This window comes from Neofelis nebulosa, chromosome 8 (assembly GCF_028018385.1).
Source record: "Neofelis nebulosa isolate mNeoNeb1 chromosome 8, mNeoNeb1.pri, whole genome shotgun sequence".
Lineage (NCBI taxonomy): Eukaryota > Metazoa > Chordata > Mammalia > Carnivora > Felidae > Neofelis > Neofelis nebulosa.
Window position 1 is genome coordinate 20,088,786 of NC_080789.1, and position 60,948 is coordinate 20,149,733.

General features: G+C 36.6%; 2 protein-coding genes across 9 annotated transcripts; one reads left to right on the forward strand and one right to left on the reverse strand.

Moving 5' to 3' along the window:
* The first annotated feature begins 13,677 nt into the window (after positions 1-13,677).
* SYCP3 (synaptonemal complex protein 3) lies at positions 13,678-30,279 on the forward strand. 4 transcript variants are annotated; one of them, XM_058741626.1, is made up of 9 exons: positions 13,678-13,887; positions 14,740-14,885; positions 15,394-15,460; positions 15,606-15,640; positions 15,917-16,034; positions 17,128-17,227; positions 19,672-19,770; positions 22,490-22,594; positions 30,101-30,279. In XM_058741626.1, exons 1-9 carry the CDS (start codon positions 13,790-13,792, stop codon positions 30,119-30,121), a joined length of 789 nt encoding a protein of 262 aa, XP_058597609.1. In that variant the 5' UTR covers positions 13,678-13,789; the 3' UTR covers positions 30,122-30,279. The 4 variants fall into 4 exon arrangements, with proteins under 4 accessions (XP_058597609.1, XP_058597608.1, XP_058597610.1 ...); XM_058741625.1 differs by lacking the exon at positions 30,101-30,279 and adding an exon at positions 22,726-23,080; XM_058741628.1 differs by lacking the exon at positions 30,101-30,279 and adding an exon at positions 22,726-23,080 and having other exon boundaries at positions 13,802-13,887; positions 14,736-14,885.
* CHPT1 (choline phosphotransferase 1) lies at positions 22,632-58,636 on the reverse strand. 5 transcript variants are annotated; one of them, XR_009265410.1, is made up of 9 exons: positions 58,247-58,634; positions 42,727-42,874; positions 41,981-42,122; positions 34,871-34,955; positions 32,105-32,236; positions 28,619-28,777; positions 28,040-28,165; positions 25,477-25,676; positions 22,632-22,805 (listed from the first exon to the last, which is right to left on the reverse strand). XR_009265410.1 is itself a non-coding variant. In XM_058741622.1 (9 exons), exons 1-9 carry the CDS (start codon positions 58,517-58,519, stop codon positions 22,761-22,763), a joined length of 1,221 nt encoding a protein of 406 aa, XP_058597605.1. In that variant the 5' UTR covers positions 58,520-58,634; the 3' UTR covers positions 22,632-22,760. The 5 variants fall into 5 exon arrangements, 3 of the variants coding, with proteins under 3 accessions (XP_058597605.1, XP_058597606.1, XP_058597607.1); XM_058741622.1 differs by having other exon boundaries at positions 25,566-25,676; XM_058741624.1 differs by lacking the exon at positions 22,632-22,805 and adding an exon at positions 23,732-24,299 and having other exon boundaries at positions 25,566-25,676; positions 58,247-58,636.
* Between the last annotated feature and the right edge of the window lie 2,312 nt (positions 58,637-60,948).

Sequence of the window (60,948 nt, forward strand, 5' to 3'; positions counted from 1 at the left end):
CTTACATGGGGCTTAAGAATCTTCATTTTAACACTCCTCTACCCATCCCACCCCCCTACCACACAACACGTCCCCACTTCATCCTCTGCAAGTGATCCTACATAGCCTGGCCCATAAACCACTCTTTGAGAAACTCTTATATTTGAAGCCACAGGTATATATGAAAACATTTAGACAAAGAATACAAATTGAGAACTGAGAAAAACCAAGTTCTGGGGAACTACAACATCTGAGGGTCCACTGAAGAAGGAAGAGTTATCAAAGACACTGAGAAGTTGCCAGAATGAGAAGAGAATAAGAGAAGCCAAAGGAAGACAAGGAAGGAAAAAAAGTAGCTAACAGTTTTGCCTGTTGTTGAGAGGCAAATGAGATGAGGACCAGAGAACATCCCTTTGACATGGAGGTCACTGGTCACTTTAGAGTGAGCACCAATTTAAAGAGGAAAGGGCCAAAGGTGGTTGGGGTATTTTAAAGGGTATATGGAAGCAGAGGAATTTGAGGCAATAAGCTTAGATAATTCTTTCTTGAATCTGGAATGCTAAAAGGAAGGCATAGGGGACTAACAGTTTGTTTGGAAATAAGGCCCAGGAATTTAAATTGTGGAGAGATTTTGGGTTTTGTAAATGTTAATGGGAAGGGATAGAGCAGAGAAAGGGAAAGAAATAATGGCTAATGTAAGATTCTTGGAGCACAAGAGGCCATGGAATTCAGAACACAGGAGGAACATCTCTAGTCTAAGAGGAGGAAAGAATGGACACAGATGTAGGTAGGTTGTAGCTTTGATGGAAAAATTTTGGAGGTTTCAGTGTGAACTACTCCCTCAGAAAAAAGAGGAGGAGGGTTAAGTACTAAGTGAAAGAGGGGTGACAGTGTTGAAGGCTGAGTAGAGTAGAAAAGGCTTTAAAATGGTAATTGGGGACAATGAGTTGCCACAGGGAAATGGGAGAATCTAGGGCAATGTTGAGGGCCCAACTGAGGCTAGAACTCATAAATATAAGTGCTACAAGTTTGCTCCTTTGGTTAATTTGGTTAATTTTCCCCAGAGGCACTGGAGCAAGGGTAGGTAGTACAAAGAAAGGCAATTGGCTGTTTGCAGAAATAACATTTTGCCATACAAATGTAGTGAAAGCACAGGTTGTTATTTGCAAAAGACTGACTAAAATGATGGAATCTGAATCAAAGACAAGAGGGCCAATGGAAAAAGGAGAAGTAAAACAGTAACAGACTGAAAGTCTGGATGAGACTGGCAGGTTATAGTTATATGTATCTGTTATAGTGGAAACAGATGAGACTAAGCTGGAGAGGTAGGAGGTATTGATTGGTTTGAGGGTAAGATGTCTGACAGGAATTTTGAGGGTAGAACAGCTTCATGTGTGCCCATAAGAGTTGGGGGACTTTGAATGGAGTCTTTGAATGGAGTGCAGGGCCAGGTCATTTTAGATGAGGACCTTAAGGAACCGAGAGGTCAAAGGATGAGGGCAGGAGTCAAGGTGAGAAGACTGTGCCAAGCATCACTGTGTTCAGTAAATGAACAGGGAGACCAAGAAGGATATCAAGGATGCTTGGGATATCTGCCTAAAAGATTAACTTTCCAAACTGTGCTCTTTATTCTAGCTGTGACTGCAAAATTATTAACTAGTTATGTATAATTTTATTCTTTTCAAACCTTCTAAGGAGGGTCCTTTGTTTTGGTAACTGGAGTTACAGGGTGAATACAACAGAAGCATGAGAAACTTATCTTGTTTACTAAAGAAAGTAATAGAGTGACCCAAAAGGGAAGATCCAAGGCAACGGGAAAAAGGAAAACTTGGCCAGAGGTGTAGTGGGGAAGCAAGCGAGAGAGATAGTGGGAGAGAATGGATAGCTGCTATGAGGCCCTCTTATGCGGACTTGGAGGGAAAGAGCTCCCTGGTTAAAGAGATGTCTAGGAAGTTGTTCTGTTTGATATGCAAAGTGTCACCTGACTAAACTTAATAAAATCATATCATCTGCCTATTACAGGTGCAATGAGATGGGACATGTGAGAGAATGGCCTCAAGACTGTGAGGGGCGCCTGGGTGGCTCAGTCGGTTAAGCGACCAACTTTGGCTCAGGTCATGATCTCCCGCTCTGTGAGTTCCAGCCCTGCGTAGGGCTCTGTGCTGACAGCTCAGAGCCTGGAGGCTGCTTCAGATCCTGTGTCTCCCTCTCTCTCTGGCCCTCCCCCGTTCATGCTCTGTCTCTCTCTGTCTCAAAAATAAATAAACGTTAAAAAAATTAAAAAAAAAAAACAGACTGTGAGAGCAGTAACTACCACAGGGTCCTTTCAAACCAGCCTATGCAAGCAGTCTTGCTTTTGTTTACCTGTGGGCTTCTTAGGTCTTTTTTTGAAAACTACTTCCTTAAAGACTCAGAATGACCTGTAACATTTTATGTTCTAAGAAACTCTTATTTTTGAAAAAAGAAAACTCATTTTCTATCCCTAAATCTGCATTTGTTAATAAAACATTAATTTTTATGATTAAAATTTTCTATGTTATTTAATATGTCTGGCACTGGTAGGCCCTCACATGTTTGATATTCAGGAAATAGTATACCAGTGACTCAACAAGTACCCATTATAATATTAGTAATGTTGATAACTTGTATTTACTGAGTACTTGATATATACTACTGAGTGCTTACTAAGAATTTTTATGCCTTATTTCACTTTTTAAAATCCAAGCTTCTATGAGATAAATACTATTATTTTTATTCCCCCTATGTTAGTGAAGACTAACAGGTTTAGAGAGGTCAAGTAATTTGCCCAAGGTCTCATGGTTAACAAGTGGAAGAGCCTAATTTAATTTTGTTCTGTACTTTCATGTCATGTTTTAAACCATTTTTATTAATTTCTCCTTGAGTAACACTATACTTGCTGTTAGGTGTGAACATGTGACTGATTTTCTAGGTGATAAAATGTAAGCAGAAATAATGTGTGTCACTTTCAGGTCTAGCCCATAAAAACTTCCTATCTGGTGCTCCTCCCTAGTCTTTTCCTATTTAGCTGGCTGGGATAGAGACCACTTCTGTGGCAACTCTGAATGCCACAAGTTGAAGATGGCAGAGTTTCCATCAGTTTGGGTCCCTAAATGCCTGCATACATGAAAGCTGCCCTGAGGACCTATTTACTTTCCCAGTATAGTTATAGGAGAAATAACTTTTTTTTAAGTCATTATACATACTTGGTTTTATTTGTTGCAGTAATAGTCTACCCTAGCTAATGCAAACTGGGTTAAAAAAATTCAGTTATGCACTTTTGTATCATTCAGAATTGTATTTGGTTGCATTTCACATGGTGATTTAACCAAATATATAATTGTCCACACTGTAGCAGAGATACAGGGAGGTGCAAAATAGAAAACAGAGGTTTGTAATAACTTATTTGCAGACATGAATACAATAACGCCTGTGTCCCTGTAAGTACAGATTTATGCTGCTTCTCCCACCAAGAGGGAGAATTTATTTCTTCACTCTTTGAAGCTGGGCTTGGTCATTTGAATAATTTTGGGACATGGGACAAATGCAGAAGTTTGAAAATGATTGTGCGTTGGGGCTTGCTCTCTTTTGGCTTCAGTTAGAACCTAGGAACTGATGTGGATGGGCTTGAACTAGCTTCCTGGAGAGCCCACTTTGAGAAAAACTGAAATACCCCAGCCAACAGCCTACATGTTCCCAAACATTATAGCATCAAACAAAAATGGGTATGTACAATGGGATACACATGAAATATAAAAGGATGTAGAAAGTTTAAAAGTAAACACATGAGAAAAGATATTCTGGATAAATACTGAAGAAACATGAGGACATTTTATTAATATTAAACAAAATAGAATTTAAGACAAAGAGCATTATTAAGGTCACTACATAATGATTAAAGTTTCAACTGACAGAAAGATGAATTCTAAACATATATGTACCTAATTGTCTTCAAAATACAAAAATCAAAAACTGACAGCACTATAAGGGAAATTTACAAATCCACTATTGATGTAGAATATTTTAACACATATCCAATAACTCTTCCATTATTCCTAGACCAAGGAGACAAAGATATCGGCAAGGTCATAAAAGATTTGAATGACACAATTAGTGAACTTGATTGAATGGACATATCTAGAACTCAACATCTCTAAATTAGACCTTACTCATTCTTATTAAGCACACGTAGAATAATTTTTATGAAGTTTATTATATATTTTGAGAGACAGAGGGAGAGAGAGAGAGAGCAAATGAGGGAGGGTCAGAGAGAGAGGGAGAAAGAGAGAATCCCAAGAAGGCTCCACACTGTCAGCTCAGAGCCGATATAGGCCTCGAACTCACAAACCATAATATCACAACCTGAGCCGAAAACAAGACTTGGATGCTTAACTGACTGAACCACCCAGGCGCCCCTAGAATAATTTTTTAAATGGACCTTGTGCTAAGTCATAAAGCAAGTGGTAACACATTTCAAATCACAGGTATGATCCAGATTATAGGTATCAAGTTAGAATATTTCAATAAAAAAGATAAAACTGAAGAACTACATTTGTTTAAAAGTCTAAAAACATACTAGGTAACTCATGAGTCAAAGAAGAACTCATAACGGAAATTTTAAAATACTTAGCACCGGATAGTAATGAAAATACTGCCTATCACAACTTGTGGGATTCAGCTAACGGGCACATAGAGAGAAATTTATCCTCTCAAATGAATATGTTGGAAAAGAAGTCTTGAAAATAAACAAGTTAATGATCCAACAGAAAAAGTTAGAAAAAGACCAACAAAAGAAAATAGAAATAAGGAAATAATAAACAGCAAAAATTAATGAAAGAAAACTAAGATTTAATAGAAAAGATCAATAAAATATAAAAGTTATTTTTTTAAGCCTGGTGATGTTTAAAAACCAAGGAAAGATTTAGGAGAGAATTTGGCATATGGAGATTAATGGTGACCCCCTGAACCTGAATCTCTCCACACATCCTCTCTGAGAACCATAAGATAACAAAAGAGTGAAAATAAGATCATACACAACCCATGCCTTCAGCATTACCAGGAGACAGAGAATACAATGAACTTCTCTAAGTAGAGAAATGACAAATTCCAACAGAGCTTGTGCCATTGCTGCGAGCCCAGGTATAAGTACAGGTACAGGTATAAGTCTGCGCAGGGGAGGCTTAAAAGACTATGCAAAAGTGGGCTGGGGAGCGTAACACGTAGATGAAACAAGATAGAATAACGTCTAGCAAGACAAAGTCTAATACTAAGAGCCAAAATACAGAACACAGGCCTAGGATTTGGTAGTTCATGGTACCAGCTAGGTTTTGAAGGTAAGCAGGACCCAGTAGTGGTGGCAGCCTCAGGGCCCCATTGCTTCCAGAGAGAATCAGATAATAAAGAAGGGGTGGTGCCCCTTGGAGATACCAGAAAGTTAGAAGGGTATAATTAAACATCCTGCAGAAGCAAAAGCTAAACAAGTCACCTAACCAAACCTCCTCATTCCCACGTTATTATCACTTAAAGAAACTGCACTTCATTATACTGACAGAAGAAGGTGCTCTTGAGCTAGAAACACCATCCACAAAAAACAAACAAACAAACAAACCCCAGGAATAGGGGAAAACAAAAAACAAAAACAATCCAACTCCACACAAAACTCAAACCAAAAAATCCCAAAACGGACAGGAACAGGGAGGAAATAATACCGCAGAAATTTAAAAAATCTAAGTAGACTACACTATACATCTCTATGTATATGTTTACAAAACTAAATGAAATCAAGAATTACTTAGAAAAAGACAGTTTACTATAACTGACCTTAATAAAGACAAGTGTTTAAAATGACCAATTTCTATAAGAGAAATCAAGAAAACTATCAAGGAGCTACTTCGCATGACATCACGAGGCTCAGATTTTACAAATAAATTTACAAAAAAAGCATTTAGAACCAAAGAATCCCAACACAGCTGTTTCAGAGCATAGAAAATGAAGGAAAACTTCTAAATTCTTTTTATGAAGCAAGTATAACATGATCTAAACCTGATAATTGCAGCAACATAAAAGATAATTATAAAATAATATTCCTTATGAATGTTAATGCAGAAAACCTGATCAGACTTCAATATTACAAGAAGAAAATACTACACCATGGCCAAGTAAGATTTATTCTAAGAATGGGGCACCTGGGTGGCACAGTCGGTTAAGCGTCCGACTTCAGCCAGGTCACGATCTCGCGGTCCGTGAGTTCGAGCCCCGCGTCAGGCTCTGGGCCGATGGCTCGGAGCCTGGAGCCTGTTTCCGATTCTGCGTCTCCCTCTCTCTCTGCCCCTCCCCCGTTCATGCTCTGTCTCTCTCTGTCCCAAAAATAAATAAAAAACGTTGAAAAAAAAAATTTTTAAAAAAGATTTATTCTAAGAATATAGAGATGAAGCAATATTAGCAAACATTTTAATATAATTTATATTAATAGGTATAAGGAAAAAATTGTATGATTATCTTGATGGATGCTTGAAAGAGCCTGTAACAAAATCTAACACTCATTTTAAATAAAAATACAGTTGTAAAGTCATCATCTTAATAATTGGGAAATACCTGAGGCATTCTTAATAAGGTAAAGAACAACACAAAATGCCCACCACCTCCACTACTATTTAACTATTTGACACTGTTTTAACTACTATTTAACCATTTGACACTGTTTTTGCTAATGAAAGAATCAAGAGAAAATAAAGACAGGAATCAGAAGAAATAAAATGATCTCTATTTACAGATGTCATGAAAAATACCTGGAGATCTCTAGAGACTCAGTGAATAAACTCACTCAAACGTGAAAAGAATTCTGCAAGGTGGCAGGATATAAAAGTAACATGCAAAACCCAAAAGCCTTCATATACACAAAAGATAATCAGTTAGGTTATACAATGAAAGAGGAAATAAATTTCACTTATACTAGCAACAAAAAAGACAACATATTTAGGAACAAACAACAAGAAACATTCAAAACCTACATTAAAATACTTTAAAATACTTCTTAAAGACACAAAAGTATATTTAAACTAGTGGAAAGACATTCCTTGTTCTTTGTTGGAACATTTTAACATCATTAAGATTTCATTTTTTTCCTAAGTAAATTTGTAAGTGTAATGCGATCCCAATAAAAAACCAAGGTTTTTCTGAAACAGGAAGAAACAGAAAAAACTTGGAACAGACCAATAACCAGCAATGTAATTGAATCAGTAATCAAAAAATTCCAAAGAAACAGAAGTCCAGGGCCGGATGCCTTCACAGGCAAATTGAACCAAATATTGAAAGAAGAGTTAATACCAAATTCTTCTCAAACTATTCAAAAAAATAAGGAAGGAAAACTTCCAAATTCATTCTACGAGGCCAGCATGACCCTGATACCTAAACCAGAGACTCCACTAAAAAAGAGAACTAAAGGCCAAATTCCTAATGAACATGGCTGCAAAAATTCTCAGTACTAGCAAACCAAATCCAACAATACATTAAAAAAATTACCACGATCAAGTGGGATTTATTCCTGGGTTGCAAACATGGTTCAATATTTACAAATCAATCAATACACCACATTAATAAAAGAAAGGACAAGAACCATATGGGCAGAGTGGCTCAGTTGGTTAAGCATCCAACTTTTTTTTTTTAATTATTTTTTTTACATTAATTTATTTTTGAGAGACGGAGTGAAACAAAGTGAGAGTGGGAGAAGGGCAGAGAGAGAGGGAGACCCAGAATCAAAAGCAGGCTCCAGGCTCCGAGCTGTCAGCATAGAGCCCAACACAGGACTCGAACCCACAAACCATGAGATCATGACTTGGGCTGAAGCTGGACACTTAACTGACTGAGCCACCCAAGTGCCCCATAAGCATCCAACTCTTGATTTTAGCTTGGGTCATGATCTCATGGTTCATGGCATCGGGTCCCGAGTCAGGCTTTGTACTGACAGCATGGAGCCTGCTTCATATTCTCTTTCTTTCCCTCTCTGACCGTCCCTCACTTGCACGTTCTCTCTCAAACAAACTTAAAAGAAAAAAGAAGAATCATATGATCATTACAATAGATGCAGAAAAAACATTTGACAAAGTACAGTATCCATTCATGGTAAAAACCCTCAACAAAGTAGGTTTAGAGGGAACATACCTCAACATAATAAAGGCCAGATATGAAAAACCCACAGCTAATATCATCCTCAATGGGGAAAAACTGAGAGTTTTTTCTCTATGGCCAGGAACAAGGCAGGGATGTTTACTCTCACCACTGTTAATTGAATATTATACTGGAAGTCCTAAGCACAGCAATCAGAAAACAAAAATATATAAAAGACATCCAAATTGGAAAGTAAGAAGTCAAACTTTCACTATTTGTAGATGACATGATATTCTATATAGAAAACTGAAAGACTCCACCAAAAAAATTGCTAGGACTGATACACAAATTTAGTAAAGTCGCCACATACAAAACATATAGAGAAATCTGTTGTGTTTCTATACAACAATAATGAAGCAGCAGAAAGAGAAATTAAGGAATCAATCCCATTTACAATTGCACCAAAACCAGTAAGATACCTAGGAATAAACCTAACCAAAGAAGTGAAAGACTTGTACTCTGAAAACTATAAAACACTGATGAAAGAAATTGAAGATGACACACAAAAAAATGGAAAAACATTCCATGCTCATGGATTTGAAGAATATTATTAAAATGTCTATACTACCCAAAGCAATCTACACATTTAATTCAATCCCTATCAAAATACCAACAGCATTTTTCCCAGAGTTAGAACAAACAATCCTAAAAAATTGTATGGAACCACAAAAGACCCCAAATATCCAAATAAACCTTGAAAAAGAGAAGCAAAGCTGGAGGCATCACAATTCTGAACTTCAAGTTATATTACAAAGCTGTAGTAATCAAAAAAGTATGGTACTGGCACAAAAATAGACACATAGATCAATGGAACAAACTAGATAACCCAGAAATGAACCCACAACTCTTGGGCCAATCTTCAAGAAAGCAGGAAAGAATATGTATATAATGGAAAAAAGAGGCTCTTCAACAAATGGTATTGGGAAAACTGGACAGCAATATGCAAAAGAATGAAACTAGACCACTTTCTTACACCAACACAAAAATAAATTCAAAATGGATGAAAGACCTAAAGGTGAGACTTGAAACCATAAAAATCCTATAGAAGAACATAGGCAGTAACCTCTTTGACACTGGCCATAGCAAATTCTTTCTATATATGTCTCCTGAGACCAGGGAAACAAAAGCAAAAAGAAACTATTGGGACTTCATCAAAATAAAAAGTTTCGGCAAAGTGAAGGAAACAATCCACAAAACCAGAAGACAAACTACAGAATGGGAGAAGATATTTGCAAACAACATATCTGATAAAGAGTATCCAAAATACATAAAGAACTTATAAAACTCAAAGCCCACAAAATTAATAATCCAATTTAAAAATGGACCAAAGGGGTGCCTGGGTGGCTCAGTTGGTTAACGGGCCAACTTCAGCCCAGGTCATGATCTCCCAGTTCGTGAGTTTGAGCCCCGCATTGGGCTGTGTGCTGACAGCTCAGAGCCTGGAGCTGGCTTCAGATTCTGTGTCTCCCTCTCTCTCTGTTCCTCCCCTGCTTGCACTCTCTCTCTCTCTCTCTCAAAAATAAAGATTTAAAAAATAAATAAAAAATAAATAAATGGGCCAAAGACATGAATAAACATTTTTCCAAAAAAGACATACAGATGGCCAACAGACATATGAAAAGATACTCAATATCACTGATCATCAGGGAAATGTAAAGCAAAATCACATGGAGATATCACCTCACACCTGTCAGAATGGCTAACATCAACAATACAGGAAGCAACAGGTGTTGGCAATCATGTAGAGAAAGCAGAACCCTCTTGCACTGTTGGTGGGAATGCAAACTGGTGCAGCCACTCTGGAAAACAGGATGGAGGTTCCTCAAAACGTTAATATAGAGCTATCTACGATCCAGTAATTGCACTACTATGTACCCAAAGAATACAAAAATACTAATTCTAAGGGATACATGCACCCTGATGTTTATAGCAGCATTATATACAATAGCTAAATTATGGAAGCAGCTGGACTGTTCATCAACTGATGAATGGATAAAGTAAATGTGGTATAGGGGCATCTGGGTGGCTCAGTCGGTCAAGTATCCCACTCCTGATTTTGGCTCAGGTCATGATCTCACAGTTGTGAGATCAAGACCCAAGACCCACATCAGGCTCCATGCTGGGTGTGGAGCCTGCTTAAGATATTCTCTCTCTCTCCCTTAAAAAAATGTGCCAATATAATATATACATATATATTACTCAGCCATAAAAAAGAATGAAATCTTGCCATCTGCAATGTCATACAATTAAGTGAAATATTCAGAAAAAGACAAAGCCATATGATTTCACTCATGCAGGATTTAAGAAACAAAACAAATGAGCAAAGGGGAAAGAAAAGACACAGGGAGGTAAACCAAGAAACAGACTCTTAATTATAGAGAATAAACTGCTGGTTACCAGAGGGGAGGTTGGTGGGGGGATGGGTAAAATAGATGATGGGGATTAAGGGGTGCACTTGCTATGGTGAGCACCTGGTGTTGTATGAAATTGTTGAATCACTGTATTGTACACCTGAAACTAATATCACACTGTATGTTAACTAATTGGAATTTAAACAAAAACTTTAAAAAGTCAAGGTTTTTTCTTTCTTAGACATAAGATGATGCTAAAATTCATATTTAAATAATGTAAGAATAACTAGAAAAACTCTAAAAAAATAGCTATGGGGGAACTGGTCTATCAAATATTAAAATATACTCATAAGTGTCTGTAATTCAGTGTGGTACTGGTATATAAACCAATGGCATGTAACAGAAAATCCAGATGTTGACCCACTCCTTATGGAAATAAGTAAAGGCAGTGATAATAAAGGCAGTATTTCAAATCAGTGGGGGAAAAATATTGACATTTTAGTAAATGATGTTGGGATAACCGGATAGATATTTGGAAACAGATGGAATTAGATCTGTTCCTCACACTATATACAATTCTTTCTGCCCTTCAGAGTTTACATTCTAATGGGGGTTGGGGGAGACAATAAAGTAAATAAGTTACCTTTACAATAAAAAATGGTAAGTGTTGGGAGAAGGGTACATGGGGAAGGGGAATAGGGAAAGAGGCGAAATAAGGTGCAGAGTTTGCATTTATAATATCTAAAAGTAGGGGCAGAGAAGGCCTCATTGATATGAATAGTAGCATTTGAACAAAACCTTGGTAACATGAAGTAAGCCATGTACCTAGACTTGATTCCAAACTAGATAAGGGCAGAAAATTACAAGCCAATCTCAGTCATGAAAATGGACACAAAATACTGTACAAACCAAACAACAATGTGCTTAAAAAGTTAATCCATCATAATCAACTTGGGTTTATCACAGGAATGTAGATTTGATTTAACATTAAAAAAACATAAAGCTTATTCACCGCATTAACAAAATAAAGAGAAAAGATCATTTCAATAGATATAATAATAATTTAATAAAATGTAGCACTCATTCATGATTTAAAACAGAATTACAAAACAAGCAAACAAAATCTCTCTTAATGGAAACCTTAGAATCATAACCTTTAAAACAGGAAAGAATGTCCAGTATTGCTGCTTCTATTCATCTGTGTACTGAGCATTCTAGCAAGTGCAGTCAGAAGAGGAAGGGGGGAAAAAAAGCCTAAGAATTAGAAACAAAAAAGTCATTATTCAGATGATATGATTATAAAATCTCAGCCTCTACAAATTATTAGAAGCAGTAAATGTTTAGCAAGTTGCTGGATATAAGATCATATCAGAAATCAACTGGATTTTTAAGCAACAGCAGTTAGAACAAAGTAACAATAAAGTATAATTTATAAATAAATCTATTTAAAGTGCAAACCCTGCACAGACAAAAAAAGACTTAACTTTATTGAGGGATATTAAAGAAGGTCTCAGTAAATGGAAAATATACTATATTCAAGCACAGAAGACTCCCATTTACTCAAACTGAGCTACAGATTCATTGCAATTCCAATAAAAATCCAACATTTGCCACCCCGCCCCCCCACCATGGAACTTGGAAAACAGATTCTAAGGTTTACATGAAAAGCAAAAGTTCAAGAATACACAGAATACTCCTAAAGAGTATTGCCCTATTAGACAACAAAGATTTAATTAGGCTGGAATGATGAAAAACTCTTGTTTTTGGCACAGGTATAGAGGGACTGACCAGTGGACAGGATAAAGAAACAGACCCCAAAACATATAGAAACCTGTCATACAAACATGGCTGTTGCAGGGAAAGCATAAATTGGGTTCCACATAGGGCAAAAAAAAGCATAAATTGGGTTCCACATAGGGCAAAAAAAGTAACTGGATTCTACCTTGACACTAGGTACAAAAATCGATTCTAGATAAACACTTAAAAAATAAAACGCTAAAACCTTTATATTTTTGTGACTTCAAGATAAAGATGTGTTTCTTTGAAAAGATACAGAAAACAGTCATAAAGATTAATGGCTGGTATATATAAAGACTTATAAATCAATTTAAAAACCCCAAATAAGAGATTTTCATGGAAAAGGAAATGCAAATGGCCAATAAGCATAACAAGAGCTTAATCTTACAAGTAACTACAGAAACATAAAGACCCCAAAGTAATATCATTTTATACTAGAATGGCAAAATTAAGAAATGTGACTATTCTAGGGGTACCTGTGTGGCTCATTTGGCTAAGACAGACTTCCACTCAGGTCATGATCTCATGGTTCCTGAGTTCAAGCCGCAAATCAGGCTTGCTGCTGTCAACCCCAAGTGTGCTTGGGATCCTCAGTCCCCCTATCTCTCTGACCCTCCCCTGCTGGCACTCCTTCTCTCAAACATAAATAAACTTAAAAAGAAAAAAGAAAAAAAAAATCTGACTATTCCAAGGGGTGAGTATATTGAACAATGAGAACTCTGCCGGTGGAATTGGAAACCAGTTCCCCATTACTGAATGTCATCCAGCCTATGACCCAGCAACTTCACATCCAGATTCTCTGCGAAAACTTTAGCATATATGTAGATCAAAATTTCATAGTGACATTGTTTATACAGGCTGTATTCTGAAAGCAATCCACATGTCCATGGAATGAACTATGGAGCACTGAGTCACAATAAAATACTATACAGCAGTGAAAATGAAAGAACTATGGCTACACCTAATAATATAGATTCTCTTAGTGACGTAATGTAAAGAGATGCAGAATATTACAAAGAATACGGTACAATTTTTTATTTTTTTTGTATGGCCCAAACGCAAACAAAACCAAGCAAGTTTAACGGCACGTATGTAAGGCAACAAAATAAGAAAACAGGAGGATGAAGATTTACACAAAATTCGGGATAATTAAAAAAAAAATCTCTGAAAGGGGAATGGTGGGGGATAGGATGGTAAGGCAATCCTGAAGAAATTCCAAGGGTTCTGGTAAAATTCTACTTCACAAATGACATGGTGTTTAACCATGTTTCATTACTTACATATTCTTCTGCAATTTTCAAATACTACAAAAATTTGAAACTTAAATTAAAAATCAAAACTAGAAAAGAACATACCTCAACCATAGTAGACGCGCAGGCTACCACCCGCAAGGCACTCTGGGTCAGCAGTCTCGTGGTCAGTTGCCCGTGGGGGCGGAACCTGTGGCCTTCTATAGGCATGCGCGCTACCACCAGCCAATGAGCGACGCCCCCAGACGAGGGTCGCTTGGCTTTTCTCCCGCGGGAATTCTGAGTTGCCTCAGAAGAACGTCGCGACAGCCAAGCGGATACCTCAGGTGAGGTGCTGGGTTGTAGGATGCTGGAGTGGCGGGGACACCCGTAGAAAGACCTATATCTGTGGTCATCGGCCATTGGGGTTTTTTTCAGGGGTGAGGAGGGGAAGATTTTGTCCAGCGCAGGAGAAGGAGCCAGGGGCTACTCTTAATTTGTGAGGCAAATCTTTCCGACTGGCACTACCTGGGTGGGGCCTCTGACGGGAAAATCAAGTCCGTGAACTTCACCGAGGGCAGGGCCTTGAGCAGGCGAGGGCCAGGTGGAAAGCCGCGGGCTGAGTGGGTTCTGACAGGTCTGGAGACCCTGAGCACATTTATCTCTGGAGAGGAGGTGGGCCTTTGTCTGTGGGCGCATCTCTCCCTCGTCCCCGCCCCAAACCCGTCAGAAACAATTAAAATGAACCGAGGGCGTCTCTTCGTTTGTCCTCGATGTCTATGTTGTGAAAAATCATAGGTGGAATTGTTCTTTTCCGAGGCACAGATTGCAGAACGTTTTTATTTTATATTTATTTCGCTGTAAACTCATTTTGGGGCATGCTCACGACCGATCCTGTCAACAACTACAATTTCGCTCTGTGACTGAAATGCACAAACTAGATTTGCCCGAATTTAGCCAGAATCCGGCAGAAGCGGGACTAAAATTCAGATCTCAATCCTCAGGTGCAAACTCACCGTCGACGCTGTCTTTATCTTCTTTGTTAACTTTCGGGCCAACAGATTAAGTGAGGAGACTCCCCAAATGTTATTCACCTAAGATGATCTTTATTTGATAGCGCTAATTTTGAAATTTACCGGTTTACTTAAATGGTGTCTTTGGATTCAGAAGGTTTGAGAGACTTATTTTTTAAAAGTCAGAAAACAACTAAATATGGTGCCGTCTGGAAGAAAGCATACAGGGAAATCTGGGAAGACATCAGTGGAGGATCAGGTCGTAAGAGCCTATGACTTTGAGAAAGAAGATAAAAAGGATCTGAGTGGTTCAGAGGAGGATGTCACTGAAGGTACAGTATATCTAATATTGTTGGGCAGTGACCATGTCCTGTACTTCACTTGTTTTGAATGCACTACATTTTAAACGATAATAAAACTTTATTTGTAAAGCATTTTGATGTGCTTCATGTTTCTCATTTGGAGTTAGAAAAGCTTACACAGCATCTCTTGCCTTTACAGTCATTATTCTCCAGATTTCTGATTGATTGGTAAATAAAATATATAACATTTATGGCATAAATACATATAATATGTAAAAATAAATAAGTACAAACCTGGCCTATTATGACATTAAGACGGGAAGACTTGCAAAATTGTTCCTATAAAATGGTCATGGATCCTGATTTAATTGCATCCAAACTGCAGAGAAAGTACTGTGTTTATACGTCTGCTTTAAACAGTAATGTTGGCAAAAAATCCTAAAAGGCCTCAAAATTAAGATACTACACCATGAAAAATTACCATGAAAAATGGCATACTTAGTTTTGAAAATATTTTTCTTTCTTATTGTCAATGCAGGGAAGACTCCAGTAATTGATAAGCACGGGAAGAAAAGGACTTCTGCAGGAATATTTGAAGATATGGGGTGATGTGCTCAAAATAATTTTTGCCTGTTATATAAAGTACTTTAAGAAAAGTCTACTTTGGTTGTCCAGCAACTATTGTATGTAAAATACTGGGTGTGTGATATTTTGATCCTTAATTAAAAGCTTTTTAATGTAATTTCACAGGGGCGAAGTACAAAATATGCTGGAAAGATTTGGAGGTATGTTTTAGGAGATATCTATTTTTCATGTTTAGCTTTTTAAAATCATCTCTAAATTAAAAAATTTAGTTAGGAAAGTCAGAATCGGGATAGTAATAGCTGAAAGTTTTCTTAGAAAAAAAGCAGTCTTGCTTTTTAATATTATACTTTAAGATTTAATTTTAAATGTCTTTCCAAAACTGTTGAACCAGCTGTACCCCTATTTAATTTGAACATGTGGCAACAAAATAATTTTCATCAACATTAAGTTTTAATAAGTATTTATTTTCAATAAAGCTGACATTAACAAGGCTCTCCTTGCCAAGAGGAAAAGACTAGAAATGTATACCAAGGCTTCTCTCAAGACTAGTAACCAGAAAATTGAACATGTTTGGAAAACCCAACAAGAACAAAGGTAAGGTTGTTGGTTTTTCACAGACACAACGTTTGTATCATTTCTTAGTATCCATTGGTGCAAATTATGAAAAATACTATCATTTTCTATTTATTGGTGTTTCTAGTAAAAAATATATTTGGCTTTACTTTTCTCTAAGTCCTTTCTTTAGTCTTATAACCGTACTCCTTCATAGACTTGAGATGATTTCCTAGAAATCAATGATTATCTTTTTCTCCATTTAAATAACCATTGAGTGGGGCGCCTGGGTGGCTCGGTCGGTTAAGCGTCCGACTTTGGCTCAGGTCATGATCTCGTGGTCCTTGGGTTCGAGCCCCGCATCGGGCTCTGTGCTGACAGCTCAGAGCCTGGAGCCTGTTTCCGATTCTGTGTCTCCCTCTCTCTGTGACCCTCCCCCGTTCATGCTCTGTCTCCCTCTGTCTCAAAAATAAATAAACGTTAAAAAAAATAAAAAATAAAAAAAAAATAAATAAACGTTAAAAAAATATAAAAATAAAAATAAATAAATAAATAACCATTGAGTTTTTTTTACTATAAAGGAATAAAAAGTAAATGTCATCTAAATTATGAGTCTTGTGATAGTTACTTATTTAACAATGTAGAAAAAGATCAATCTTATTGTAAATAATCTGTATATTTTAGCTGATGGCTTAATGTTACTGTTTACAAAATCATTGTCATACCAAAATGGGGAAAAATTAAGTGAAATATTTCTATTTGGAAATCTTATAAACATAGTAACTTCATTGAATCTGTTTATCATATCAGAAACTATATTCAGTTGGAGAAGATGAGAAATAAACTGCATGGAGATAAAATGAAGTTTTCTGGAAAATTTGTATATATAATAAAACTTCCATAGATCTTAAGAACTAAAGCATACAAGAGGGATTTTCTGTCAGCTGGTTAGGAAAATAAATACTTCTAGAATCAGCATAAATCATTATTTTACTTTTTGTTTTCACATCTGAAAATTTAAGGAGCCATTATTTCCTTCCTTTATTGTAGTATTAATTATGTCAAATCAATTTTGTTTTGAATGTTTTTTCTATTGGTATGACATATGATAATAGTCATTCTTATGTTTTAACAGGCAGAAGCTTAATCAAGAGTATTCTCAGCAATTTCTGGCTTTGTTTCATCAGTGGGATATAGATGTGCAGAAAGCTGAGGAACAAGAAGAAAAACTAGCTGTTAGTATCACACTTAGTTTTATAATTAATCTATTATAACCAAGTGTCAAGTAGGAATGGAGAGCCTAGCTATGTAGTAGATCCGTAACACTCAGCTGGGTTTCACTTCCCATGCTGGCTATGTGTTTTGGCCCTGCTGAACGGTAAACCAGAGAATTATGGGTACACACCGTATTTATAAAAGCTGTTGTTCCTGTATTGGTTGTGATTCTTGCAGTTCCAAGTGACAGAAATTGTCAAGGTACAAAAAACATTATTGGTTTATATAAAAGAAGTCCAGGAATAGTTTGGTTTCAGGCATAGCAGGATGGGTATAAGGAAGGATTGTTTACATAGTGTCATTTGGGCTCTGTCTCCAGCTCTTAATAGGCTCTTTCAGTGTGGTAAGCAAGATAGCTTCTTGCATTTGTAAACTTGCTACAAGTTTAGTAACCTCAGTGGATTAAAATAGACTTTCTCAATAACTTGCAGAAAGAAAAGTCCATTGGAGGAATATCATTGATCTAGTTTGGATTATTTGCCCATTCCTGAATGAGTCATTATGGTTAAAACATGGTTTACTTTTAATGACTAGACTGTTGTTACATGCCTATCTTTATAGGAGATGGAAGTGAGCCCCTCCCATATATAACTATGTTAACTATCCTTGTATTTAATTCTTTCATTTATAAAATTATCACACATTTCTTATTTAAGAGCTAAGGTACTATTCATATTAAATAATCTTAGGGGTTGGTTGATCAGCTCAGTTTTAGAAATGTTAATACGAAACAACCAAGGGGATGTGTTGAGTAGGCCATTGGTATATGAGTCTGGAGTTCTGGAAAGAGACATGAGTTGAACTTACAAAGTTGGGAATTCTCAACATAAATACATCATTTAACCATGAGATTGGATAAAATCACCAAGGGAGCAATTGTAAATGTGAAAGAGAAGTAAGTCTAAGAACTGAGCTCTGGAATAGGTACTTCAGTGTTTAGAGTTCAAGAAGATGAGGGAGAACCAGTAAAGGAGACTGAGAATGAGTGGCCTAATAGGTAGAAAAAAAGACTCCAAGTGAAGTCAAGAAAGCCTTTGAAGAGAGAGGATAAACTTTGTCATATGCTACTTATAGGCCACATAGGGTGGATTTGGCAATGTGGAGGTTGTTGGTGTTCTTTATCAGAATGATTTGGTAGAAAAGAGAGTACAAAGAGTTGACTGGAATGAGAATAAGAGAGGATAGGAAAGATAGAAATGGGGTGGTAGCCTGAGTAGAAAAGGAATAGTGTGTGGTTTTTTGTTTAAGAATGGAGAAAGAGCAACATGTTTGTGTGCTGATAAGAATAATCTTGAGAAAAAATAAGGAATTGAAAGAGGGGGACAATTGCTAAATTCTTTAGAATGGTTGGGACATGTGAAAAAGTTGGCTGTAGCAGAGAACAAGTATAGTTCATCCTTAAAAATAGGAAATAAGGTAGAGTATGTGAACACAGATAGATGTAGTTGTGTAGGTAGATATGGTGATGGGGACCAAAGTTCTCTTTGGATTACTTCTATTTATTTAGTGAAATAATTAAGGTCATTGGATGGTAGAAAAGAAGTTGCTTTTTGAAGTCAAATGAGACAGTATAAAATACTTTCCTGAAGAGTGGGCCAGTGAATAGACTAGGAAAATGTAATTTCCAAGTAGCATTAAGGACCAATTTAGGCTAGTGATCACAGTGATCATGATTTAAAGTGAGACCTACCAGCATATAAATGTGGGGTTTTCTGAAGTCATGACCAGCTACAGACAGAGTAGCTGGAAAGTTGAATTTAAAGAGTTCAGAGTAGTATCTAACACATGGTTACTATGAAGTTTGCTATTGTTAATACTATGTAGAGGTTGCAGATACTGGCAATTACAAAATCTAGGGTATGAGTATGTGCATGAATGGCTAAAGTAGAATGGGAGACAAAAAAACCATTGGTGAAAAGTAGGCCAAGAAACTGAAAAATCAAAATTATTGGAAGGATTAGCCAGGGTGATACTGAAAGCACCAAGAATTAAAACATATTTTGTGTATTGTTAAGTGTTCCTACTCAATAGCTGTTAGGTTTATTACATTATTGTTGTATATGGTGGTGAACTTGGTAATAATAGTTAAAACAGTGTTGATTAATTTTTTTAATGTTTATTTTTGAGAGAGGGGCGCAGAGAGAAAGGGAGACAGAGAATCCGAGGCAGGTTCCATCCAGGTTCTGAGCTGTCAGCATAAAGTGAGATGCAGGGCTCAAACTCACGGGCCATGAAATCATGACCTGAACCGAAGTCGGATGCTTAACCGACTGAGTCACCCAGGTGCCCCTTAAAACAGTGTTGATTCAAAAACTATACCTTTTAAATTTAATGCAGAATTATTTTTTGTTAAATTTTAAATTTTATCCAAATTGTTATAATTTTTTTTCTTTTACATTTGTAGAACCTGTTTCGACAGCAACAAAAGGCTTTTCAACAATCTAGAATTGTTCAGAACCAGAGACTGAAAACAATTAGACAGTTATATGAGCAGTTCATAAAGGTCTGTTGTATTTGGTTATGTAATACATTCTTATATAACATTATATTTGGAAATAGAAGATAATTTTTTCCTTCTAAGTTTAAGGGAAAAATTTTGCTTACATATTTTAAATTCTTACTTTCCATTTTGTTACAAGTGTTAAATATATTTTCATTTCAAGACTCTAATGTTATCGTGGGGATTATTAAAAACAGGAAATGGTGAATTGGGAATTTTACCTAAATGTACATATTATGCATAAAATTCATACTTTATTAACTTTAGTAATAGTTCTATCTTAACTAAAAATAGAATGTCCATTAATTATTTCTAGGTAGTCTTTTACTTGTCTTTGTATCTCTAATATTTGCTAAATAGAAAGTACCCAATTGAAAATGAGGAATATCTTATTTTCTACTGTATTATATATGTGCTTTATGGTATATTTGCTTTTAGGATTATTACAGTGACTAAAAATAGCTTTATATGCCATCTTATAATCATAAGAGATGGCTCAGACATAGAATAGAATGAAAAAGCCAGTTGATTAAAAATTTGTGGATTGAGAATTAGCTGACACATATGCATATTAGCAAATTGTGGTTTGTGGCATTGCCCTCTTATTCATGCAGATACATATTTTTTTAGTATCAGTTCATAGGAGTTCATTGGAATCCTGCACGTACTTTTTTTTTTTTTTTTTGATGTGAGGGATCCTTTTAGATAATCTTGTTCAAATATTAAAATGTCACCCCTTTTAAAGGAATTGGGATGCTCTGAATAAACTAGTAAAATAGTTTAAAACAATTATTTTTAAAGAAGTTTAATATGTATGTACACCAAAGTTATTTTTAAAAGTGTTTCCAATCAGGCGCACCTTGGTGGCTCAGTTGGTTGAGTGTCTGACTTTGGCTTAGGTCATGATCTCATGGTTCAGTTCGTGAGTTCAAGGCCCACATCGGGCTCTCTGCTGTCATCGTGGAGTATGCTTTGAATCCTCTGTCCCCCTCTCTCGGCCCCCCTCCCAATTGCGCTCTCTCAAAAATAAATACACGTTTTTTTAAAAAAAGATCCCAATCAGCTTGCTTTAATGCACTTTAAAAACCATTTGTTAATTGGTGAAGGTAGATGAAGTACTAGATTTTTTAAAAATCTTATCACTAAATGTTACACTTAGATTAGGAATTTTAGTATTATATTTGATTCCTACATCTCCCTTATTCTTCACATCCATTTATTAGTAGGTCCTGTAATTTTTGCTTCTGCAGTGGTTCTTTCTCTCAATTCCCAGTGCTACTATCCTAGTTTACAACCTCATCATTCTTTGCTTGTACTATTAAACCTCAACTGATCTTTCTGTTCTTCAAACTACCCTTCATAGGTCTGTCATACTATCTTCCTAAAACATCTTTTCCCTCCTGAAAGTCAGTAACTTCTCATTTTCAATTCTTAGGTATTCAAGATCTCCCTCCCACCCCAGCCCATAATGTTATCTTCTTTTTATGCTTCAATTACTACATTTGTCTGGTAATTCCCACTCCTCCAGATAATTGCTTTCTCTGAACTCACTCACTATGTACTTCCATTATGCTTATGCTCTTGCCCTAAAATACTTTTACTTTTTCTATTGAAATTGTATTCTTTTGACAACTAAATTGGAATTAATCGTATATTTTCTACTACATAGCCATAGCAAGTTGCATTTCCATTCCTGTTACAAAATTTTGCATTGTTTATATGTTTCTTCTTACTGTGATAAAAGCGTGATCATGTATTATTGTTTCTAAATTTTTCCATACGCTTAATATAGTACTTTTTAGATAGTAGGAGTTAAGATCACTGTTTGTTAGATGAATAGTAAAGATTTGTAACATAATTTGTTTCTCATAAATTGAAAAAAGTATATTATAGATCATTTTATTCCCTCTAATAAATTCACACCCCACTATTAGTCATAATAATATAATAACATAACTACCTGATATTTTGAAAGCTTATTAGAAATTTTAAAAATTATGGTATTCTTTTTTTTGGTTCTATTTTGACCTTAACAGCTCATTAACTTGTTATTTTGAGTAAAATACACTACTGTCGTACCTCCTATAATAACATTTGATCCATGTCTGATGCTTTTTGTTCCTTTAGTGCATGTCTTGGTTTCTTCTATTACTTAGAAAATTTTTATTTAGATAAATAATGCACATTATTTAAAGATCCTACCTTTAAAAAATTTTTTTTAAAGTTTATTTATGTTGAGAGAGAGTATGAGCATGAGCAGAGGAGGGGCAGAGAGAGAGGGAGAGAGAATCTCAAGCAGGCTCTGTGCTGCCAGTGCAAAGCCCAACATGGTACTCAAACTCATGAACTGTGAGATCATGACCTGAGCCAAAATCAAGAGTGGGATGTTTAACCAACTCAGCAACCCAGGCACCACTTTAATTTTTTTTTTAATGTTTATTTTTGAGAGAGAGAGAGAGAGAGAGAGCACGAGTAGGGGAGGGGCAGAGAGTGAGGGAGACATAGAATCTGAAGCAGTCTCCAGGCTCTGAGTTGTCAGCACAAGAGGCCGATGCAGGGCTCAAACCCACTGACTGCAAGATTCTGACCTGAGCCAAGTCGGACACTTAACTGACTGAGCCACCCATGCACCCCTGAAGATCCTACTTTTGAATACTAATTATACAAGTTTAGAATCTGAGATGAAAAGTGGTGGTAACTGAACTAGCCTTTTGCGTTTTAGAGTATGGAGGACTTGGAAAAGAATCATGATAATCTACTTACGGGCGCACAAAATGAACTTAGAAAAGAAATGGCTATGTTGCAAAAAAAAATTATGATGGAAACTGTAAGTCATTATATTTTAAATTGAGAAAAAATAAGGATTAATGCAAGCACTGAAATATTTTATTTGCTGAAATATGTATAACACTTATCTAAAAATTAAACAAATGTTTAATATTTCCTTTCACATAACAGCAGCAGCAAGAGATGGCAAGTGTTCGAAAGTCTCTTCAATCCATGTTATTCTGATGACTCTTTGAAGGAAGAACTTGAACCTAAATGATATGATACAATTATAACATTAGCTAAGAAGAATGTAATTGTTTAGAGTGGTTTAAAAATTCTAGTTTAAAATAATACATCGTGTTAATCTTTAGCTTCAGTGCAAGAACCCCTTTCTGTTAACCTTCACATAAAGCTGAACAGTTATGTGAGTAGTAGCAATTCCTAAATTATATATACTAAGCCTTCAGTTCTTTAATAGTAATTGTGAATTTTTCTCTTTAACACTTGTCAATTAATTTTTAGCAATAAAAATGATTTAATTTCAGGTTTTGGCTTCAGTGTATCTGCATTAGTCCCAAAAGGTAGAAAGCACAAGCATAAAAGGTTAAATTGTTCTTCCTTAAGAAAAAATGTACAAAATCTATGTTATATATACATCCTATCATGTATACTCAGTAAGTTGCACAACCAATTCTAATGAAATTAGGATTTCAAAAGAAAATCTATTCTATTGACTTATAAAATTTATTAAAAGAAACCTAAGTTTGTGTTCAGAAATAAATTAAACTGCTAAAAACTATTAAGAAAACCAAACAAGATCTATAATCAGTTTTAAGACGTGGATTTGTGAATATGTCATTTCCACAAAAACATCAAAATGCCATTTAATTGGATTTGGTCCACAATTAAATGACACATGCCCTTAGTAACGATTAAACGTATATCTAACATACTTAATTACTTATGGTTTAAATGCTTCACATCTGTCTTTAAGTTACCTAGAAAATATTTTGTTTTTCAGTTTTAATATTCAGTAAATATACAGAAGTTTGATTACATTCATTTCCAAACGAACAGTTGATTTTATACCTTGTCTCTAAAAATACGCATTTTTTTAAACATAGCATAACATATGAAACACTTGATTTAATAATATTAAATATTAAACAATATTAAACAATATTAAATTGTTTCACATTTGTTTGAAATAAGTTAAACTTACTATTTTTTGCTGAAATTGCTTTCATTGAATCAGTCAAAACAAAAATATGCCCTTGGAGGAAAAGGAGTGATTTTCTCCTGTTTTTCCATGTTTTAAATTCTAATTTTTACCCCTATTACCCACTTTTACCTTAGTTAAGATTTTCCAAGCCTAAAAAATAAGCCCATACTGATTCTCTTTTTCTAGCTGTGATAAGTTATACAAGAAAAAATTAATGATTATCTAAGGAGACAGTTCCAATTTTTTTTCTGCATTTTGTAAAGGACTTCCCTTTTAAGCCAAAGTTGGAATGTAAATCTTAAGTACTATTCAAACACTTTAAAAAGTCCTATCCAAACACTTTAAAAAGTTTACCAATAGTTAGAGGCAAAATAAGTACTCCAGAGTGATTTCTATGTACTTAATTTACATATTTTTTCCTTTTAAAGAATAATCCCCTTTCACTATTTTTTCAATATACCTTTTTATTGTCTAAGACACAGTATGTGTTCATTACTCCTTTAATTTTGATTATTTCATCGTATGGCTTAAGGTCTACAGACTGTTGGATAAAATTAATAAGGTAAGATGGGAGTGTGAATCACAACAATCCTTGTAATAGTTCTAATTTTCATAATGAGCAACATAAATGCTTTTAAGTGAGAGTGGAAAGATAATCAGTACATAATGTATTTAGTGATGGGACAACTGATATTTATCATCTCCCTATCATGAGTCCATGTGTATTTGAGGTTAATTTTGCTGAAATTTTAAAAGGAAGATATTGCCATGTTTTCATAAATTACTAATTTTCTTATGTCAACTGTGCTTTAGCTGCTGTTTTATGATTCATAAAAGGGAATGTTTAAAGTCCACTTTTTTTGTGAAAATTAATTTTAACTCAGAATATCAAGGAATGTATAAAGATTCATTTGTTTTCTGAACTGGTAAGACAAATTCCTTTTAGTAAATACAAATTATAGAAAATTCCAGTAGCCCATTTAAATTCTAGTTGCAAGCAAGTATTTCTTTTTATACAACAGTAATTAACATACCTCTTTTGAAAAATGGCTAATTAAAAAAAATCATAACATCATTTGACTCAATAATTACAGTATTACAATCCATGAACTTATATGGTATTATGAACTCATTTGTCAATTTTTAGCAATTAAAGTAAGCATTGCCCTTAATATGGCTAAAATCCTTTAAGTCCTAAATTTTTTTTTTAATTTTTTTTTTTTTAGCGTTTATCCATTATTGAGAGACAGACACAGAGCGTGAGCAGGGAAGGGGTAGAGAGAGGGTGAGACACAGAATCCGAAGTAGGCTCCAGGCTCTGAGCTGTCAGCACAGAGCCGGATGCGGGGCTCGAACTCACAAACTGCGAGATCATGACCCGAGCCGAAGTCAGTTGCCTGACCAACTGAACCATCCAGGCGCCCCAGTCCTAAATTTTTATGTAATCCCTTAGCAATGAAAACCCAAAGTATCTGATAAAGATTTCTGAGATAAAGAGACTCATCTTTAGAACCACAGTGGTTTACTTTCTTATCCTCAGAAAATTGAAATTTCTTTCTTTGGCTTTCTTTTTAACTAATATATTGTAATACTCTGGTAATACCTGTGATCAAAAATGTCGATATACAGTGAGGGCTTTACAACTGAAATAAACATAATGGAATCTACAGGACTTAATGTTTTACATTCAAATATAACCTTATTTATTGTATACTAGCCTCCTGCAAAGGGGAATTTCCTTCACTCATAGGTTCCCCTAACTGCTTCTCCTCTTTTCCTTGGGCTATTAGTCAATATGCTTGTGAACCTGTTCAGGTGCTTCATGACATGAAGTCTTGAAGATATTTAGATGAAGGTGTCTTGAAATTTGCAGGCACAAAGCACTAAAGTACATCATCATATCAAATGAAGAAATGACCTTTGGAAGCAAAAAAAAAAAAAAAAAAAAATGGATTAGGGCCTATCTTTTCTGAAGCAGCAGTTATTTTTCTGTCCCCTTCCCTACCCCACCCCCCAGAATCTCAAACCTTAACCTAAATTCTTCAACGAGAATATTACATTTTGGAGTACTTTCATATATTTCATATTTGGACCTCACTATAATCCTCTGGAACATGCAGGATATTTCACAGTTATAAAAACTGAGGCTCAGAATGGTAAAAGGCCTAGACAAAAATACAAAAGCTGGAAAGTAACAGAACTTGTCTTCTGACTCCACATTCTTTCAATTTTCTGCTATGCAACAAAGTCATAAATTTTCTATTAGAAGGGACTATTAGTCACTTAATAAAATCATCCCATCATATACATTTCTTTTTCCTTTGAGATGGTTTTAAGAAATAAAGGCCTGGAAAAGACACAATAGTTGAGGAGAGGTATATACAAAATTGTGTTGAATACAAAATTAAGGAGAAAGGCACACTCTAAAAAGTTTATCAGAGACCAGGGGCAAATGCTTCCTTTCAGAGAAAGGAGGCTCACAGCTCTGCCAGTGGAGAGAGAATTCTCACCCATGAGGGGAAAATCTCCCATATCATTTACTTGAAAAGTTCTGTCTGACCGTTTTCTCTCTGAAGCAAGGACCTTATGTTTTTGTTTGGTCCACAACCAAACTATATGTCATCATATAGTGTTTTTTGTTGCTTTTTAATTGTGATCGACATAGTGTTTTAGAGAAAAGTTCAATTTGCCTTCATCACCATAATCTCTACCAGTGGCATAAACCAGGCCAACTCATGACAAAATAAGTACCTGAATTTTTTTTTTTTTTTTTTTTTTTTTTAAGTAGGCTCCATGCCCAATGTGGGGCTTGAACTCACAACCCTTAGATCAATAGTTTCATGCTCTACTGACTGCGCCAGCCAGGCACCTGGTTCTTGAATTTTTAACACCTGATGTCTTAATTACATTAACAATTCCATTTGGCAATGTATATTTAACTTTAGTAAAAGAAACCCTATATTGAATTTTTGGATATTTTGAATAATTACCCCCTATTTTTAAAATTTAGATTGTTTTGGAGCCCTAAAAATATGTATAGTGGATGGCAAATTAAAGAACATTATTCTGATTTTCGAACACTTTTTAGACTATTGCCTGAAAAACTTCCAAGGATTAAGATTTACATCTCCCTACCATTTAAAAAATGAAAGATTTTTGAATGGACCATGAATGGGTATTAAGCTATTTACTCCAGGAAAAAAATAATACTGTAGAACATAGTATAAGGATCATCAGATGTACTATGGTCCATGCACAGAACAGATAATATTTTAATGCTTAAATCTAACAAATACGGTAAATTATTCAAATTACCAAGAGATTCACTGAAGGATTTCCTTTAGCACACTTTAATATGTGTTTATGTATCGCTAACAATTAGGTGAAAGTCACTGAGGTCCAGAGGTAGGGGAAAATACAGGAAAGTTGTTCAGAACCACTATTAACTGAAGACCATAAAGACAATATCTCAATAAAATAAAAAATTGAATAATGCTCCCTTTATCCATGTTTGTGATTAAGGTGTTAACAATAGTGATTTTCTTTTCTTCAGATGGCTAGAGCTTCTCTCTTAAGCACCATAATTCTATGTTTTATAATCATTTTGAATAGAAACTAATATATGTATGACATATATACCACTTTCTTAAGTAGAATGTAGACAATGAGAATTTAACCTTTGCTTGATGAATCATTATTATTGATATAAATTATGCACTGTCCTCATGAGGCATACAGGTACATCAGGTTGCTTAATTCTAGCACAAAATGGTCCCAGAATCCCATACTTGGTAATACTGTCTTTTCTATTTTGTTTCTTCACTATTAGCTGACAGTTCTTGATGCAATAAGTGCCCACATTTGCTAACACTAACTCCATCTAATTTACCAGTTACCTGCTATAAGCTCGGTATAATTCTAACAAGCTTGATTAAGTAAAAGTCAGACACTTAATAAGTATTTGCAGTTCTCTGGGCAGAGTGAAATCATTTTTGACATCTTTGTATTGTTTTTGGTAGGGGAGAAAAATATATTTTTAAGGTACACAGTTGTGTTTTTAAAGATTTAAGTTGTTGGAAGCCTGATCTCCAGATAATGTGGGCCATTTCTATACACACACAAAAATGATTCACGGCTTAAAAGGAGTATATTTTTAATATTCAGAAACATTTACAGTATACATAGTGAGGCTATCTGCTATCTCACTGAAATGACTCTTAAGCATAGGGTTATCTGACATATATTAAGAATAAATAAAAATCTTAGCAGAAAAGAACTTACCATTGCTATCCAAAGAACAACATATTCGTCTATAAAATTATTAAAGTATTGGTCTAAAAATAAAAGACCTGGGCCAAAAAAGACAGTGTCTTGAAGATACAGTTCACTTTTGGTCATGTGAGCTATCTATAAAAAAGTAAACAAAATAATTTCACTATTAAGTTTTAAATATTTTAGCTTTTACTTTTCAGGACAGAATCGTAACTTTAATTCACTATTAAGACAAAGATAAAGAGACCATTTAATCTCACATTTGATCCGGAAATACTGATTCTAAAACTTCTCAAATTCATGACTAGGTAGCTTGTTAAAGTTCCCAATATTTAAATTCCTTGATATCAAAAAGTTATAGTTGATAATTACAGCTAAACAGATAATTAAAAGACTTACCATACAGAAAGGAAATTATCTCCCTGAATATAACATTAACTCATTCACAGTTTTACTTAGAACATGAATAGCTATTTATTGTAATGATAACATCATTAAAAACCTAACCATTGTATGGAATACTTTCCAGCTTTGTATTTGAGGACCAAGTACATTATTTATACCATGAAATATAAATTAATTTCTTACCACCAATTTTTGTGAGACTTTAGCAAAGACACATCCAAACATCAGGGTATAAAGACAAGGATGCTTTTCAAACACATTAGTTGCTGACTTTTTATAGATCATTATTGCCAATATAATAATTATTCCTATGTGGAGTCCAGGTGACAAAACACTAGTGCCCTAAGGGATAAATCAGAAAATCAGCATTATATTTTAGCACTACATTTATCACAGTGCAAACATTTTCTGAATATCTATTTTGTGTTAAGAATTAGAGACCTAAAGAAGGGAGAATGGGATGTCCATGGCCTAAAGGACTATGTAGATCTTAACTGTGCCTTCAAACTTCCACAAAACTATAGGGTTACAAAGAGGTAATACAGTGCCACAGATGTTTGATTTCAGTTTTATATACACCACGCATTTTAAACTAACAACCACTAAAAAGTAACAATATGATATATTCTATACAAAATTTTACTATGCTGAAGGCATAGTAAAAATCCAACATTTGGATTGCTAAATTAACATATTTTTGTCCAGATACTGGAATAAAGCTTAGCCTGCCAATTTTATTTTTTATTTATTTTTTTAACATTTTGTTTTTTAAATTTTTTTATTTATTTTTGAGAGAGAGACAGAGCATGAGTGGGGGAGGGGCAAAGAGAGAGGGAGACACATAATCTGAAGCAGACTCCAGGTTCTGATGTCAGCACAGAGCCCGACACAGGGCTCGAACCCATGAACCATGAGATCATGACCTGAGCCGAAGGCAGACCCTTAACTGACTGAGTCACCCAGGCGCCCCAAGATTTTATTTATTTTTTTTTTATTTTTTTTTTTATTTTAAAACAAAAATTTTTTATTTATTTATTTTTTTTTATTTTTATTTATTTATTTATTTATTTTTTTATTTTTTAATATATGAAATTTACTGTCAAATTGGTTTCCATACAACACCCAAGATTTTATTTTTAAATAATCTCTACATCTAACATGGATCTCAAATTTATAACCCTGAGATCAAGAGTCACATGCTTGATTGACTGAGATAGCCAGGCATCCCAACCTACCAATTTTAAAAAATATTTTAACCACTGATTAGGAAGAGTTTAATTCTGCCCTGGTCTCTCTATATACCAACACCTCCCACCCTCACCTTTTTTTGCATTTAGACTGCAAATGCCTTCTTGTGTAACACTGTAAATCCAGCCCATTACATTTTTACCTATGTGAATCAGGATTCTCTCAGTACTGCTTATCCTAAACAAAATTTAGACTAAAAAAAATAGTGCATTTATCTGTATTATGGTTCTGTAGATTTTATTCAAGAAAATCTGCTGCTAAAACCATCGGAAAAGCACCAGTTTAAGAGTTAGAAATCAACCACTTCTTAGCCATAGTGTTTGATTTTTTATCTTCTTTCAAAATATAATCAATTATTTCTTAATAAAATATTATCTAAAGTAGACATTGATCCTGACTAAATCTTATTTTCTTTAGTGGAATTCATGTTCCAGGTAGTACTCTATCATCCATGGTCAAGCAACAAGTATTCGTAAGTACCTCATGCACAGTGCTGTCCTGAAATCAACTGAAGAAAACACTTCATAAAACGACAAATTAATTTTTCCAAACATATCAGGACTTATGTATCTATATGATTTATATTTTGGTTTCGGATTATGTACATAATATGTATTCATAAATATTGATAATTTATGAATTATGTGGATTCCTTTGAAATTGTCTTGAGAGCTAGTTTATAAGTCATTTAAGAGAATGAGACTTTTTTTTACTAAAAATGTCATATTTCACGTTTACTACTCTTATTTATTAAATCTGGCTCCATATCACTTTCTTTTTCTCAAAATCAAATCTATCCTGAAAGGACAGAAATTTTGAACTACAATACCAAGGAAATCAAGGAGAGTAAGTTACAGCTCAAATGATTCTAAAAAGGCATTCCAACAATGTTTTGACAGAAGATGACGTCACTGGACTAAGTACTTCTTAGGTTGTTTGTTTTTTTAATGTTTATTAATTTCTTTTGAGAGATAGAAAGAGAGAGATAGGGAGAATCTCAAGAAGGCTCTGCACTGCCAGTGCAGACTTGGCCTTGATTCCATGAACCACTGTGAGATCATGACCTGAGCGGAAATCAAGAGCCAAAGGCTTAACCAACTGAGTCACCCAGGTGCCCCTTTATCGTCTTATGTTTATCTTAAAGATGACAATATGGCTTTTTAAAAACATAAATATTGTATTTGCTTAAAAAGCTGGCAGGAATTCTGACCCTTTCCCACATAAAAGCACTGAAGTTTAAAAAATATATATATAAATAAATACATGGGGCGCCTAGGTGGCTCAGTTGGTTAAGCGTCCAACTTCGGCTCAGGTCATGATCTCATGGTTTGTGAGTTCAAGCCCCATGTCAGGCTCTGCACTGACAGCTCAGAGCCTGGAACCTGCTTCAGATTCTGTGTCTCCCTCTCTCTCTGCCCCTCCCTGCTCACGTTGTCTCTCTCTCTCAAAAAATGAATAAACATTAAAAAAAATTAAAAAAATAAATAAATACAAAAGTATTATAGTATGAGCAAAGGGGATGGGGAAAAATGGAGGGAGGGAGGCAAACCACAAGAGACTCTTAAATACAGAGAACAAACTGAGGGTGGACAGAGGGGTGGGGGAGAGGGAAAATGGGTGATGGGCATTGAGGAGGGCACTTGTTGGGATGAGCACTAGGTGTTATACATAAGCCAATATGATAATAAATTATATTTTAAAAAATGTAAAAAAACAGAAACACACGGTGTACCTATTCAACTTAAGAATTAAGGTTTAAAATTTTACCTTTTAAAATATTAGAATTTTTAAAAATTTTTAATGTTTATTTTTGAGAGAGAGAGAGAGAGAGAGAGAGAGAGCGCACACAAGTGGGGGAGGGGCAGAGAGAGAGAGAAAGACACAGAATCTGAAGCAGGCTCCAGGCTCTGAGCTGTCAGCACAGAGCCTGATGAGGGGCTCAAACCAACAAACCATGAGATCGTGACCTGAGCCGAAGTCAGACGTTCAACTGACTGAGCCACCCAGGCGCTCCAATAGTAGAATAATTTTTAAAAATATATTTTAGTGAAATTTCACTAAAATTTACTTGATGAGTAATAAATTGCCCTGTATGTGAAGCCATGACCTTTGGCAACTTTCCCGCTATTAAATCAGGAACTCATTCCCTGAGAATGGAAATTCTTAATTATGTACACTAATAAGACAGTAGATGATTAAATAGAATGTCAGAAAAGTCTACAAGAAAAAGGCTTCAGAAAAGAGGAAAAATGCTTTATTGGTTAATATGTTTTAAAGTGCTTTTGTATTATATGCTTAAAAAGAAAGATAGTTCCCTTCCCTGTTCTTGGAACACCAGCATATTTTTAGTATTTCTGTATCTGGTAATAATAAAATTTAGAATAAAATTAGTAATAAATGATGATGAAATTAGTATCTTACTGCTATAGTGGATCCATTCTTGCCAACACCACCATGGAGGATAACATTGAAATAATTTGAACAGGAAAATATTGCTCCACCTACTACTCCAAGAACTGGAAAGATCTTCAATTTTATTTCTAGAATGGGTATCTTTAGGGGTAGAGGAAAGAAACAAATCATTAAGAAAATAGAATTTATTTTCCTGTTAAATAGTAAAGAAACATTATCATATGGCCCTGTATAATAGGCTATCCTTTTTCTTGTATAAGCAAGCCTTAACTCCTAGATGTAGCCTGAAGTGGTCACTTTTCTTTTAGTGGTTTTATTCATTAAGTGAAAAATGAATCCACCAAATTCAGGGAAGTCTACTTACATAACTGTGATGAAATATTTAATCTCATAAGCCTTCATCTGATTTAAACATGAAAAATGATAGTTCACTTGAATTTAGTACCTCTAAAAGGTAGCATCACAGGAAAAGTCAGACACCATGATCTGAATCATGAATGTGACAAATATCACAGTGTGTGTGCATGCAAGAATTTTGTGTAGTTAATATCCAGGATTAAATCTCTAACAGTATATTTACCTGTTGGTCAATTTGCTGTTCAAGAAAACTTCCAAAGGCAGCAAAGGATTTAAAAAACAGTAACAATAAATTGCCAAAAGCTATAGGCTAATGTGTTTTGAAAATAGACTGAAATTTATACTAACATTTGTGGAAACTACAGATGAACAAATTTAGAAAATCTACATCTAAAATAAGTATTCTAGTTGGTAAGAATAAGCAGGTGTGCTTTCTTCCTATGGTATTGCCAAAACGTTGAATGAAATGATTTTAAGATTAAATTAAATTCTTCCCCATTGTAACTAAATCAGAATTAAATTTAAGGCAACCACATCTGACTTAATAAATAACCCAACTGCCTCTAGGTCAACATTCACCTTTTTACGGGAACCAGCTGGGCAGCTAACACAAAAGACACATCGCATCCCTCTAGTATATCTGAGAGGCCTATAGTGGCATATCCTTGATTCTATCATTCTTACAGGATGAGAAGGAATATGAATGTCTCAGGAAATGTACCACTACTTAAAAATATGCTCCAAGTCTGAGCCCAGTGTTATGATCTGTAGCTGGCAATTCTGAAATTAACTGCCTTAGAGAAATCTTACTGTTTTTTTTAATAGACTTGATTTTTAGAGCAACTTTAGATTCATGAACAAAATTGTATGAAAAATACATAAAGTCCCATATACTCTCCACCCTCAACCCCCAGGGTATCCCCTACTATCAACATTCCCTACCAGAGTGTTAACATTTGTTATAATACACGAACCTATCCTGACACATTATTACCCAAAGTCCGTAGCTTCCATTACAGTTTACTCTTGATGGTATATAATTCCATGAGTTTGGACAAATGCATGACAGATATCCACCATTATAGTATCATGCCAGAATAGTTTCACTGCCCTAAAAATCCCCTGTGCTTTTTCTATTAACCCTCCTTCCCCAGTAACCTCTGGCAACTGCTGCTTTTCACTGTCTCCATCATTTTGCCTTTTCCAGAATGTCATATCGTTAGAATCATACAATATGCAGCCACCTTTGCAGATGGTTTCTTTTGCTAAGTAATATGCACTTGAGGTCCCTCCATGTCTTTTCATGTCTTGATAGTGCTTTCTTTTTAACACTGAATAATATTCCATTGCCTGCATGTACCATAATTTATCCATTCACCTACTGAAGGACATCTTGATTGCTTCCAAGTTTTGGCAATTATGAATAAGGCCGCTGTAAACATCCATGTTCAGGTTTTTGTGTGGACATAAGTTTTCCGCTTATTTGGGTAAATATCAAGGAGCACAGTCGCTGGATCCTATGGTAAGAGTATGTTTAGTTTTGTATCTCTTACTATTTTTACTGGAGGTATATATATATATATATATATATATATGAGTGACTAAAAACCTAGAGTCTGGAATTAGACTTCTTAATTCCAGTACTTACTAGCTATGTGTCCTTGGAGTAATTACTTAATCATTCTAAGACTTATTTATACAACAAAATAATGATAGTATCTATTTCATGTATTGTACCGAGGGTCACAGTGATGGTAAACTGTGGGAACATAAGGTGTTCAGTAAATGTTATTTGTTAGCTATTGATATTATCCTTCTTATTCTTAACTCTATGGGCATGAGGTTGTGAGTCAGCCATTGTTATGGACTTAGGTTGTAAAGATAGAATCATTTATTTCTTCATAAATTCTCTTTCTATACAAAGCATGAATTTATCCCAGTGGCCTCCTGAGAGTCAACTTTTACCAAAACACTGAGGCCAACCAAGCAGAAAATAAAAACACTCCTTAATATGGGAAACTTTACCTCATAATAGATTATAAAAAATGCAAATTATTAACTTTTATTTCCTGATATTGAGGGACAAGTTTCAAACATGAAATATTTTACTGAATTTACTCTTTCATATATCTGTTTTATGAGATAAATAGTAGTCTGGAAAAGGTAGTTCAACTAGCGTGTTAAATTTTGTATTAGGGCAATGGGGTCATTTTCTTCTATGTGATAATATATTCGTGCATAGGGAAAAATGCCATAATAAGGTATATAGGAATAGTAAAATTACAAAATGAAGGAAAAAAGGTTAAGAAGTGGTATGACTAGTAACTACAATGTGAAGAATTTCTAAAGAAAATTAACAATGCATTTTCCTAAATATTTGTAAAGTACTTAAATATAAATTTAAATATTCAGATTTACCGTATAGTCCCACATTGTTGCTCCTCCAAGTGTAGATAATATAAAGACGATCACTAAAGCTACCTGAATTTCAGTTACATCCACTCTAAAGAGGAAGCACAAAGAATAGAAAAGATGTTTGTAAATAAAATTCCTGAATATGAACATCAGTTAACCATATGTTAAATATCAAATATGTAAGAATCTTTATAAGTTTAGCTTATTTGTACCTTTAGGTCTATCACTGAATTATCAATTCACACTGTTGAACTGAGCACACTGAATAGTATGTGCTCATATACAGGTAAACATTAGGATATGCATGGGGGAGGGAAAGCTTGTATATCATGTATAAAATTGCTGAGAGCAGTTATCATTGAAATTACAGAAGGATTTTACTTTCTACTTCATGTACTTCTGTAACATTTGAAGTTTTAAATAACAATCATGTATTAGTCTTGTAATGAGGAAAAATTAGAATAATATGAAAACAACCAGGTAACTTAGGACAAATTCTTAAACACCCAAGTGAATTTCACTTAAAAAGTAGGGAAAATTCAAACAGCTTTCCTAATATTAGGTTACTAATAGTCATTATAGTTTTTTGGTTTCCACAGACATTTTCCCCTACGTGAACATGTTAAGTTTAAAAACAAAAAACAAAAAACAAAAAAAAAACCTCCACTAAACCAACCAACATCAGTCTCTAGTCTGCATTCTCTGAAGCTACTGACCCCTCTTCTCCTTTGCTCCATAAACAGGCTAACTGAAAAGTGGTCTACATTTGTAGTTTCCTCCTCTTCATATTTGCTGCTTTTTTACTGTCGTCTGGTTTTTGGCCCCATTCTACTAAAATTGTTTAAGGTAAACAATGACTTTCAATTGATCGAATCTAAGGGATACATTTCAGTTAATATCTTGGGTAACTTCTCTTCAGTCTTTAAAATGCTGATCATTCCCTTTCTCAATGTTTTGCTATGTTCTTATTTATTCCATGCTCTCTCTTGATTCTCTTGCCTTGCTAGAAACTCTTCTCATGCTCTTTCCTAGACTGCTGCTTCTTCCACATCTGAAATGCTACCATTTCCATAATTACATCTTTTCTCCTTTTAGATTTTCTGAACGATTTTATCTATACTTAGATTACCATCTATAGGCTAAGGACCCCAAAATTCCTATCTCCAAATTCACATCGTTTTTTCTAAGCTCCAGGTTTCTATATCTGTCTACCTACCTGACATCTCTGCTTGGATGTCCTGCAGTCTTCAGATGCTACAGGAATACTTACTGCTCAGCAAATATAAGACATGTAGCGTAATCGATTAGATGATAAATTAAAACCAGGCAGGGAAGAAAAGACTTCCAGACTAAGTTACTTGGGGGCAGTTAAGAGGAGAAGGTGAACTGAACATCAACCCACAAAGAAAAGGAAAATATAAAAATGGTAGCCAGTTTTTTTGTTTTTTTGGTAAGATCAGTGGCAGGCAAACCAAGGCCTCCAGGCTGCGTAGAGAAATAGTCAAGTTGGCTCAAAAATGTAAACATAATAGTATAACATGTAGTATTTTGTAGAGTAAAAAGAAGAAAAGTACTAACACTGAGCATCTATTGTGAGTCTTATGAGCTATAAATTATTCCAATAAATTATTTTTTGGAAAGGGAAACAAATGATTTTTCCATGCCTGTACTGGAACAGCTGACAATTGCCATAGGAAAATGAGTTCATAGCCAAGCTCTCTTCCCACTATACTTACGACTCATACCAGAGTTCTGTGCTCTTTTCCACTAACAGGGGTAGAATTACACTAAATTATCCATAATTTCCCCAGGGTATGACTAGTGACCAGAAGCAACTAGGAAAGATGGCAGGGATTATAGAATAAATTTTCTCTCAATGAACTAAATGATGCATACGAGGATTGAGCTAGGAACCTGGGTTTCACATATGCATCATCATATCACAGATTTTATATTAAACTCAAAGTTTCATTCTCTCTTAATGACAGTTCTTGAGTCTGGAAACAAGAAAGCTGAAAGAATATGATAAAAAGAGAGAATCACTCACCAAATACTCAAATATTTGAACTATGAAGAAAGAGTTGAAGCTTCAGAAATATATTATGCCTAATATATTTAAATAAAAGAATATTCTGTATAACAGTTTACAATGAGAACTCATTAATGGGTCCAAGTTTTTAAAATTTGGATCCAAAAAAAATACTAAAAATCCAAGAAAGATGGACCCTGGGGATATTGTGTAAGAATATCCTTAATCCCCAAACTGTTATCATGAAGGACAGTCTACAACACTGCTACTGAAAGTGTGGTCTAGGGTTAGTTACCAGTCTGCAAGGAGTGAAGGGGAGAAATTGAGACTAAGCATTTAAAAACTTCCGTGGTAATTTGACAGAGTAATTTTGCATTTGTTGAGTTAAATGAAATATTGAGGACGGTATTTTGTAGGCCTGTTTTTGTTTTTTAGTTTTTAATTGCATGTTATTAGTCCACCATGGGTGGAGGGTAGGGGTAGAAACTAGTCCTTTACCATAATTTTTTTGACAAATGAACCTAAAACCATATAGAAATCCTCATGCTTTTGAAATAAAAAAAATTAACACCAAGTCTAAATGTTCACATGTAAATAACAAAATAGGACACAATACAACTGAACATTGGACATGGTTTAGGATTTAAGATTAAGCTTTAAGCATTGCTCTATTGAATTACACAAGATATTTGCTACAGGAGAGCAAATGTGCTATAAATAAGATATGCCTTATCCCACAAGACAAGCATTAGTACAGAGACAGATTTTAACTGTAAGTCTATATTGTGCTAAGGAAAACACTAACTAATGTGCCACTGACTAACTAAAAAAATCTTTAAGAGTTAAAAATTATAGTTAAAAATACTTATTAACATTTTATAGTTTAAATGATCTAATTCAAGGTAACAAATTCATATTTGCACTGAAACCCACATATTTTTAAATAACAATGAAAACAGCCACAAGTAGAATAGCATTTACATTTCTCTTCCATATTCCAATAATATAAATACTATAAAAATTAAGTCTCTGAATAGATGAATGGATAAAGAAGATATGAGATAAACACACACACAAGAATATTATTCAGCCATAAAAAAAGAAGGAAATCTTTGGACTTCAAGCTGTATTACAAAGCTGTAATCATCAAGACAGTATGTACTGGCACAAAAACAGATACTCAGATCAATGGAACAGAATAGAAAACCCAGAAATGGACCCACAAACATACGGCCAATTAATCTTTGACAAAGCAGGAAAGAATATCCAATGGAATAAAGACAGTCTCTTCAGCAAGTGGTGCTGGGAAAACTGGACAGCAACATGCAGAACAATGAACCTGGACCACTTTCTTACACCAGACAAAAAAATAAACTCAAAATGGATGAAAGACCTCAATGTAAGACAGGAAGCCATCAAAATACTCGAGGAGAAAGCAGGCAAAAACCTCTTTGACCTTGGCTGCAGCAACTTCTTACACAAAAAGAAGGAAATCTTGCCATCGCCATAACATAAATGGAGCTAGAGGGTAAAATGCTAAGTGAAAGAAGTCAGCCAGAGAAAGAGAGATACCATATGATTCCGCTCATATGTAGAATTTAAGAAATAAAACAAATGAGCAAACTAAAAAAGAGACAAACCAAAAAAGGACTCAATTAAAGAGAACAAACTGATGGTTACCAGAGGGAAGGACGGTGGGGGGATGGGTGATATAGGTGATGGGGATTAAAAAGTACATCATGATTTGTTTATTTCAGAAGACCATGGGGGAGGGGAAGGGGGAAAAAAACTTACAGAGAGGGAGGGAGACAAACCATAAGAGACTCTTAAATACTGAGAACAAACTGAGGGTTGATGGGGGTGGGGGAGAGGGGAAAGTAAGTGATGGGCATTGAGGAAGGCACCTGTTGGGATGAACACTGGGTGTTTTATGGAAACCAATTTGACAATAAATTATATTTTTTTTAAAAAGTACATGATGGGCACTAATGTACAGAATTGCTGGACCACTATATATCATGTGCCTTAACTAACATAACACTATATATTAACTATGTTGAAATTAAAATTAAAAAAAAAATTAAGTCTCTCAGTGACAAATTTTCAGGAAATCCATCCTAGCCAACAGACCATTGATACTGGCACAGTTTGTAAACATTTCTAAAGGCATGATGTGCTACATATAGACCCTTCTTGTAATGTTAAGCTGAACCATCATCCTACTCAATGCTCCATGATATTTTTACTTTGACCAAATGATAAACTATAGTGCCTAGGATCTCTGCAATCCAGTGTTAGTATTTTATTTATTTTCTTTTAGTATACACACACACACACACACACACATATATATATATATATATTTAGTGTATATATATATATATATTTAGTATATATATATATATATATATATATATTTTTTTTTTTTTTTTTACATTTATTTTTGAAAGAGAGACACACACAGAGTAAGCAGGGGAGGAGAAGGGAGAGAGGGAGACACAGAATCAGAAGCAGGCTCCAGGCTCTGAGCTGTCAGCACAGAGCCTAACACGGGGCTTGAACTCACAGACTGCAAGATCATGACCTGAGCTGAAGTCCAGACACTTAACTGACTGAGCCACCCAGTCACCACTGTTTATTTTGAGAGAGACAGCGACAGCATGAATGGGGAAAGGGAAGAAAGAGGGAGAGAGAATCCTAAGCAGGCTTTATACTGTTAGCTGTTAGAGATGCAGGGCTTGTGACCTAAGCTAAAACCAAGAGATCGTGACCTAAGCCAAAACCAAGAATTGGATGGTTAACCTACTGAGGCATCTCTCCAGTGTTAGTATTTTAAATGGCTATCCCCACCCCTCCACCCTTGCCCCAGCATTGCAGGATTTCCTTTCCTCTATGTGGTGGAGGAAATAGCCATTTCCCTAATGTTCTGAGTACTTTCTTTCCTCATGCTTCTGCCTAGATTTACTCCCATCTATCTGGCATAGTCCATCCACAAGTAACTCATCTTTGTATGTCTAGTTCTGGGCACACAATAGACTCTCAATCAGTAGCAAATGAATGTAAAATTTACATCTAGGCCAAGATGAACTAATTCATTTCAGAAAGATTTTTAGTGAAGTTGGAAGCCAAAAAGATAAGTTGGTCATTAATAGTAACAACAATAATAATAATTAACCAGAACACTGCATTATTATATTACTCTAGTTTACCATAGCAAGTTCGGCAAATTAAAATGCATTAGATTTTGCAAAGTTACTTTTCTATTTTAGCATCTTAATTTATAAATAGATACAGATTAATTTTCCATAGTTGCCTGGAATTTTTAACCAGGCTTTTTGTTCCTTGGGATCTTGATCAGTAGACACGGAATCAGCAAAAGAGTCAGATTTTCCATAAAAGTGTTCTTAAACTAATTCAACCTACAATTACCTTTTCCTTACGTAGGATTTCTTCAGTGCTTATGGAAAGCTAGCGCAAGTCATTTTACACTTGGCAATGGACTGTATTAGCAGTGTCACAGAAGTATTATATCATCCCTTTGATACACTATACTATATAGCTCCTAAAACAGGAATTTTTAAAAAAATGCATTTTGTATCCTTCCACAGAATCTAATACATTGCTGGTCCCAGGGAACTGAACAACAGTCGCTAAGAGTGTGGGGTTTGGAGTCAAATAGACTTGAGTTTTAATCCTGGCTCTATACTTAACAGCAGTGTAAGTTACAGAATCTCTCTGCCTCATTTGTACAGTGGAGGTAATACCCTTACAGGGTACTGTGAGGAACAAATGAGCTAATGCATGTAAAGCACTTAGAACAGTGCCTGACAATGAAAAAAAACGAAATATGGCCCTTTGTAGCAACGTGGATGGAACTGGAGAGTGTGATGCTAAGTGAAATAAGCCATACAGAGAAAGACAGACACCATATGGTTTCACTCTTATGTGGATCCTGAAAAACTTAACAGAAACCCATGGGGGAGGGGAAGGAAAAAAAAAAAGAAAAAAAAGGAGGTTAGAGTGGAAGAGAAAGCCAAAGCATAAGAGACTCTTAAAAACTGAGAACAAACTGAGGGTTGATGGGGAGTGGGAGGGAGGGGAGGGTGGGTGATGGGTATTGAGGAGGGCACCTTTTGGGATGAGCACTGGGTGTTGTATGGAAACCAATTTGACAATAAATTTCATATATTGAAAAAAAAAAAAAAGAACAGTGCCTGAAACATGCAAGTGCACTAGGTGGTACTACAATTATTCCATAATTTAGAATCAATGTGATGAGTTGCCTAAGGCCTTCCCTCTGTTACATGATTCATAGATTTGGGCTTCTCCTGATGATATTTTTAGTATCATCAGAGGTTTTTGTTTTTGTTTTCCATGGCTGTTTCTCCTATGCAGCAATAAAGTGGGGTTACAAAGAATCAGTAGATGCGGAAAGGCAGAGCTGAGAATGAGCCAACAGCAGATAGTTCTTGAAGGATCAGGCAGAGAGGGAGCTGATGGGACAGAGGAAAACAGAATCGAATTCTTGTTTTCGGCACTATTTCCTGGTGTCTAAGAAAGGCATCAGAGGCATATTTATCATCTGATGTTTATCTCTAACATTTTCAAGGTGCTTTTACATTATCTCATCAATTGTCTACCACAACTGAACAGTCTCACAATTATCTTGTTGGTGACTGATGTAAGGGGTGCCCCTTTTTGGGCACATGAAGATTTGACGAAAAAGGACCCTTAGCTTCCATATTTCATTATTTTATTATGTAAGTCAAATGCTGTTTACTTAAGTACTTTTTACTCAGGTCCCTTATTTTTCTCTTTCTCCTGTATAATGTAAGCTTGAGTTAGTAAGCTACTAAAAGGGAGAAAGAAATAAAATTACTATCAAATACATAACTATTTATAACGTGCAGAATCCCTGCAAGACTTAAATTAAGCTGTAGCATTTATGGATGCTCTAATAAACTAAAAGATAATTTAAATTCCTGATGGAAGCATTGTTCTCCTTATGGATAAATAAAATATAACAGATTGTGAAAATAAATTGAATTATATTTAAAAATGTACAACTTAAAAAACATACTTACTTTCCAAACCTCAATACACCTGAAACATAAGTCTGCCAGTGAGCACAATAAAACATGAACATCCCAATAAAAGAGCAGAAAAACAACCAGTCAGGATGAGTTCCTAAGCGCACAGCAACCGAAGCTCCAACTGCCATAAATACTGAAAGAAACAAGGTTTAAGAACCATTAAGAATTAAAAATAATTAATGAAATAATTGCCATTATTCATTCAGAGATACAGAGTTCAGAAATGCAGAGTTTTAGGGTATGTAACCTTGGCATCACAATAAGGTACACCAAACAAAATTAATTTTTGAACATACTTTTTTTTTTTAATTTTTTTTTCAACGCTTTTTATTTATTTTTGGGACAGAGAGAGACAGAGCATGAACGGGGGAGGGGCAGAGAGAGAGGGAGACACAGAATCGGAAACAGGCTCCAGGCTCCGAGCCATCAGCCCAGAGCCTGACGCCGGGCTCGAACCCACGGACCGCGAGATCGTGACCTGGCTGAAGTCGGACGCTTAACCGACTGCGCCACCCAGGCGCCCCTTTTTTTTAATTTTTTTTATTTTTTTTTAATTTTTTTAAATTTTTGAACATACTTTCAAAATACACTGTGAAAATTTGCCCCCAAATGTATGCCTATCCAAAAAGTTGACCAAACAGCTCGGTTCATGTTAGTTTTTAAGCCATTATTAACAACAACAACAACAACAACAACAACAAAATTGGGAAAAACCTTCACTAATAACGCTAATTTACCTGTGGAAAGAGAGTCACAACCGTGGTCGAAAAGTTCCCCTAAGGGAGAACAAGAATTCGTTCTTCTGGCTTGTTTCCCATCAATAGCATCCAGTGACTGGTAGATAAAGAGTCCCAGTGCACATAAAAGGTATGTCCAATATGGTGCCTAAAGATAAACGTGAATAATAAATACTGGTACGTGACAACAAGCTAGCTTCTGTTTGAAAATAGCTCAACCTAAGCCAATTGATACATTTTCTTGTGTTCTCACCTTATATCACCTCAGGGTGTTATAAAAACCATTCATAAGCCTCCTTTGACAGGTGAGAACGAAACTGAGAAATCAGATGAATTGTTCTAGGTCATCTGGGTAGAGGGACACAGAAGTCCAAAGAGTGAGAAACACAAGGTTAAATGAGCAAGGATGAGGACCTTGATTTTGGTTCCTAATTCACAGCTCTTTCAATATATGATTTATATATGGTTTTTGATTTGAAATTATTCAGTAAGTTTTTGCTAGGGAAAAAGATCTTAAAGACAAATCACAGACCTGTGCTTCCATTCATGATGGAGTGTCAGGGGACTGGATCTATGTCCCCCACCTTATACAACTAGAAAAGCAATAAAACAAATGCAACAAATTTTCAGACATGGCAGGCAGTGCAGTACTGTGATCCCTGCCAGAGGGAAACAAATGAGGTGGGCCCAACAGTGCTCTAGTTTAGTACCTACAGGCAGTTTTCAGACCACAGTACAGGAATGGGAACCTGAACAGAGCCCAGTGATCTTGTTATGCTGAGGAGAAATGTAGCAGAATTCTGGAAGGTCAAAGCAGCTAGAATCTGTAGAGCATAGCATCAGAGAAAAGAGGGACACATGATCTACAGAAGGGTATCTTTGAGTCTTTGGCTGAGAAGTGACCTGTGCCTAAATGAGATAAAACTACTAACCAAGGCCAAGGAAAGAACCATGGGACAGTATAAGGTCACATAATTCTTTTTATTTTTTAATTACAAAAAATTTTTTTAATGTTTATTTATTTTTGAGAGAGAGACAGAAAGCATGAGTGGGGAAGGGGCAGAGAGAAAGGGAGGCACAGAACATGAAGAACGCTCCAGGCTCTGAGCTGTCAGCACAGAGCCTGATGCGGGGCTCGAACTCACAAACTGTGAGTGAGATCATGACCTGAGTCAAAGTCAGATGCTCAACCAACTGAGCCAACCAGGCACCCCAAGGCCATATAATTCTTGAAGGCCACACAAAGCTGGAAATTTTTCATGCTCCCTCGAGGCACAACACAAAGACTTTGTAATACATTAGGTAGAGTTCTCAGAAGTGTATTGCCTTAGCACTGGGGAGAAATTGGCCCAAGACTAAAGGCCTCTTGGAAGAGTCCTAACAGACATAAAGTCCAGCCTCAAAAGAAGCCAACTGATCCTATGTAACTCAACTACAGCCAACACAAAGTGCAATATCTCAAAGGGATATAAAAAAAAAAAAATCTAGTACTCAAACATGTAAAATTCACAATGTTTGGCATCCAATCAAAAATTGCCAGTCATGCAAACAAACACAAATTACTAGTCATACAAAAAGCAGGAGAATATGAACTACAACTAATAGTAAAATCAATCAATACAATCAGACCTAGGAATGACACAGAAAATGGAATTAGATGTAATTGGATGAGGACATGAAAGGTTATTATAAATACATTTTGCATGTTCAAGAAGGTGAAGGAAAATATAAAAGACTCAAGTGAAACCTCTAGATATGAAAAAAAGGTATTTGAAATGTAAAATGTACTGGATGAGATTGGACAACACAAAAGAAAAGATCAGTGAACTTGCAGAATACTGATGGAAACTATCAAAAATGGTGCACAGAAAGAAAAAAGACTACAAATAATTGATCTGGGTACCAGTGACCAGTGGGACAACAGAAGCACTCTAACATATTTTTATTGGAGTCTCAGAGGAGATAAGAGAGGGTTGGGCATAAAAAATGTTAAGAAATAATGGCTGGAGAAGTTTCCAAATTTGAAATTTATACACTCACGTATCCAACAAGCTCAACAAACACAACAGAATAAATACTTTTTAAAAACCCACCAAGACACATGATAATCAGAAGCCAGAGGAAAACAGAAACATCATATATAGAAGCATAGATAATAGTGAGAGAGAGGAAAGAGTCTGTAAAGTTGAATACAGATGAATAGAAATGATTCAATTTGAAGAAGGCAGAGAAAAAGAGATTTTAAAATGACCATTATTTTCTTTCACACTTTAAAAATATACTCTTCTTCCTCAGGGACCTGTGTGATGATAGCAATGGTCAAGCCAGATTTCTATGTCTTAGGGAGGAAGTATAGCAAAATTATTAAGAAGTAAGGCTTTGAAGTTGGATCTGTGTTTGAGCCCTTGACTCTGTCACTTAATAGCCAGATGACCTTGGGCAAATCACTTAACCTCTCTAAACTGTGGGTACTCACATGTAAGATGTGAATAATCCTTATAGTTGTATCAGATAAAAAATTCTTAGATAGCTCTTTAACAGAGCCTGGCACACAGTAAGTAGGTGCTCAGTAAAGGTTAGCTATTCTCATTAAATTGTCTTGTACACTTTTAGTGGCAAATATAAGTTTTAATATACCAATCTATGTATGGTTTATGTGGTAATTCTACAAATATCCAATCAACCTGCTACTTTATTCTTCAATATTTTTAATAGAAGTTTACTTTGAACTTAACTTTAATAGAAGTTTCATTATTTGTTAATATTAGATGCCCAGTATTAACGATTACACTACTAATTGCTTAAAAGGACTTATCAAGTCTCTTCTAGTTAAAAAAAAAAAAGCAGTATAAATTAGAAAAAAATTAAGAATAGAAGTAACCTGAGCTGTGAATATGCATATTAAAATGTCACAAAGAAACAATAAGTGTCTGTGAGGATGCACTGTTGGTGGGAATGCAAACTGGTGCAGCCACTGTGGAAAAGTCTGGAGGTTCCTCAAAAAATTAAAAATAGAACTACCCTATGACCCAGTAAGGGTATTTACTCAAAGAATACAAAAACACTAATTTGAAAGGATATATGTGCCCCAGTGTTTACTGCAGTATTATTTACAATAGCCAAATTATGGAAGAAGCCCAAGCCAAGTGCCCACTAACTGATGAATGGATAAAAAAAGATATGGTATGTGTATATACGTGTATGTGTATATGTGTGTGTACATATATATACACATAAATAACTATATATACATACATACATACATTATATGTGTGTGTGTGTGTATATATATATATATAAATTATTCAGCCATAAAAGAGAATGAAATCTTGCTACTGGCCACACAGATGGAGCTAGAGAGAATTTTGCTAAGTGAAATAAGTCAGTTGGAAAAAGACAAATACTGTGACTTCATTCATATGTTGAATTTAAGAAACAAAATAAACAAAGGGAAAACAAAAAGACAACCCAAAAAACAGACTCTTAATGATGGAGAACAAAGAGCGTTATCAGAGGGGAGGTGGATGAGGGGACGGGTGAGGTAGGTGAAGGGGATGGAGTGCACTTGTCGTGATGAGCACTGAGTAATGTATAGAAACTATACATAACACTGAAACTAATATAATACTGTATGTTAGCCATACTGGAATTAAAATTAAAAAACTTAATAAAAAATTAAAAAATTAAATGTCACATTCAGTTCTGATTAGCATGTTTTTAAAAGCTTATCTGCAAACTGTAAAACAATTAAGAGAGGGCAAAAAACCAGAGAATTGCTAAATCATCTTGACAGTATAAGAGTGGAAAACACAAAACAAAACAAACCACCTCGAATCTTTTTGAAAAAAATCCCAAAGTGTTTTGCAGAGAACAATCCCAGTGACTTTTCAAATAAGCAAATTCTTACCCATTTTTTTCCTGCTATGAAAAATTATATTGTTTTCATTTTGAAAACCAAAGGAGAGAGGTGACATTTCAAATCTATGTAAAATTGGAAACTTGAAATTATTAAAATTTCTGGAATGACATAAAAAGTCACTTTTTTATCATCTATTTTCCACCAAATACTTTCCCCCTAAATGACAGACTTCTCAAAGTGCATCATCTACCTGAGATGTATTCCATTTCTCCCTTCTATGCCCAGAACCTTCTTATACTGAAACAACTGGAGCCAAGGTCCAATTAAGCATTAAAAGCTTAATTCTGACCTCTGGTCTGGGAGACTGGCCACAGGCAAATTGAAATCCATACTGAAATAAATTCGCTCACTCCTGGACACGACAGTTGGGGGTGGATTCTGCCCCTCATTTGGAAAAAATAAAGGAAGACTGGTTCACTAGTTTAAGACTACTTCATTAGGATACTAGAAGAATTAAAGGTTTAGAGCTTAAACAGGTAAGAGTGCAGGGGAATTTAGACAAGAAAAAGAGAGAGGAACTCTCTGCAGAAACGAAGGTTGAGGCCTGGAAAATGAAAGGTTTACTCATGAGTCAGTGACCAGATCCCTGTTTTGGGACCAAGAGATCAGATTGGAAAGGTAATAACATTATCTAAAACAGTACAACAAAGGGCATTTTTCAGCATTATTTTATTTGATACAGCAATCCACAGAGACAGGGCAGTTACCATGTTCTCTTTATTAAAGACGGAAAGTAAAACTTAGGAAGGGATGACGAAGTCCCATCCAGATGAGTGGCCAGATGGTCCAGGAATCAGGTCTTCCGACCTCCCCAGGCTATGGGATCCATCAGGCTGCAGGCTGCACAGACATGAATTCTTACTTCACTGACTACCTATTTCTTTAAACCTGCTAAGAAGCACTTTCCTGCTCACACAATCCAATTTCAAGTGCAGTGAGTCCTAGGAAATGGCTGTGAGCCATGTGACTGACACTTCCTTCCTTTTAAGCCCAGAAAGGCACACTGGTCCCCAGTACCTGGTTCACTCCTTTCCAGTCTTCCCAAGGCCACAGGGACCTAACCTACCTTCTCTTTTCCCTGCTGTCATCACCTCCACCCCCAGCTGGAAGCTATTAAATAGGCTGCAAACTGTCATCTTCTTTTCTAACCTGTTATCTCTGCAAAACCAGCTCCAGGTTAGAGATGCACTGGCCAGGAACAGGATGACCCTTCCTTCCAGGAGTCCTCAAAACAGGTGTAATTACAGAAGACTCTGGGTCTTCTGTAAGGAGGATCTACAAGAGCCACCCCAATTCATTTCAGGTTTTCATGTGAACTTATTTTCAAAAATTTTAAACATAAGCATGGAAAAGTCAGGCTTAGATTATGCATTATAAAGTCATAAGCAGTTTATCAAAAAACTACTACAGAAGGAACCTATTCCCCAAAGTAGAACTTCTTCAGGTAATATTAAACTCCTAACGTGTAAAGTTTTAAATTCTGTAATTTTCATAATATCTACTGTATCTTTTAGGATCAGAATTTAACAGTATGTCATAGGAATCTTTTCAGGTGAACCATGAAGACCTACATTACTCTTGTAAATGACAACATGGTATTCAATGATGTGGCTATACCACAATTTAAGTAATAACTTCATTAATGATGAATCTTGCATTACTGCATTAAAAATTATTATGTAAGTTTATTCTAGAAAAAAAAATAATTACTAAGAATCAATCATAACCCTTAGTCATTTAAATTAAAGCACTAATAAATTTAAATTGCTTTTCAGTAACACCACTAAAAAACAGCTGTATAAAAGTAAGTGGGAAATTTTACTTTTTCGGTTACTTAAATTATAGGATGCTATTATTCATTTTATAATTAGAGAAACCAGAGTTCTGAACCAGATCATATGGCAACTGTTCTCGTTAAAAATAACTCTGGGTCAGAGGGAACACTCACATATAAACCAATTTATCCTCTTTTGATACATGCATCTGAATAAGCACACACGAATCAGGAAAAGGAAGAAAAGACTTATTAGAAAGTGATCGGTGAGCACATCTCTGCTCACTGGACAAACTTCACTTACAAGCTTGGACCTTAAAATACTTGATTTTCTGGAACACATCCTTAGGTCTTTTGTAAATGAAAATGCTAGACTAGATAGTCTCCAAAGTCCCATCTTTCATATTAGAATATAATCCTCTCAAGGATATGAGACATGTTGTCTGTTTTTAAAATTTGTTGTCCATACCACAGGAGCTTAAATAACTAGATGATCTAATTGTTCCTTATCAGGTAAAACAGTTTCCAAAGGGAAGAATTCATGCCCCGGGCTGTTCTTGCACACCTGTTAGAAGTGTGGAGTCCCGGACTCTACCTGTACCCAGATCCTTGCTTTCATCACTAGCTGAGTGAATTGGATGAGTTACTTAACCTCTCAGTGCCTCAGTCTCCCTTTATGAAAAATGAAAATAATCACTGCTCCTGTCTCACTGTGAGGATCAAAGAAAGAATTACAGGGGCCCCTGGGTGACTCAGTCGGTTAAGCGGCCGACTTCGGCTCAGGTCATGATCTAGCGGTCCGTGAGTTCGAGCCCCGCGTCGGGCTCTGTGCTGACCGCTCAGAGCCTGGAGCCTGTTTCAGATTCTGTGTCTCCCTCTCTCTCTGACCCTCCCCCGTTCATGCTCTGTCTCTCTCTGTCTCAAAAATAAATAAACATTAAAAAAAAAAATTAAAAAAAAAAAAAAGAATTACACGGAAAGTGTTAAGTGCCCAGCATATGGAAGGAGCTCAGCAAATTTTAATTACTGTTATTGTTATTACTGATACTACATAAGACACTTTTAGATGATTCATGGGTCAACTGTTCATTCTAATATTTATGACTTTATATTAATATATTTTGGAAATATTTTAACATATTTAAAAAATAGCTAGCATAGCTGTCAAATCTATGACTTTATAGATATTAAGGCTTAGAACGAGTCCATGTCTTTAAAAAGTGATTTAAAGCTGATGGAAAGAAAAATAGTAAATAAAAAATAGTATATATAGGGGTGCCTGGGTGGCGCAGTCGGTTAAGCGTCCGACTTCAGCCAGGTCACGATCTCACGGTCCGTGAGTTCGGGCCCCGCGTCAGGCTCTGGGCTTATGGCTCGGAGCCTGGAGCCTGTTTCTGATTCTGTGTCTCCCTCTCTCTCTGCCCCTCCCCCGTTCATGCTCTGTCTCTCTCTGTCCCAAAAATAAATAAAAAACGTTGAAAAAAAAAAAAACAAAAAAAAACATAGTATATATAGGTAATACACAAAAGTAAAAATCTTCCCAAATTAAAATCTAGGAAATACTGGAACTATATAATGCCTATTTATATAAATTTTTATACTTGAAAAAATTACCTCTTTGCTTTAAATGGCCTTGGGTGTGAGATGACACATATGCAAAAGGTATTATATAATCAGTAACAACTGGATCAGATGATAACAGGGAGATTTCAATTATCAAAAGAGCAACTGACCTCTCCATAAAAACGAAAAGTGCGTTTATAAGAGGTAGGAAGAAAGAAAATTAGAAGACAGATCATGCACATGTGGAAAAATGTAATGCTAGTGTGGTGTTAAAAACTGGATTTTTAGGGGCGCCTGGGTGGCGCAGTCGGTTAAGCGTCCGACTTCAGCCAGGTCACGATCTCGCGGTCCGTGAGTTCGAGCCCCGCATCGGGCTCTGGGCCGATGGCTCGGAGACTGGAGCCTGTTTCCGATTCTGTGTCTCCCTCTCTCTCTGCCCCTCCCCCGTTCATGCTCTGTCTCTCTCTGTCCCAAAAATAAATAAAAAACGTTGGAAAAAAAAAAATTAAAAAAAAAAAAAAAAAGTGGATTTTTAAAAGAAAATTCATGGAATTTCTCACAGACTACTAGTCTGACACTGTTCTAACAGTGATTAAGGAGGATTAAGAGATTGTTTTCCTGTGTGCCTCTGGCTGGTGGAGCACTTCCTTGTTTACAGAGGGAGGGCTCCCAAGGGAGGTTTCCAAGGCTCCAGAAGCAGTTGGTGGTCAGCAAGGATAAGATCATTCTCAGTGCCAATCGGAAAGGGCCTTGGGGGCTTACTGGTTTCAACCCAGACCTTCAGGCCTCAGCTCTGATTAGGGGCCAGCATTTGAGGAGAGTATACCTATTTTCAGGGAATGAAGCAGGTAATAAAATGGGGGAAGGAAAGCCAGCAGCTTATACAAATGCAGTTCAACCAACACTTTGGGACCAAAGGGTTCTTTCATGACAACAGAAATTTGTACTTTGAAATGTAGATTTCTTTCTTTTCATATTTTGGGGAATAGTCCTTTTTCTTTTCGCTATTTTTTTTAAGCCTTCTTCAGTACTTACTAGAGTTCTTGTTGAAAATGCCAGCCTCTCACTGTGCTCAGGGGAACAAGAAGGAGGAGGGATATGAAGAGACTCCCTGGGGTCAGATCTATCAACATCCACTGTACTGGGTGCTTTAACATCTGCTCTGTTCTTTAACTTTGCAAAACCCAAGTGGTCAGAGCCTTTCTGCCCGGGTCGAAAGTCTCAAACAGAAACAGCTTATATACCTTGGGAATCAAGTTAAGGAAAGCCTTAGGAATCAGAGGGATAAACCCCAAGACAATTAGAAGCTCCTTCTACCGGTGAGGAAAGTGAGGCATCCAGGCTTCAGAAGCAGAGGCTTGCATTTACCCCCAGGGTCAGGATCATACATGTGCTTCCTTAAATCCTGAGGCCTGAGTACTTGCTTGCCTCACTTTAGTCCCTGCCCAGATTCTAGAATTTTCAAATCCTGAAAGGAATTGGAGTTTATATTTTGTTTTAGTAAGGGAGGCCACTCCCTTACAAGAGTCCTGCCTTAATAAATGATGCTTGATTTTATTGAGCTGGTTAAAATAAAGAAAAGAAAAAAAAAAAAGAGGGAGATAAGTAATAAAAAAGAAAACACTAGATTTCAAAGAAACCAAACCCAATTAAAAAAATGTCTAGGGGCGCCTGGGTGGCTCAGTCAGTTAAGAGTCTGACTTCGGCTTAGGTCATCATATCGCGGTTTGTGGGTTCGGGCCCCGCGTCAGGTTCTGTGCTGACAGCTCGGAGCCTGGAGCCTGCTTTGGATTCTGTGTCTCTTTCTCTCTCTGCCCTTCCCCTGCTTGTGCTCTGTCTCTCTATCAAAAATAAATAAACGTAAAAAAAAAAAAAAACCTTTTAAAAAAATGTCTGAATAGGAATCTAAAGATTATTTTCCTTTTCTTAATATTCCCCAACAAATAACCCTTTACAGAGCAAAGGCAACTATAATCTGAATTATTCATAGAGGGAATAAACCATTTCTTAAAGTCTTTCTGATTCTTCAGAAAACCTCCTTTTTGGTTCAACTTTTATCATCACAAATAAAATAAATGTATTAATTCCCTGACCAATAGGTACCTATTTGCTATAATTCCTACTCTTTTTTTTTTTAAAGTTTGTTTAATGTTTGTTTGTTTACTTATTTATTTATTTATTTAGAGGGCGTCTCCACATGGGGGAGGGGCAGGTAAAGAGGGAGAGAGAGAGAGAGTTCTGAGCAGACTCCACACAGCCAGTGCAGAGCCCGATATGGTTCTTGAACCCACGAACAGTGAGATCGTGTCCTGAGCTGAAATCAAGAGTCACTGAGCCACCCAGGCACCCCTATAATTCTTACTCTTAACAGAGACACTGATGTGTCTCCGACATTTACTCAAGTAAGCTTAAAAGAGAATGGAGCCACACTTTATACCAGTCAAAAGTAAGTGTATGGGTGTTTTGTGGTAAAGAATGTTATTAGGCTGGAGCCTAAAGAACTAGATTCAAATCACTGAGTTTTCTTATATATAAATGTAGGAATGGCATTAAATAAGCTCTAAAGTCCTTTATGTAGAAGTCTGTGATCCTATTTTAGGATTAGGTAGCAAGGAATGGGGGCCAAAGACTCCATACAGAGTAAAATTCAGATAGAAATGCTTCATCGAGGTGAGGAGGGGGCAATTCAATTTCTGTTTTCTCTAGTAGCCCTAATTCTTGCTTACTGTTCTTAAAATTCCCAGGCCAAACTGATAAGTATTTATTCCAAGACCAGCTTGAACTGAATAAGAGTAGAAAAACATTATCTCCCAAGATGACATTTCATTCATGCAGTCAATAATTTAGCAAATATTTACCATGCCTCTGCTTTATACAAGGTGCTGTGCGGTGCAGAATGTACAAATGGGCAATCTCTGAACTTTAAAGTTGGTAGGTTGTCCTGCTCAGTAAGGACACACATAAGCAAAAAAATTGGAGAAATTCCACAGGAAACCTACAAAACCCAGTGGTTGAAGCATAGCTTTCTAGCTTGGAAAGCTGGTCTCCATTTAAAGTTACCTACTCATGGGGCTCCTGGATGGCTCAGCCGATTAAGTGTCTGACTTCAGCTCAGGTCACAATCTCATGGTTCATGGGTTAGAGCCCTTCATGGGGCTCTGTGCTGACAGCTCTGAGCCTGGAGTCTGCTTCAGTTTCTCTCTCTCTCTCTCTGTCTCTCTCTCTCTCTACCTCAACCCCACTTGCACTTTGTCTCTCAAAAATTAATAAACGTTAAAAAAAATTTTTTTAAAGCTACCTACATAGAAGAGGTTAATTCCCTTCAGTTTCATAATCTATAAAATGGGGATAATAATAGTACTACTTCATAAAGTTGTTGAGAGGATTAAATGAGAAAACAGGCTAAAGCACCTTAAAATAATGCCTGGTACACAGTTAATACCCAGTAAATGTTAGTTGTTATTGTAGTTTTTATTGGAGTTTAGAAGATTAAGTGGTTGATTTGACTCCAGAGAAGGAAGAAAAATTTCATAAGGAAGTCATGTTAGAACTGGGCATTGACAGATGGAAACAGGACAATAGGAAGGAAAAGGAAGGAGAAAAGGGAGGGACAAAACAAAGAGAAATCCTTGGTGTAGCAAGTAGTTCAATCTGGCTGGAGTGGAAAGTTCCTTAACAGACACAGTGGCTGCAACCCCAATCAAAATAGCACCAGCATTCTTCACAGAGCTATAGAACAAACAATTCTAAAGTTTGTATGGAACCACAAAAGACCCTGAATAGCCAAAGTAATGTTCAAAAAGAAAACCAAAGCTGGATGCATCACAATCCCAGACTTTAGCCTGTATTATAGAGCTGTAATCATCAAGACGCTATTGTATTGACACAAAAACAGACACATAGGCCAATGGAAGAGAACTAAAAACCCAGAAGTGGGCCCACAAATATACGGCCCACTAATCTTTGACAAAGCAGGAAAGAGTATCCAAGGAAAAACAAAAACAAAAACAAAAACAGTCTCTTAGCAAATGGTGCTAGGAGAACTGGACAGCAACATGCAGAAGAATGAACCTGGACCACTTTCTTATACCATATACAAAAATAAATTCAAAATGGATTAAAGACCTAAATGTGAGACAGGAAACCATCAAAATCCTAGATGAGAAAACAGACGGCAACCTCTTTGGCCGCAGCAACTTCTTACTTGACATGTCTCCCAAAGCAAGGGAATAAAAGCAAAAATGAACTATTGGGACCTCATCAAGATAAAAAGCTTTTGCACGGCAAAGGAAACAATCAACAAAACTAAAAGGCAACTGACGAACTGGGAGAAGATATTTACAAATGACATATCAGATAAAGGGCTAGCATCAAAAATCTATACAGAACTTACCAACCTCAACAACTGAAAAACAAATAATCCAGTGAAGAAATGGGCAGAAGACATGAATAGACATTTTTCCAACGACATCCAGATGGCAAACAGACACATGAAAAGATGCTCAACATTGCTCATCATCAGAGAAATACAAATCAAAACCACACTGAGATCCCACCTCACACTGGTCAGAGTGACTAAAATTAACAACTCAGGAAACAACAGGGGAACCTCTTGCACTGTTGGTGGGAATGCAAACTGGTGCTGCCACTCTGGAAAACAGTGTGGGGGGTTCTTCAAAAAATTAAAAATACAATTACCCTACGACCCAGCAAATGCACTACTAGGAATTTATCCAAAGGATACAGAAGTGTTTGTTGATTTGTAGGGGCATATGCACCCCAATGTTTATACCAACACTATCAACAATAACCAAATCATGGAAAGAGCCCAATGTCCATCAACTGATAAATGGATTAAGAAGATGTGGTATATGCATACAACGGAATACTATCAACAGTGAAAAAAAGAATGAAATCTTGCCATTTTCAACAATGTGGATGGAACTCGAAGGTATTATGCTACGTGAAATAGGTCAGTCAGAGAAAGACAGATATCACATGATTTTACTCATATGTGGAATTTGAGAAATTTAACAGATGATCATAAGGGAAGGGTAGAAAAAATAAGATAAAAACAGAGAGAGAGGCAAACCATTAAGAGACTCTTAAATACAAAGAACAATCTGAGGATTTATGGGGGAGGGGGTATGGAGGGGTGGGAAAAAATGGGTGACGGGCATTAAGGAGGGCACTTGTTGGGATGAGCACTGGTTGTTATATGGAGGTGATAAATCACTGGAATCCATTCCTGAAGCCAGGACTACACTATGTTAACTAATTTGAGAGTACATTAAAAAAAAAAAAAAGTAGCTATACAAAGCAATAAAATAAATTAAAAAATAGAAACAGTGACATGATATGCAGTTCAGAACACCACTGTAGAACTTAATATAAATCACTTAATTTTTTTCTACTAATTTCCCTTCATCCCCACTTATGTCCTAGAAATTAACAGTAGTAAAAATTAGATGAAGTGTTATTATTAATATAGATAATGTAGTCAGCATGACATATATGTAATCCTATTCGGGTAGGATTACATCCTATATGGGTACATAAACCAAAGTATCTAAATCCAAAAACCTTATGTATTTTCCCTGAGCCTTTCTGGAAGCAATCTGTCAAGTTTGAAAAAGCACTAATAATTCTTAAGACTAAGAATCAGAAAACACATTCCATGCCAGGTAAAAGTCACTTAACCTTCTGGGCCTCAATCTTCTCTTAATAAAAATGTATATACTACTATTACTTCAGGATGGATGGATAGAAGAAATGCTAGAATGGTGGTAAGGCTATTGTAGGAAGGGAAAAAACTTGCCAACCTCCTTGGGTAGACAAAACACAAAGGCCACAATTGATCTAAAAGCACTTTACATACCTGATAAATCTCATATAAAACACAAGGAATTTTTCCTGCATACCACATACAGAAAGGCAGGAACTCTGGACCAGAAGGTGGTGGTAAATGATTTTTTATATATATATATATATATATATATATATATATATATATATATGTCTATGTAGAATACATAATATATATAATATATAATATATATATTACATATATATAAATGAAAGTTTTGGGATTAGATTGACTTAGATCTGAATATGTATATTATATATTATATAAATATACTATATGTATAATATATATAATATATATTATATATACATATTATATATATATAATATATATATAATATATATATATGTTTTGGAGTCAGATTGACTTAGATCTGAATCCTGTCAGGGCCTGTCATACAAGTTCTGTGACCTGAAAGCAAAACAGCCTGAACTACTGTGCTTCTTTCCTCCTATTGATGCGATTTTACCAAATACACAATGTCAATCCTATAATGGTTTTTCCCCTCACTGCTTCAGCCTCTTACAAGCACCTACAGGATCTAGTGACTTACATTTCAGAAATTCTTGTCAGTTTCACCTTATTATTTTAACCCTTACGCCTCCTTTTAGGGCCATTCTGATTTTTTCACTTTTTTTTTTAAGTGTCTGAGATTTCCCCCCACCATCACCATTTTTTTAAAGGCAGTTAAGCCTAAAATTAATTAATCATAATTTTACCTCTTCCATCAAGCCCCTCTTGACCCTCCTAAACATAATCTATTAGACTTGTTTATGTGTCCTGCTCTCTGTAAGTGCTCAACAAATGCTTCTAAAGTTAATAATATTGACAAGTTCACAGTTTAATTGGCAAGTATCAGAAACATCCAAATGCGGTTAGCCAAATCTAGGCCCAATAAAAACTAAATTTTATTATATATTTTCAGGATATTTTTAATAGTGATACTTTTAATGTGTTGAGTAATATATTTAATTGTTGGGCAAACTAACTTTTTCTACATTTATCTGCAGGTAATGTATTATTTAATTCTCATTGCGTCCTTGTAAAATTGGTTTGGCAAGTATGATTTTCTAATTCATATGTGGGAAAACTAACCAGCAGTTATCTCTCTCTATGGTGCTGTGGAGCCCCATGAGAACTCAAACCTTCCACTTGTAAATCCAGTGCACCAACTCCGGGAAATTCTGCAAACAGACTGCAAAAATGAAAAACTAAAGACACTTACTTTTTGCAAACAATATGGAAATGAATAACAATGGAAACATCTGCCAAGAACTCATATGTAATAAACATAACCATCAATTGGCAAGATATGTTTAAAATGTAGGCTCCATTAAATATTTTTTTAATGGACGGATAGTATGGAAGGCATAAAATATTTCCATTGTATTCCTGCTATCCAATTTCAACTTGAATTAATTCCCCACAGAACCTATACTCAAATAGGATTATAAAAGGGATTTCACTATTTGGAGAAAAAAGACAAGAAAGCTGTGTCACAGAATGTGCAATGTGATACTTATCTCATGTACTATGCCTTAAAGCTACAAATGGGAGTGGACCCCCTTTGCCTCCTACCCCATCCACACTGAGCCCAAGGGGGCTTCTGATTAACACTTGTCCAAAGCCCACGTTATCTACTTTTTTTTTTAATTTACTCTTATTTCAGATATACGTCAAATACGCATTGCTAACAAAATCTGTTGGCTTTTGTGACCCCTGGGTCGTGATAATAAGGATTATCGTCTGCTAATAATACCTTAGTTTGTTCTGCAGGTCAATGAGGCAAAGTGGAAGTTACCTCTTGGAAGTAACTTATCTTTGATCAGTGCTACCAGTAATTTCAGGATCACTAGCACAATCGTGAGAAACAGACGATTATAAAAGTGTCCAAAGGGTAACTCCGGCTTGGCCAACCCGACCTCAAGCCCTGGTGCCAGACAGGAAGGACGGAGACTGGGGGCGTTCAGTCCCCAGTGTGCAAAGTAACCGACAGCTTGTCCATCCCACAGCTCGGCGCCGGATGGGATGGAGGCCGGACGGGCAGGCTTGCTGTGGCCCGGGGGAGGTTGAGTGCATACCGGGTTGAAGCAGTGACCTTGACAACCCCTCCGCCGCCCCGGGAGGCTCGGGGTGGACGCAGGGTTTAGGGTAGCGGCGCGACAGCCTCCAGGTGGCCCGGGGAGTCTCAGGGCGGACTCAGCGCGGGGCAGTGGCGGTATCCCACCCCCACCCCCCACCCCCGAGGCTGAGCCTCGCGGGGGTCTCCCGGCTCTCCCGGGCACCTCCAGCTGCGGGACGGCGGGGCATCTCGGGCGGGGTTCGGGCGGGGGACCGGGGCTTCCGGGACAGCAGTTGGGGGTCCCTCCTCCGCGGCCGGGCGGGAGGTGGGCCCTACCTCCTCGGTGGCCGTGGGGCAGTAGGAGATAAGCACGAGCGTGGTGAGCAGGTTGATGGCCAGGCCCAGGAGGGTGATGGAGTTGGGGGCCATCCACAGCGGGATCCACTGGAGCAGCCAGGTCCAGTAAACCTGCAGCGGCGGCTCGAGCAGCGAGACGCCCGCCGCGCTGTAGCGGTGCTCCTCCAGCCGCCGCAGCTGCGCCGCGCTCAGCGGCTCCGCCAGCGCCTTCAGCCAGCGCGGCGCCGGCCTGGCCCCGGCGCCCGCCGCCATGGCCGACTGCGGGCCCTGCCGCTTCGAGGGAGCGCGGCCCGTGCCCGGCGCCAGGGCGGGGAGAGGTGAAGGGAGGGGCTTGCGGACCGGGGTCTGTGGCTGCCGGGTGGGACTCTCCGGTCGGGCTCGCTCGACCGAGGTCGAGGTCAGGCGGGGCCGCCCCAGGTCCCGGGGCCCCCGCCCCCAGAGCGGCCCGGCAGCTCGTGCGACCGCGGGGGTGGAGTGAGGGCGGGGCCTCCGGGGAGAGGACCTGGGGGAGGGGTTGGGGAGAGTCCGGCGAGGTGTCAGGGAGGGTTGGACCGGCTCTCGCTGGCCACCAGGTCACCACTAGGGTCCCGCCAACAGTAACTTTCTGGTTGGCGTGCAAGGGCCCTGACTTCCCCAAGGGGCTGATGCACCTGCCTCTAAAGTTGGATTCTTCTCCAAGGATGTCTGGTCGGGCTCCCGTGAGGAAAAACTCCTCGCTAGCTGGGCAGTTAGAGGCTGGTTCCTCTAACCTGTGGTCTTGCGCACAACTCTTTTCTCCTGGTGTGGGTGTGCCCTGGCCTTTGGCTAACTACTGAAGGACATCGCTGCGTGTGGAGTCTGGCGGGAGGGGAGGGCGGTTGGTTGTGTGAGAACATGATTTTGCACATCTTGGGTCACCGGCCTCATGGCCCCATCTGTCTGTCCAAAAAGAGGTCCTACTTGATAAACGCACCACAAAAACAATTCTTCTTCCAACCCAAAGAACAGGGGCCCTTTAGCTCTATAGAACTCTCTCTGTGGGTTCAAAGACCAAGATATTGAAAGGAAAAATCAGGACTTGAAAAGGCTTGCTAACAAGGGGACTGAATGGTTGAAACTCAAATGCCCTTTTATCAGAGCATCCGGTACCAGTAATTGGACATTTTTACACGCAGCCTTCTCTGGCGATAGAGGACAGAGATCCAGGCAGCGTCCTCCCACTATGCAATGGACTGAGCACACTTGCCACACAATGGTAGCTCACCAGCCCCTTACCTCACAATGCACCTCTTTACACAGGGGACATCCTGCCATAAACATTGCACAGCCTGAGATAAGCCTCCCTCTTGCCTTTTTTTACTTCCTGGTTCTGATCTTTATGCAATTTTCTAAGGCATAGAACAAGCTCAGAGACTGCTTTCAAGACAGTGTGTTAAGAAACATGTATCAGCAGATGCAGTTTGTCCCGCAGGATTCACATTATGACACCTCGGAGAGGAGTCAGCAAACTACTAACAGCCCACCACCTGTTTTAGTACAGCCCACGGGCTAAGTATGGTCTTTACATTTTTAAATGGCTGAAAAAAAATCAAAGGAATTTTTTTGATGCAAAATTATATGAAATTCAAACTTCAGTGTCACAAATAAGGCCACGTTTATGCCTCACATATTGTTTAAACTACTTTCTCACTCAAAAGCCGAGTTCTGTGGTTGTGACAAACACCACACGGGCCTGCAAACCCTGGAATATTTACAGTCTGGTCCCTCACAGAAAAAAGTTTGGTGACCCCTGCCTTAGGTGTCTATAGACCAAACCATTCTTTGGATATATACCTCCTAATCTTTCATGTGAAGAAAAAAGTGCTGAAAAATGCAGGAAAGGAATCAGAATGACAGAGATCCATTTTTAACTATGCTGGTTTTATGTACAGTAAACTTGGAGACATCTGTTTTTTTTAATTTATCAATGCCATGAAAAATCCAGGGTGAAATCCTTTTTCACATCAATAAATTTAACTATATTACAGATAATTTCTAGTGCACATCAAAACATCAAAGGAGAATGAAAAGACACAAGCCATAAACCAGGAAAAGGTATTTCCCTGAAATAAAATCCACATTGACTACTACCCAGATTATATAAAGAATTCCTAAAATCAACAAGAAACAGAAAAACAATCAACTGGGCTTATATTCAGATACCTGTAAGAAAAATCCCCAAAATCTGGTGACATAAACAAAATAAGAGTTTATTTCTTTCTCACATGAAAATCTATAATTGCAGTGGCCTCATGATCATCAGGAACTCAGGCTCTTCTGTCTTTCTCCTCTAACATCCTCTCTCTGACTTGTACCTTAAGGTAATTACTTGGTTCTGAATGGCCTCTGGAGCTCCACCCATTCTATTTGCATTTCAAGTAGACGGAAAGAGAAAGGGAGTGAAAAAAAAAAAAAAAATAAGTTGGATACCACTCAGCCAAGCCAGCAAAATAAGGTGCTTTTCTAAAATTCCAAAACAACACTTCTACATGCATCCCACTAGCCCAGAACTTAATCACGTGGCCTTGAGTGCAAGTATTAGCAAGGAGGAATAGGAGGGGACAACCATTTTGATAAATCATCTGGCATTATCTGGTAAAGTTGAATATGCACGTACTCTAGCACCACAATTCTGACCCAGGAGTACATCCTAAAGAAATTCT

Excerpts from the sequence above, each read along its gene's own strand:
- CHPT1 (XM_058741624.1), bottom strand. The coding sequence starts at position 58,519 with ATGGCGGCGGGCGCCGGGGCCAGGCCGGCGCCGCGCTGGCTGAAGGCG. Across the intron at positions 42,875-58,246 it reads GCCCCACGGCCACCGAGGAG|GCACCATATTGGACATACCT; the intron begins GTAGGGCCCACC and ends GTTTATCTTTAG. Across the intron at positions 28,166-28,618 it reads AAGTCTCACAAAAATTGGTG|ATAGCTCACATGACCAAAAG; the intron begins GTAAGAAATTAA and ends ACTTTTTTATAG.
- SYCP3 (XM_058741625.1), top strand. The coding sequence starts at position 13,790 with ATGAGCGACGCCCCCAGACGAGGGTCGCTTGGCTTTTCTCCCGCGGGA. Across the intron at positions 14,886-15,393 it reads AGAGGAGGATGTCACTGAAG|GGAAGACTCCAGTAATTGAT; the intron begins GTACAGTATATC and ends TTGTCAATGCAG. Across the intron at positions 15,461-15,605 it reads GGAATATTTGAAGATATGGG|GGGCGAAGTACAAAATATGC; the intron begins GTGATGTGCTCA and ends GTAATTTCACAG.